We start from the raw sequence: 72,089 nt of genomic DNA, 5'->3' as shown, positions 1-72,089 counted from the left end.
GATACACACTCCCTATGCCGGATTTAGCCTTGAAAAGGAGTCAGTTTGTAAGTGTCAGTAAGTCAGTGAGATGACAAGCTTAATGGTTAAGAAGGGCTCGTAGGCTACGCTTATTCCGCCCATCCCTATTCAATAATATTTTTTATTAAATAATTATGAATTATTAGCCCTTAAAAACAGCCTCGTCCAATAATACAAAGGTCTCCTCTATAACAGTGCCAATATTTATATCAGTTAGGGGCCCCGGGTCTAAAAGTGATATAGATATAAAGCCCGCATTTTAAAGAATTTGACTGGCTAAGTAAACAGGGCCAAACAATAATATAGATTCGCCGCCGGAAATCGGAAACGGCAGCCATTTTATTTTAAAGTCAGTATTAAAACGTTAATTTTGTTTTTTAGATAAATTTAGTGTTTAAACTTTTAATCCTTTAAGTGCATGAAGTTATTCGGCCTTCGGCCTCGCGCCAATACGACTGCCCTCGGACAAATAACAGGGCCAATATCAAATAACTTATTTATTAGAAAATATCTTCATGCCATCTAACTATTACTTAATTGTGCATTATTATTTGGATCAAGATAATGAAATATGTCATTCAGTACTTACCACGAAAACCGCACGATTTTGTAAACTTAGTTCTGACTGACCTAAACATCAAGGCAAGATAATGAAACGAAAAGTCTGAAATTGGCGATTAGTACTTTCACAATATGCGACTACTTACTGATCTTACAATGTCATTATTGCTTATAAGGGAATATGCTGTACTTAATCCGCACACTTTTTAATCGCGGGGCTGACTTTCGCCTACTTGGTCCTACAGTCGTCCTGATATGGCAGTTAATGTATAAACACACACAAAAAAATCTCCGATCTAGAACAATGTTACTACAAAAACAAGCTCAGAAGCCAAAAGTTTAAACATAAACCAACTTTAATCGCACAGGGTAAACGCCACAGACATAGAACAAAAAACAACAAAATAAATCACAAACAATAAATATGGAACAACAGCACAAAACTCCACAAACAACACAGTGCATATATTCAGAATCTACATAAAAATAGGTGTGTTTATCAAGGATTGTTAGGTACCGCCCTGGAACGGTAATTAAAATGTAAACTTACTGGGGTTTTAAACAGTCTGCCTCTATTTGGAAGGTTGGAGCCGCAAATACCATTCAGCATATTTGGCGCAGGAGTGAGACAATACAAATTTTGTAATGAGGACAGGCATAACGTTGCTTCTATTATCACTAGGGCATATATATGTGTTCGGCATAAGTCATGCACAAGATAATTATCTGCTATATTCGTTCGTAAAATTAATTAGATTGTCATTTCTATCGCAACCTCTATGATGGAAAGTCTTGTCGTGTTTTTGTCTATTGCAGGATTGGCGCTTGGGTAAATAAAACAATAAGTTTGATCATTTTGATTGTTCCTCATACTATTAACATATACAACGGCAGTTAAATCTCAAATTATATATGATATATGTTAGGGTTAGGGCTAGGGCTAGGGCATGACATGTATTTTGCTTAAAGTCGATTTGTTTGGTAGAAATGAGTTATTATTAACATATTAATTTAAAGACTGAAACGAAATCGAGGCTGCGACATATACTGTTATACTCGTACAATTGAAATTTCGTTGCAATGTGATGCTTTTACGTATAGTTCCCCATACGACGGAACTCTTTTAATTATTTAATCAAAAAAGTAAAACATTTTAAATTGAGTATTGTTTTTTGAAATAGACGTGGTTAACATGCATTTTCCAATGTATTATTAAACATACGTGGTATATTATTTGAATATAAGGGGCTTGAAGTGGGGTTTATACATCAGTATTTAAGTATAAAGGGCTTGAAGCAGGGTTTATACATCAGTTTTCAAATATAAGGGGCTTGAAGTGGGGTTTATACATCAGTTTTCAAATATAAGGGGCTTGAAGTGGGGTTTATACATCAGTTTTCAAATATAAGGGGCTTGAAGTGGGGTTTATACATCAGTTTTCAAATATAAGGGGCTTGAAGTGGGGTTTATACATCAGTTTTCAAATATAAGGGGCTTAAATTGGGGTTTATACATCAGTTTTCAAATATAAGGGGCTTGAAGTGGGGTTTATACATCAGTTTTCAAATATAAGGGGCTTGAAGTGGGGTTTACACATCAGTATTCAAATATGAGGGGCTTGAAGTAGAGTTTATACATGCGTTTTGTATGGTCATTTAGTGCCAACACAGCGTGCCTGACTGTCGATCAGATAGTAGATATGGTATTTTTGGAGGCGGATACCGACATGGATAATAACCTTAGTATGCAAGAGTTCTCTGCGACGCTGGAGAACAATTGGGGCATCACTCGTGAGTATAAAACTTATAACATTAAAAAAAAACATTATTCGCATGTATCAATTTTAAGCTAATATTATTTTAAAGAAGGTCAGTTATATCATACATTATTAATCAACTATTACGTATTTGACGCGTTTATGTTTAAGATTTGGCAACTGAGCTTGTTTCTGTAGTATTTCACATATTAAGTATTTATATTTCTTTATTATAAGTATGTCTGCCGTTTTTATACAGCGGGTGGGGCAGGTCTCAGCATCAGCGAGTTCACGAACCAGTGGGTTATCCACTACCATGATTCGCACCCGACGGCCCACGATTTTGCTGTAAACCTTGACATTAACAACGACAAGCGCATCACCGACGTCGATATGAATATGTACGCCGGCATCTATGACGCGAACCCCAGTATGTTATATTTCTTAACGTGTGTATGACAATGCATATAGCTGAGTTTTCTATGTTTTGTTGTCGTTGTTAGCGAATATAACATGAGTTAACATGCATGTATGTTGATATTTGGTTTAAACAATATTTACGTTATTAGCGCATAGGCAAAATTATATATAAAGTTGAGATCAGACCAAATGATTAACTGTGATAATTATAGTGGAAAATGTTGTTACCTGCATAATTGCGGCAAGCTTTTAGGCTAATACTATGTTACTATGCTTGTGCGATTAGTTAAATATCGATATCTATGACAACAATGTATTGTTCATGTTTCGTTGTAAAATATTTGTACTTTAAAGGCCTAGTTTAAGGAATGTTGGGCATGATAATCCCCTGCTGGGCATCTCCTGCTAATTGTACTGGTGTCACAGTAGGGGCCAATTTCCTATGTATAGTTTTATTGGCTCAGGGCTATTTAGTGTCCATTTCCATAATAAAACATTCAAAACTGCGCAGCAGGATTCTCAGATCAGAGATCTGATGAGACATTTTGGCAATTAGATTAAGATCAATTAACAGAGGTTATGTTCAAATACACGTTTTTTTGTTTGTTTTTTTGGGGTTTTTTTGTTGGTTTTTTTGGAAGGGGGGGGGGGGGCACTTAAAGAAAGCTTAGACTAGACCTTTAATATCTCAAATATTACCATGGTTCTTCGGACAAATTCGACAGTGTTTTCATTGCAGTGGACGGACAGTTTAGTAAGGAGGAGTTCCTAACCTTCATGCACGCCGTACGTATTTGATAAACCTTTTTGAGGTAGTAACCATCTGCTGGTATTTTGAAACAGGTAAAACGTATGTGTGCGCAGGAGAAAATAATGCTTAATTAAAGAATTTTCAGTGCCTACGCATATGGTATCGGAATTGTGTGTTTCTATTATTATTGCAGACAATATACTATATAAGGCCCCTACTCTGTGAATACACGAATTGAAATGATGAAAAATTGCGTGGTTTCGACATGAAAAAATACACTGTTGGATGGTTATCAAACAAAAATGAGATATTAGTGTTGTCTGTGGTAGATAATTCTAAGCTCGGACAGTCTGTTTAAAGTGCACAGTATAATATAGGAAATATGTATCCGTATTTCAGATAATGCTCGGCCCGCGTATGCATATGAAAAACGAAAACCGAACGTTAACGGCAAGATAATTTACTGAATACCACACATTTACACCGCTCAAATTGAGCTCGTTAACACACCTCTATAAGAGACCGAAAACGTACTTGTTGTTCTTGCATAGCTGACGTGTGTTTCCGGTCGTGTGACTAGTGCTGGAATATAAGTATCCATCATGTGTTTCCGGTACGGATAGAAAAATCCGACCCGAGTGCATAATTTAGATATGCAAACCTCGTTACCGGCTTACGCGTGTGCCTCCGGATTTTTCTATCCGTACCGGAAACACATGATAGATACTTATATCATATTATCAAGGAATTCGAAACATTTTCATTAGATGAATAGTTCCGTCACTTTAGCGTAAACGCTTGTGTGTTAGTTTGCAGACGCAAGTGAACACTAGTACTACCCAACTGATAATTGAAACAGTTTGTTAAAAACTACATTAATGTGTGTACTTTATATTCCGACACTTAATTAGAAAGATGAATCATACGAAAGACGGCGGCTTTAGTAGTCCACCGATGGCTGAATTAAGTAGTCCACCGATGTCCACCGATGGCTGAATTAAGTAGTCCATAGTTCGTTGAATAACTAACTAACTGCCCTGCGGGGTCACTTCAGCTGCTCGGGCTCGATTCCCGGCCTGTGCCCCATGTGACTTGTGAGTTTCCTCGGGCGTCGTTTACACTCATCAAAAGTGTTTAATATATGGTTTGAATACCTTGTTTCCCATTCTTTGTACGATATATTTGTTTATTTTTTTATGAATCATTGCATAAATATATATTATTGACGACGAGTACATTTCACTTTCAGGTCCACCCAGACCCACACAATGCAGGGGGACATGGTTGTCACTGAGGCCTGCGTTACAAAATGTAATTCCTTGCATTTGAAAGGAGGAGCTAATAAAAGTCTTATAAAGGGAATGGCTTCCTTATTTTCACACATGTAATTTGGCGTAAACATATTATTTCATTAGTTTGAGAACTAGTTTCAGTCTTTCTCCAGATGTAGACACTTATTTGTAAAATTTGTTATGTATAATTTAATATTTCTTTTTTTGCTATAACGTTTATCCCATTAAGGCTCTATATGTTTAACTGACATGCATTTTACCGAGTGTTTTCTTTCGTGTGGACAAAAATTGCTATAGGAACGTTATAACTAATTGCTAAATAAAGAATGTGGTCCAGAATATCCTCCCTATATCTAAAATTGAGAATGCTACTTCACATTGATATTTTGTTGACGGCTGAGTTATGCACATTATCTATAAATGCTATAATTTAAAATTAGTCCAATACCTCCACTGAGAGAGAAAAATCCCATAAATATCTCATAGTTAAATATCTTTTCCGAACAAGAACTTGGCTGTCCTTCGGCCTGATGCAACATTGATTCATTGGAAAATTAATGGCGCTAAACTTTAAAGTGGGTGAATTCGGCTTCCGAGAGACGCGACATGTACATTTTATTGATTAAATCAATTAGGTTTTAACTGAATTTTAAGAAATGTGATATACGTAAAACGCTGAAAATGAATGTGTGGCCTATATGCATAAAAATATATGGCAAAATTAATTAGTAATGTATAGCCTTAAGGGGACAAACTGCTTTTAAGAAACTTAAGAATAATTCTTTCTTGTTTCTACAGATACACTGCCGATACTTTGAAACACATCGATATACGTGAAACAGACATGATGAAAATCACCATAAAAGCACCCTGTCATACACTCCCCTGTAAAGGTCACAAAAAGCGCGCCCCGTCATACATTCCCCTATTATGGTCACCGTTAATGCATCCTGCCACACAATCCCAATCTCAGTCAAAACGCCTTGTCATACAATCCCATGTGAAGGTCACCATAATAGCGGCCTGTCAACAATTTCCCGTGAAGGTCACCATAAAAGCGCACTGTCATACAATAACATGTGAAGGTCACCATAAAAGCGGTCTGTCATACAATCCTCTGTGATGGTTACCTAAAAAGGGCCCTGTCATTTAATCTCCTGAGATGGTCACCACAAAATGAGCCCTGTCATAAAATCCATGGGAAGGTCTTCATCAAAGCGAAATATCATACAATCCCCTGTGAGGGTATCAAATAAAGTGCTCTGTCATACCTGGTAAAGGACACCAAGACGCACCCTGTCATACAGTACCTTGTAAAGCTCACTTTAAACGCACCTTATCATACAGCCGTCTGTGAAGGTCACCAAAAAGTGCATTGTCATTGAGTTTGACACACAGATAAATATTCACTCAACGAGATACAGAACAAAAACATATATGTTTGACACACGGATCATTATCCACTCGACGAGCCACAGAACAGAGTCCTGTGCGTATGGCTCACGAGACAATATCCACTCGACGACACAGAACTGAACTCTGTGCGTATGGCTCACGGATCAATATCCACTCGACGAGTGACAGAACAGAACTCTAAAAGTATGGCACATAGATCAATGTCCACTTAACGAGACTCAGAACAGAACTCAATAAGTATGGCACACGGATCAATAACCACATTACGAGACTCGGATCAGAACTCTATAAGTATCGCACATGGATAAATATTCACTCGACGAGCCACAAACAGAACTCTTAAAGTATGGCACATGGATCAATATCCACTAAACGAGACTCAGAACAGAACCCTATAAGTATCACACATGGATTAATATCCACTCGACGAGACTGAGAACAAAACTATATACGTTTGGCACATGGCACATGGATCAATATCAACTCGACGAGACACAGAACAGAACTCTATACGTATGGCACATGGATCAATATCCACTCAACGAGACACAGAACAGAACTCTTTATGTATGGCACATGGATCAATGTCCACTCGACGAGACACAGAACATAACTCTATACGTATGGCACATTGATCAATGTCCACTCGACGAGACACAGAACAGAACTCTATACGTATGGCACATTGATCAATGTCCACTCGACGAGACACAGAACATAACTCTATACGTATGGCACATGGATCAATGTCCACTCGACGAGACACAGAACAGAACTCTATACGTATGGCACATGGATCAATGTCCACTCGACGAGACACAGAACATAACTCTATACGTATGGCACATTGATCAATGTCCACTCGACGAGACACAGAACATAACTCTATACGTATGGCACATTGATCAATGTCCACTCGACGAGACACAGAACATAACTCTATACGTATGGCACATTGATTAATGTCCACTCGACGAGACACAGAACATAACTCTATACGTATGGCACATTGATCAATGTCCACTCGACGAGACACAGAACAGAATTCTATACGTATGGCACATGGATCAATGTCCACTCGACGAGACACAGAACATAACTCTATAACTCTATAAGTATGGCACACGGATCAATGTCCACTCGACGAGACATAGAACAGAACTCTATATGTATGGCACATTGATCAATATCCACTCGACGAGACACAGAACACAACTCTATAAGTTAGGCACATGGATCAATATCCACTCAACGAGACTGAGAACAAAACTCTATACGTATGGCACATGGATCAATATCTACTCAACGCGAAACAGAACAGAACTCTATACGTATGGCACATGGATCAATATCTACTCAACGCGAAACAGAACAGAACTCTATACGTAAGGCACATGGATCAATATCCACTCAACGAGACTGAGAACAAAACTCTATACGTATGGCACATGGATCAATATCCACTCAACGAGACTGAGAACAAAACTCTATACGTATGGCACATGGATCAATATCTACTCAACGCGAAACAGAACAGAACTCTATACGTATGGCACATGGATCAATATCCACTCAACGAGACTGAGAACAAAACTCTATACGTATGGCACATGGATCAATATCTACTCAACGCGAAACAGAACAGAACTCTATACGTATGGCACATGGATCAATATCTACTCAACGCGAAACAGAACAGAACTCTATACGTATGGCACATGGATCAATGTCCACTCGACGAGACACAGAACATAACTCTATACGTATGGCACATTGATCAATGTCCACTCAACGAGACACAGAACAGAACTCTATACGTAAGGCACATGGATCAATATCTACTCAACGAGACACAGAACAGAACTCTATACGTATGGCACATGGATCAATATCTACTCAACGCGAAACAGAACAGAACTCTATACGTAAGGCACATGGATCAATATCTTCTCAACGAGACACAGAACATAATTCTATACGTATGGCACATGGATCAATATCTACTCAACGAGAAACAGAACAGAACTCTATACGTATGGCACATGGATCAATATCTACTCAACGCGAAACAGAACAGAACTCTATACGTAAGGCACATGGATCAATATCCACTCAACGAGACTGAGAACAAAACTCTATACGTATGGCACATGGATCAATATCTACTCAACGAGACACAGAACAGAACTCTATACGTAAGGCACATGGATCAATATCTACTCAACGCGAAACAGAACAGAACTCTATACGTATGGCACATGGATCAATATCCATTCAACGAGACACAGAACAGAACTCTATACGTAAGGCACATGGATCAATATCTACTCAACGCGAAACAGAACAGAACTCTATACGTATGGCACATGGATCAATATCTAATCAACGCGAAACAGAACAGAACTCTACGTAAGGCACATGGATCAATATCTACTCAACGAGACACAGAACAGAACTCTATACGTATGGCACATGGATCAATATCTACTCAACGCGAAACAGAACAGAACTCTACGTAAGGCACATGGATCAATATTTTCTCAACGAGACACAGAACAGAACTCAATACGTATGGCACATGGATCAAGATCTACTCAACGCGACTGAGAACAGAACTCTATACGTAAGGCACATGGATCAATATCTACTCAACGCGAAACAGAACAGAACTCTATACGTATGGTACATGGATCAATATCTACTCAACGCGACTGAGAACAGAACTCTATACGTATGGCACATGGATCAATATTTACTCAACGCGAAACAGAACAGAACTATATACGTAAGGCACATGGATCAATATATACTCAACGCGAAACAGAACAGAACTCTATACGTAAGGCACATGGATCAATATCCATTCAACGAGACTGAGAACAGAACTCTATACGTAAGGCATATGGATCAATATTTACTCAACGCGAAACAGAACAGAACTGTATACGTATGGCACATGGATCAATATCTACTCAACGCGAAACAGAACAGAACTCTATACGTAAGGCACATGGATCAATATCTACTCAACGCGAAACAGAACAGAACTCTATACGTAAGGCACATGGTTCAATATCCACTCAACGAGACACAGAACAGAACTCTATACGTATGGCACATGGATCAATATCTACTCAACGCGAAACAGAACAGAACTCTATACGTATGGCACATGGATCAATATCTACTCAACGCGAAACAGAACAGAACTCTATACGTATGGCACATGGATCAATATCTACTCAACGCGAAACAGAACAAAACTCTATACGTATGGCACATGGATCAATATCTTCTCAACGAGACTGAGAACAGAACTCTATACGTATGGCACATGGATCAATATCTACTCAACGCGAAACAGAACAGAACTATATACCTAAGGCACATGGATCAATATCTACTCAACGCGAAACAGAACAGAACTCTATACGTATGGCACATGGATCAATATCCATTCAACGAGACAAAGAACAGAACACTATAAGTTTTGCAAATGGATCAATATCCACTCAACGAGCCACACAACAGAACTCTATAAGTATGGCACATGGATCAATATTTACTCAACGAGACACACAACAGAACTCTATACGTATGGCACATGGATCAATATCCATTCAAAGAGACTCAGAACAAAACACTAAATAAGTATGGCACATGGATCGATGTCCACTCGACATACATAACCGAACCCTTATGGTTTGGCACACGGATCTATATCCACTTGACGAGACACTAAAGTGAACAGACAAGCATCAAAGAACTGTATAATGGAACAAATTAGTCAAACAGAACGGAACACATTAGACAGTTTATGAAGACTTTTTTTGCAATAGACCATCCCCTAATTAATTATCTTGTTTCGCGTCTGAACATTTAATATAGTAAATAGAGTTAATTTAGTTTGAGACTCAAGCTCAAAGAACCGAATTATTTAATGCAACAAAACTAAAATGCTGGTTTTTTAAGTCAGCGTTTCAACCTCAGACTGAGGTGCTTATATAGGCCCAGAAGCCTGGTCCATTCAAGGCACTTGAAACCCAGTTTCACTTATCAGTCAATTTATATATGGTTCGCTGATCTTTCCAAGCCTGTAACAAGTAGTTTTTTAATACATGATTTATCGATATTATTTAAGAAAAATAACCCACCACGGAGGGTAATGTGACATGATAAAGACAGGCCAAGATAGCCCCCGAAGGTGTACTTGGAACGAGGCGTAAGTGGATCACCGTTTACCTTCAAGGGCTAACTGGCCTGTCCTTATATTGCAACATAGCCCCAAGTGGTGTGGTATATTTCTTCTATTATACCGAACAATTTATGTTTGTTTTATATTTCTAAAAAGCTTTTGATGTGTTTTATTGAACATAGCAAATAATGTTTACTTGCATTTTTTCTCCGTTGTGAAAATCGCAAGTCGCACTCGATAGTTTCATGACGTCAGTGGTCCATATATATATATATGTCATAAAACTGGATTTCTATTTGAATACAGAGATAAATTGTCCGATCGACTTTACATATACAATGAAGGGACACATTTATGTAAAAAATTGTAAAATATGTGTTGACCCCCTGTTGGTATGTCTGCTTGAGTTTCCATTGTTGATGTGCGTGCACTTTAGTTCGGAACTAGGTGAACGTCTAATTTTCATTTAGATCTCCAAAAAAAATGAAAACGTAAATAATGGTTGAACGTCTTATTGCTTACTGACGCGGCTCGCAAAATGAAAAAATATGCCTACACCGACAGTAGCTTTTAGTAGTCCAGTGTGTGTATACCACGTGATAAATAACGTCATAAATGCTACGTCGGAAGGCAACATTTTCCTTCGAATGAATACTTAATACAAAGATAACTTCACTATGTCTTCACCATTTTAAATGAAACCTAGTGCAGTCTATGCCGCTTACAGAGCCCCGCCTTCGGTCCTTTTCTAGAGTTTGATTGAGATTTTTCACAAAAACGGCCGTCTGATGGAGCACTGTCAAAACAATATTTTGGAAACAGGTTTGTCGAAATGTTTGATGAATCTAATCATCCAATCAAAGTCTGTTCATGAAAAAAAGACGTAGTAATTTAATTTAGCAGTTAAACTTTATGACTTAACTCATGGGAATCTTAAAACTGGCCGAGGAGTCCCGAATGGTTAGTGAATATGGGCCCCGTAGCCTGTATTTGAATTACAGCTTATTGTGCGTACATATTTCAATGTTAGTGGAGAAAACAGGTTTGTTTGAGAGAGGCTATCAATATGAAATTTAGATGTTGAATACATGTGTATTTTTTTGAAAAACTACAGTGATCCTATTGTTAAAGCAAATACTTCAAGTATTGAACAAGTTAATTTTGTCTGCATGCCCGTATATCAAGTGTAACAAGGTCTTCCGTTTATCTAGATCATTTTAGTGTCTTCACGGTGAACATATGGCCAGGACAATAATTGACTTAAATTCAAGATAGCAATCAAGAGCTCTGTTTGTTGTTGAAAAGCTTTCTCATACACGATTTTTGGGAGGAGTTAAAACGATAAAAGAGTTAAGACAATGCAGGCCGAAAATAAACATAGTTTATTCTTGCATTATTAATTTGCAACAAGATAATATAACAAGTCTTCAAGTGCTTACCACGAAAACCGCTCGATTATTTTCACTTAGTTCCAATTGACATTAAGGGCCGGCAACAACGCAAACGTCGTTCGAAGGATCAAAATTTAAAATGTTTCAAAAATCAATATATATTTAGTTTTGAGGTTCAATATTTAGCCAGCATAATTCATATATCCTTTGCAACATGTGAAGCTGTAATTAAGAGTTGAATCTTTTTTACAAAAGAAGATTTTATCACTATTTCAATCAAAAAGCATTTACGTTTTCCCGGAAATGTCTTAATGTAAAATGAATATGTTTATAAGTCTAATTTATCAGAACTACACAATCAGCAATTTCTTGCGGCTTCGTGGTGATTGCAGCTATTTTAAAAAGATATTTGCATTTTTGTAATGAAGAAATGAAATTCATCCATTGTTTTTCACAAGTTATTTTAAAAATGCACTCTTACTCCCAAATAAAATTTACCAAAATTAATAATATTGTTTTAATATTCCAAAAAGGATGAATAAATATCAAAAACAATGGTTCTTATGAAGGATACCGAGTTTAATTTGAAAGAAATTAGCATAAAACACGCTATCTCTACCTTATGAGACTATAATAGACTATAATAGACTACAGTAACTCTTTTAGCATTCACCAATCATTTAATATTTTTTGCGCTTTCTGCCATTAAATTCACGTCTACAATCTTGTTATCAGTAGTTAATATTTTCCATAAATGTATTATTTAGTAAGTAGTTAAAAGTTTATCAGTCAAAATTTCTGTTTGTAATTTATGTACATGTATTGATTTTGAATAAGAGTGTCACTTTAATACATTTCTTATTTGAAAATATATCATCAAGCACTCTAAAGACATTGTTGATTTAGTGGTCTGGAACAATTTGATACGAAAACATAGTAAAAATATCGACAGACTTTTCCGAAAGAATGTGAATGCTTTTTGATCCAAAATTTAATCAACTCCTTACTACCCCAAAACATATCACCAAGAATGTTTGTTTCACTCTCAAAAACGAACGTTCCTTAAAACTAAATAAATCATCAACTTTTCAAACGTTTATTTTTTTACCTTCGCCACCCACTTTTGCAGTGCGGTCGGCCTCTCAAGCTGTACTCTCACATAATTAACGTTTTCTAAGCTTTATTTTTTTTTCGTGGAATGATCAAATTTTTGCGTAAATATCTGTAAACCTGTGATAAAAGACTGTTGACAAAAGATCAGATCTCAGGTTTTCATATTTCCGTTGGAAAAGTAATATTTTATGGCTAAACGTGTTACTAACGGTTTAAGAAAAATGCATAAAACATCAATTTTTGAACTTAAATATAAAAATATGCGATCTATTTTTGTCAGCAGTCTTATATGACTGGTTAGATGCATTTTACGCATAAATTGGCTCATTCCAAGACAAATCATAAAAAAGTTGTCAAAACGTCCAATTAGTGAGAGTTCAGCTTTAAAGTCAGGACAAAACAATGAAAACAAATGTCTGAAAGTAGCGAAGATTTCTTTGACGATATGCGATTACTGACTGAAGGATGTTAGTGTTAAAAGTGATTATCAGCGTGGTTTGAATCAAGTAGTTTTTCAAACGTACTGTTTTATTTTGTTCTAACTGATTTTAAACGATTCCTAAACTCATGCGTCAAACGTACAAAACGCAGTCGTAAAAAACAATGTATCTCTGTACGATATCAAGGTATTCATGGCATCATTATTGCGAACTGATAAATCCAAGAAATATTTTTTTATTTGTTAACAAATTGTTTTCTTGGTCAGAGCTATGGTATAGCTAGTTTTTTTCATACAAAACTCCCAATTTTAAAAGCACCTTTAAGGTTGTCCATCTTTCATTTATACCAAAAATTGCTAATGGTAAAGTTTATTTTTTATTTTGAAAATGTTAAAGTTATATATATTTAAAAGTCTTCACCGATAGTTAATCAAATAAACATAACGTTATGTAAGAATCAAATTAATAAGTCTGCAATATAATCATACTGATTTTTTTTTTACCTTCATTTTATATATCATATCAAATAGTAGAGTCATCCTGTACAAATTGAAAACATTTTTTTGGCATTTTTAAAAGGTAATAGACGGGATCGCTAAAACCCTACAAAATTTCCGTACCATGCACAAGCAACGTGGAAAACAACAAAGATCTAAATTTTTAGTACATTTATTCAATTTTTAGTATTGCCACGTGTACATAGACCAGTACAGGTGATATCTTGCGTTCATTGAAACACTATTTTAAACGCTTATCAAGCGTTTGAAGTCCGCCTTCATTTTGTTCAAAACACAACACGTTTATTAACAACATATCATTGCGCTGAAGCAAAAGAAACTCTAGTTTATAGAAATATAGTTTCTGTACTTTTAATTTGTAACATTTGTTCGATAATATTACAATAAATTATCACTTAGAAAAAAGGGAAGGATGGTCGAATAATAAGAATATAGAGTTTTTTAACGTTTAAGATTATTCGAGTAAACTAATGAACATAATATCAGTTTCTTTTGCGTCGAGGCAATTAAAAAAATACGATATTGTTTAAATTATAAAAGCTGGCATTAATAACAGAAATTGTATCTTGTATAACAAAATTAAGATGCCTTCTCTCCGACCGGAAGTAAAATATGCGCGCGCAACTATCATTGGTCAACATAAATGACTCGTGTGACCTGAAACAATAAACAACACGTGAAAGAAAAGTGCAAAAGTGAATTGAAAAAAAACAAAATGCATTTGTGTTTAAGTGTTTTTAGCTTTCTCTACTCACTTTGTGTTATAACAGCGCTAAATGTATTCCTACAAACTAAGTGCAATATACAGTAAAACTATGTCCTATTAGTAAGCGTTCTCAAATAAAATAAGTGATGTGAAATAGATATTAAGTATGTCCTCATATACATGTTATTTCTAATTAAATACAACTATAATACGCAAATGCATACATAAATAAAAATCATTTTTTGTAATAAAAAAGAGAACATAACATAAACAAAATGATGTCATTTGAAACTATTACAAACTCAGATTTATCATCTAAACAAAACCCAAACGCTAACATTGGCAATTTAATAACGATTAACTCCATGGCAGTACCAACTATAAGGGTGATAACTAAACAATACTGTTTGCGATGTCTGATGTCTTTTTATGTATTTTAAGGTTGATTACAATTTGTAAGGTCATTGCTGTTGTAACCATGTCCCAATTACAAGTACTTTTTGTTTTACTAATCTTCACATTTAATGGCAGCTCACACATATATAACCTGCACTCTTTGTGACAGCTCACACATATGTAACCTTCACCTTTGTAACAGCTCACACATATGTAACCTTCACCTTTGTAACAGCTCACATATATGTAACCTTTACCTTTGTGACAGCTTACACATATGTAACCATCACTCTTTGTGAAAGCCACACATATGTCACCTTCACTCTTTGTGAAAGCCACTCATATGTTACTTTCACTCTTTGTGAAAGCCACACATAGGTAACCTTCACTCTTTGTGACAGATCACACATATGTAATCTTCACATTTAATGGCAGCTCACACATATGTGACCTTCACTCTTTGTGACAGCTCACATATATGTAACCTTCACTCTCTGTGACAGCTCACATATATGTTACCTTCACCCTTTGTGATAGCTTACACATATGTAACTTTCACCCTTTGTGACAGATTACACATATGTATCTTTTACTCTTTGTGACAGCTCACGCATATGTAATCTTCATACTTAATGGCAGCTCACACATATGCATCCTTCACTCTTTGTGACAGCTCACACATATGTAACCTTCACTTTTTGTGAAAGCTCACACATATGTAACCTTCACCCTTTGTGATAGCTTACACATATGTAACCTTCACCCTTTGTGACAGCTCACACATATGTAACCTTCAATCTTTGTGACAGCTCACACGTGTGCCACCTTCACCCTTTGTAATAGCTTACACATATGTGACCTTCACCCTTTGTGACAGCTCATACATATGTAACCTTCACCTTTTGTGATAGCTTACACATATGTAACCTTCACCCTTTGTGACAGCTCACACATATGTAACCTTCACCCTTTGTGATAGCTTACACATATGTAACCTTCACCTTTTGTGACAGCTCACACATATGCAACCTTCACTCTTTGTGACAGCTCACACGTGTGTCAACTTCACCCTTTGTGATAGTTTACACCTATGTTACCTTCACCCTTTGTTGACATCTCATACATATGTAACCTTCACTATTTGTGATAGATTACACATATGTAACCTTCACACTTTGTGACAGCTCACAGATATGTAACATTCACCCTTTGTGACAGCTCACATATATGTAACATTCACCCTTTGTGACAGCTCACACATGTGTGGAATACTGTCTTTCCCATTTCATATCTGACAGAACTATTTCGATTGGTTCATAGAAGTTGTCGCTTCCTACAACAGATTCAGGAGCATAGGAATCGTTCGTATCGCCACAACCAAAACTTCCTACATTAATTATCGTGCTTTTAGGCTGTATGTTCGTTCCGTCGGGCTTATCAGCGGTTGCATGACGTTCCGCCTTACTAAGAGTCCCGCCAAACGCATACGATTCATTCGCGCAACATTTTTCCGATGAAATGTGTTTCCTGTCAAGATCATTACTTATATTTGTTTGTAACATGGTGTTTGTGTCCTCATTCGCGGTCAGATTAGCATCATTCACATTTGTTGTGACGGTTTCGGGCGCTATTGCGTTACCAAAAGGAACAGAGCTAGCGTATGTCGGCAAAAACGTTGGTTGTTCAACGAATGGTCCCAACGACTTTGTACTGCAGATACTGGTCTCACTTCCTCTCTTATCTTCGTTATCACTGGACGGAGTGCATTCGGCAGGAACAGATTCACTGTTCGTTACAATATTTCTATCTTGTTCAACATCGGCGACCGAATCTATTGTAGCGTATTGGTGATCTGTTTTGTCAGTCACGACAGTTTGCTTAACCTTAGTGACGATTGCATCTTGGTAACGGGGTGTACGAGTCGTATTTTTGCGATTTATAACTACGCTTTCATCATCGCTGCAGTTGTTGAAACTTTTATTTATTTCAATTGGGTCATTTTCTATCTGAAGGGAATGTTTACCATTTTCGGCACATTCAATATTTTTGAAAGATCGTTCGAAGTCCGTATTAAGATTTGATGGAAATCGACTGTCTATGTTTTGAGCAGACATACTTCTGTTACGCGGAATGTCGTTTTCGTCATATGCAACAGTAGTTTGATTCAGAACTGCGTCATTATTCCCTAAAGTGTGTGTACTACCGGAATAATCTAATGTTTTATTTTGGAAGAACTGCTGCGCAAAAGCGTTTCTCTTTTCTGGTGCTTTTTGAGATTTAATACCTGATTTTATAGAAATAGAAGTAATAAGAGAAAATGGATTATTTTTCGGACCGACCGATCGTTTCGTTGTCAAGAAAGATGACTCAGTTTGAGTACTTCTATCAACCAATTGCCTACGAATATTGTTTTCATTTCGAAACACATCATTAGCGTCATGCATGACGTCTTGAGAATCTTCCAACGAGCTTACAGTGACGGAATCACGGCGTTTCGTCGGCGGCGTATCATCGACAGCTTCTGGAATGTTGTCCATCATGTTAGGCTCTTTCATGTCATAGCCGACCGGAATGTTGAGCATGGTGGACAGACGTCGTCCCATCGATCGCGCAATGTTCATGCCGGTTTCCGACATCTTCCGCATTCCGCCTGATTTTGGATTCTTTCCGTATGACGTCATCTTGGTAACACGACGCAGCTGAAAATATGAATTCTTTAGCTAAGAGCAGCTATTTTAGGAAACGGTGACTGCCTTTGTTGAGTTACACTTTGTTAGATGTAGAAATACAAATATACAGACATTTCCATTGTAAAAGAATTTGAATACATATCGTCATAAATGAACCAATGATAAGAGTATGACAAACGTTCCTACAATACCTATAAAATTCTGGTACTCTTTTAAGTTAAATACAAGAACAGCCATGTAAACGCGCATTGATATTGATATAAGTTTTTCCATGCAATGTTTTTACCTTAGCGGTGACGCATCCGCACACCAGCCAGGAGAAAATAAGAGAGACAACAGCCACCCCCAGCACCGCGCTGACCAGAAGTTTGGACCCGCAAAGGTACTCTTGTTCCCCACGGAAACCGTGGGCTGGAAAATATAAGATAGACGCATGTGATTACTTTACGACATACAGCACCGCGCTGGTCACTATGGAAACCGTTGGCCGGGAAATTGGTGTTGGACGTATGTAATTACTTTACGACATAGTTGACAAGAACATTGGACCAGTAAAGGTTCTCGTGATTTCCACGGACACCTGGCTGGAAAATACATTGTAGTTATACAGGATAATATATTATTTATTTATTTCCGCGCCGATTGACGTGTCGCGTGTTCACATTTTCTTATAAACAGGTTTGATGACAATACCTTTGTAGCCCACTGATTACTCTTGTAATTTTATTTGAGTTATATTTGCAGAAAACATACATAGATAGATAAAAACAGGGACAGTTTTAATTAGAATTCATGTTGTTGTTCTTTAATTTCACCGTCATAAACCTTAAAAAACATACCTTGCATATCCGGATCACGTGCTTTGACTCTAATTTTAGCAGCGACCGTGACCTTCTCGTATTCGTTATCAGTCTCATCGTTCTGGCGACGCTTTCGTCCCCATCCGACAATTTCACCGCACACTTTCTGCAAGTAAATACAATATTTATAACATAACTGTAAAACTATTTCAAAAATATTAAAACAACAGATCAATATTGAACACCTACTGTATCTTGAAAAACTATTGATTTCTTCTTTCGAACACGAAAATATGTCCGAAGAACAGTTCATAAAATATATAGGTAGTGACCACAACGACATACATCCTGTTGCATGATACCGTTGCGTCATTTTAACGGTACCTGGATACACTCGCCCTTGCACACAGTGACGTTACATGTGAAGGCGACATCCACTTCCGCCGCGCCGAGCAGGTTCGTGGGCGTGAATGCGTGGAAGGCGGAGGTCAGGCTGCCACGCTGCCCTTTAGAGAAGTTAGGGAACAGATCCTGGTCTGAGGAACACCTGTGTCAGGATAAGGGATGTTTATTATTGGTTGATAGTATTATCGTTTTCCTTATTTAAATAATGTCTTAGTTAGATGACATGAAGTCAATTCTTAATGACTAAGAATGGTCGGAGTGAGCGTAGAAACGAGCCCTTATTTATCATTAAAATATTACTACAGGTAATATATCTGGCTTTTAATACAACCTTATAGGGTGATACATTGTCAACGCAAACTCTGACGCAGGGTTTGTGTATCGGATTAGTGGCAGTAGGCGGACCGCGAAAATTGAAATTCTTAATGTTTAGTACTTAATGGCTGCCTACCTGCAATTTCATTGGCTTAAAATGTAGAATTTTAATTATATTCATTTATTATTATATTTTAACTTGATATGCGTTTCGAGGATTAAAGTGGAAAGGGTCCTCGTTAAGTGTTTCTCAATTATAAATATCTCTTATTTTGAAGTGGATTTTGTTATCGTCAATTGTGTACCAAGGTATATCATACATTTTCATTATGCATCCATGAACATCGTATAACGCTAAAACAACGAGCATCTTATTAAATAGATATGATTATTATATTAGTAAAAGAAAGTAACATAAATCGATTATTTAGTTGACACTAAGCATTGTTGATCTATACACTCACTCATTTTTAACTAGCGGAAGCTTTGATGCGATGCAGTCTTTGGCCTTTATGTCGAAATCATCTGAAGTGACAATACAGTTTTACCGCCACTCAATACTTCTGATATTTTAATCAGGTACCTTTTACATGAAAAAGAATTATGGCATACACGATTATTAATAATTATTTAATGGTATTTAAATACGTATGTCTACCAATAATGTATCTTTAAATCCGCCCTGATTACTTTTACCCTCTAGGCAAAGTCATAAGAGTAGTAATTGTTTGGTGTTGTAGTTGTTGTAATGGTTGTTGTAGTAGTTGTTGTTGTTAGTGTTGTTGTTGTTGTTGTCCTTGTTGTTGTTACCAGCAAGTATTTTGATATACAGTTTCATCAATATGAAACTTTCAATGCGTCTTGCATCTTTTAACCTCTTGTCATGTTTGGTTAAATCTTTTGAAAAAAAGCAACAACAATACGACGATAACGAAATTCGAATGAAACCTACGTAAATATGGCTCATCCAGTGACAGTAAGAGCTTGAGTTCATCGTCTATGGAAACCTCGCTGATTGGTTCGCCGGAAATGACATCATCAGAAGCAACGATGCGCATGCTCACCGTCGGTCTGACCGTTTTGTTCATGGATTTGTCATTCGATTCACTAAAAGAAAAAAAAAACACGTTAACATGCGCTGTGAAGCCATATCAGGGGCGTAGCTAGCCCTCTATTCATGTGGATTCATAATTGTGCTGTGAGGGATCGGGGGTATGCACCCTCGGGAAAATTTGAAAACAATGGTGCGATCTGGTGCATTCTAGTCGTTCTGAGCTGCTTAATTTAGAACTGGAAAATGGACAGTTCATGTTGTCAAGTTCGCAAACTGCAACTTTGGCATTTTTATAAATATATATTTTTATTTTCAGAATTATGTGGATTCAGCCGCGTACTCGCGAAGAGGCAGCTACGCGCCTGCAGATGTATAGATACTGGGAAAATTAAGTATGTAATCGTCGAGCTTGAGGTTCGTTGTATATCATGGATCAAATGACTTTTAAATCAACCCAAATGTTTGTTTATGTCTTCCATTTTCTGTATCTTGTCCAATCAATATTTATGAATTAAACGTCCGAATCAATTAATGGTAGTTTCCTCGGACATGCCACTACTTCCGCTATATACGTACGCAGGATAGATGATGTTGCTCACGTGGAGGTCGCTGGTGTCAACAAGGCACATGATAGGAATCACTTTGTCATTTCCGGTCTGGTACCGCGGGTTCTGTTGTACCACTACGCGGAACTTCATGTCCTGTTGACATGGAAACGAAGGTTGAGGTCAAATGTATAACTTATCAGCGAACTGTTGTTTATATATTTTGACCCATCCAAAAATTCTAACACCATACGCGGCAGTATAAGTCAGCTACTGTAAAACACATCGAAGCAAATTGATGCGAAGCGGTCGCATATACATATATTTTGTGTATATACATACTAACAATCTTTAAAATTTTAGTGGTCTATATAATATTGTGTAAACAACCCTTTAACTTGGCCAGCCATTGTATATATTTACTGCGTCCACGAATTAAAAATAAAAACGGACGACTGACTGCTGATAAACTGAAATGAATGTATTAAAACATTGAGAAACACTGCTTTCTTATTGGATAAAATATATAATGTTGACCACTAAATGTTTTGGGAGTATACGGTGTATACTTTATACTATGCTCTATATCATAATCATTTTCACAAACAGCCTTATAAAACCTGTCAATGACTTACATATTCTATGTTGCACTGCTCAAACATGAAAGTGTGCTCTGTCAACTGCAACTCAGTAGTGCGTAAACAGTCTGACCCTCCGCCCTGGATAAAAAGTAGTCCGCCTGGCGCGGCATCCTCGACGTGTATTACAGCGCGCCGGTTTTTACAACTGGATATTGTTACTGGAAACAACAACAGCAACAAGATTTATGAATAACCTTTATGAGATGTAATAACAATATTAGTATTCCGACATTTTGTTTCGACTAATAATAATATGCATCTTTTTGTATTCTTGAGTAAAATATGGTATTACGGGTAGTTACAAAGAGTTTAAAACATATGCTAATATCAAACTATCTATAAATCTAATGGATATTTTTTCCATCACAATATCAATTTATTTGTTAGCTCCATTTAGACATAATTTATGACGCATTTTGAGGCATTTATGAAGCATTCATCTTTATATAAAGACAACGAAATAAAATGTATTTGATTGCTTTCTACAGAAGAAGGTGATCGTTATAAGCTTTAAGCTCCGCATCAGATTTTATATTTTATATGAAATTAATTTTGTCATTTGTATATTTTCATGCAATAAATAGTTTTTAACCAAGTTAAAGGACACTTACGGTTAGGGGAGAACTCTCCATGTGTAAGTGTTGCCATGACTGCAATTAGGGCTGCATGCAAGAAAAATGTACTGTCCATGCTCGCCCTGAAACTGTCGCAAACTAGAATTGTACCACAAACACGAAAGGTACAGCCAGCCACCTACTTTAAAACCAGCTGCATATATACAATTTCACAGATTTTAGTGATTTAACATTGATAAGCGAGTTTTATAAGCCCATGCCTTCATAAAAAGAGAAATACATACTAACATGTACACAAATTTCAAATGTTTGAAATATTTTTAAACGTACCTGTTTTACATGTTATCCTATACGTCCATCAACTTCTGTGCCGAAAATAATCTGTCGGAAACTTCGGAAATAGAGCGCATTCTTTTACCAAGACGCCCAATAATTCGTCATTAACTATTGCACATCGTCATATAGGTAATTGAATTGTGATGTGATTTCGTTACCAATGTAACTAGCAATAATAAACACGCAAAATGGTGAAACCCAATGATAAATAATAGATGAATTGTCGTGGACTTTGTCGTCACCTGCTACTGTTAGTGTGTCATTACCGACAATAATAATTATTGACCGTATTGTTTGTTTTATACAATAATGCTAAGGTATACAATAGTTTGTAACATTATCTACAATTTGCGTGTCGTTATGTTTTTGTGCTCATCATGCTTACAAGAAAGGGTGTGCGGAAAGACCCATTGATGCGTGTATAGTCTGTCTGTGTTCTGCACGTGTTGAGTCGCTCGTGCAGGCGCTCTTCGGCGCTCCCCTTGTGCCTTCAACACACGGATTTGTCTTTTACGTGCGATTAGTGGACTTGTTAATGTATAATTTAAAGCCTTCATTCGAAGCAAAATACTGCCTTTTGACGTAGCATTTATGACGCAATTTATCACGTGGTATACACACACTGAATAAGCTCCTGTGTTTACTGGACGCTTGGAATTGTTGTGTAAATAATGGTTCCACAATGCGCTGTATCTGACTAACTTCAGCAGGTTGGCAACCATATAACGTAATGTCTGTTCAGTTGTAAAACTACAAGCCTTAACAATTAGGTTGAAACTCCTTGGACGCTGAGCGGTATATCATGATCGAATTAAGATTATGGACGTGTTTTGTTGTTATAGAGTCGCTATACACCTTTGATTTCGCTTTTACAAGAACTATATATTGATTCTATTGTTCAACAGGTAACGCTCTCCTAAGTTTCATCACAACAATTAGTTGTTTTAATGCTTTCAGTGAGAAACCATTTCGTGTGCGATACTTGGTCCCTTAAATCTTGTAAGATGAGACAGATTTGAAAGCATGTTATAAAGTATGTGACATTGGAAATAATAAAAGTTAGTTTTAACCTATAAATTGATATAGTTTCCGTTTGATACAAACTATGATCGGCGAATAAATATGTATGCAATATTTTATGGGTTCTGATTTTTGCTATTCTTTTGGGCGTAAACTGCGTTTCCATTGAAATAGCGCAAGGACATTTATTGCATACATTCGGCCTGTAACTTTACCCAAGCACTCTTAAGCAGCGTAAGGTTTAAGTAATCTTATTTTAAAGCTGCACTCTCACAGATTTGACAACTTTTTTTGTCTTGAAATGAGCCTTTTTTTGAAAATCCATGGAAAACATTTATACAATACTGCTGACAAGAAATTAGATCGTAGATTTTAATATAAAAGTTCAAACATTGATGTTTTAAGACATAAAACATTAATTTTTGAACGGAAATATGAAAATCTGCGATCTGATTTTTTTCAGCAACCTTTTATCATTGGTTTGCAGATATTTACGCATAAATTTGCTCTTTCCAAGACAAAAAAAGTTGCAAAAATGTTATATCTGTAAGAGTGCAGTTTTAACAATGTCCTGTATTATTAACTCAAATTATTTTTAAATTATTTCCAACCAGTGATTATGACAAACAGTATTCTATTTTATTCAATTTTCCAGTTTTACATTCACGTATAGCTAACATAATAACTTTCATTTGCATGTTCACAGCATTCAATGAACATTTCAAAAACATTTTGTTTTGACTTTGTTATAGGGTCAGAGTTCCAACCATGTCCACTTGGTTATTATGATGACTGCATGATCACACTATGATTTCCTGATGTATGAAACTTCGTATAAGTATTGATTAACAGCATTCATAAGAGTGATTTCATATTTAAAGGGACAAGACACCAGATGTTATCAAAATCGGCAAATACAGTATTTTTTCAATACAAGCCTAGAATCGTCAATACGAACTAGTATGAGGCCGATAATACATGACTTCGCATGATTAAAAGAATATTTTGTCGCTGTTTAAGCTGAGTTTATCTGTTTAAAAAAAGAACAAAATGGTTTTCCAGCTTATAGTATGTATATTTAACACGTGAAAGTAACGTGATTAGTACCGATACATATACCGACGCTGTATTTAAAATTACTGGCATGTACGTGGGGTAACAGACCAAGTAAATTCCAGTTGGAGATATACGCAAAAACTGCGAAATATAATTGTGTCGTAAGCGATGTGAAACATCATTAAGTAAGATTCAATGCGTTTTACACATCGATATCAGTTTTAAATAAGTTTTTTAACAATTTTCATTTTTTCTTGCACATGTATAATCTGGTATCTAGTCCCTTTAACATGTATTCAAAATGCTAAAATGACCAATATTTGTTCTTGTGTAAGTGACAATTAGTGTTAAGTCAATAACAAAGCAATTGTAAAATATAATACAGGTGTTAAATAGTGTCCAATATGTAGGTTTCGCCACTAGAAGACGTATATAGTTATATTATGAAGCTAATGTTCGGTCTAACCTCAAAGACAACGGTCAATCTAAGCATTTGTCGGTCAAATGGTCAAGCGGTTCACTTTACCCTGGGGTCTGGTACGCTCTCGTAACGTCAATGTCACGTAGAGGTTTTGTCCATCATGGTGTCATGCTGTTCTAATAGTTTGTTAGATATTTCTTATATGCACACCATATTGCAGATTTGAATGGAAATCAATGCGTTTCGGTCAACCTGACTTTCTACCGGGGAACATCTGCAGAAGCCAATTGTGTATCCGGGTATACGATATATATATAGCGGCATTTATAATGTCTCGCTACAGAGCTTTTACAGCGGCGCGGTATCCATTTGAAGTGTACGCATGCAGAGCGAGAAGTCGTGGGTTAGAACCCCGACATGTCAACATAGCAATGTGTGCAGTCTGTTAAATTTGTATCTTACCGTTTTATTCCCTGGTTTGGTTAAAGCTACACTCTCACAGATGGTTTTGACAACTTTTTTATTTTTTGTCTTGGAACGAGTCATTTTTTTGCGAAAATGCATGAAAACCAGTTATATAAGACTGCTGACAAAAATTAGATCGCAGATTTATATATTTAAGTCCAAAAATTGATGTTTTATGCATTTTTTCTTAAACCGTTAGCCATAAAATTTTAATTTTCGAACGGAAATATGAAAATCTGCGATCTGATCTTTTGTCAGCAGTCTAATCTCACTGATTTGCAGATAATTACGCAAAAATTTGCTCTTTCCAAGACAAAAAATAAAAAAGCTTAGTGTAAAGTGATTTTAGTTTTAATGTATCTTTTAGCTTTTATATTCCAAGGATGTTTTTTTTTTTATTCTCTTAACAATCATTATTTTAAATAAAGCAACGATATAGGAATCAATATTTTAGAGGAAAATAGACGCTGGAAAAGCCATTTGCATAAAAAGCCATAAGCATAAAAAGCCATTAGCCATGCAACTGATTGTACATTATTATCAACTGTTTTAACGACATTTCTGTCATTGTATGCGTATATTACCATTTCCCCATATCTGATAGTGAACATACGAAACTACTAGACATTCTTAATGACTTTAAAGTTTTAGTCGTATTCTCACAGTATTTGTTTTAAAGATAATTGAGAAACTTCAAGTAAAGTATTCTAAATGCAATGCGACGTTCTGGTATTTTATGCGAGCTTTAAAAATGTTAAACAGGCCTGGCATTGTTCGGTTCATCAACATTAACACATTGTACAACACTTCCAAACGTTTTGACTTATAATACATAAACATTTCGGGCAATACCGGTGGTGGTTGCCTGAAGAAATGATATCAACACTGACAATAGCCGGCACTTCGGGCAGCCACAACCGGAAACTGCAACTCCCATCACGTTGAGCAGCATAGAGATTACCTCTTGCAATGATAAAGTCAGTTGTATGTTGTTGCTTTTGTTTTTGTCTGGCCATCAGTGTGCTTCAAATCATTTGGACAGTTTCCATATTTGTCTCAACTCAAATGCAAACGCAAAAGAAAAAAAAAAACTTTTCTAATTTCTCTAGTATGTTATACAGTAACTGTAGTTTTCCCGTTTGATAGATATCTAGCACAGCACTGTGTATTGTAAGTTCATTTAATTTCGCTAAAGAAAATTTACAACCAATAATAATTAGCGGTGTAAATAAAGATTATTTAATTAAACTGAATTTCACTGTTATTGATATCATTGTCAAAATTTAACATCTTTCAGACTGTTATTTTATTTAAACCGCAAAATTGTTTATATTGTCAAATACATCTTTAACACGTCGAACTTAAGATAAGTGTCCACTCAAGTTTGAATAAACCATGAATATCGTGTGTACAATTTACTCCATGAGTAAATTGATAACTTTGTTGAACATTTTGCCCATATGATTATGATGCAAGAGGCATCCGTCAAAAGTTTGAATCGACCTAAACATCCCCTTCTTCCTGTCACCGAATCAAATGCCCTATATACATAATTTTAACTCAATACACATGTCATAAATTACACAAGAGCACAATGTCTAACCCCACTTTAGTTGTTCTGTAACTCTTCTTGCGTGTCCACTATGTTCTTGTCAATATACACATAATACACGACCAAAAACGCCGCAACAACCAATGAAATCGCCGAACCAACGATACTCATCCACTTTGAGATGTTCCCCCATCTTTTAGCGTCATTTATGGCGTTATGTTTATGGCACTGCCGTGACCACAGAGAGCACAGAACGGCGACACTCCCGAACGCAGGATTGATCAGGATTGTAACCTGAAATATATACATACATACATAATTGGTTTTGTTAATATATGTGCACATTCTAGAGATTTGTTAACATTAAGGTGACTTATAGGCGCGATGAGCCGGGTGTTATCATCATTGATATTTGAATTGTGAATATCATTTGTGTTATGCACATGTCACTATAATTAACAACTTACTTACTTACTTACTTACTTTAACACGTATATAACGGAATATGTTTATGTAAACCATGAATAGTGTATATAATGTAATCCTGAAATGTGGAATGTCAAACTTTTACTTTGTTTACTATGTAAACCTAAATTTTGGAATGAATGTCTGTCAAAACCTGACATAGTTTACTGAGTAAACCTAAATTATGGAATGACATGTATGTCAAAACCTCACATAGTTTACTGTGTAAACCTAAATTATGGAATGAATGTATGTCAAAACCTGACATAGTTTACTGAGTAAACCTAAATTATGGAATAACATGTATGTCAAAAACTCACACAGTATACTGTGTAAACCTAAATTATGGAATGACATGTATGTCAAAAACTCACACAGTATACTGTGTAAACCTAAATTATGGAACGACATGTATGTCAAAAACTCACAAGATTATAATTGAATACTGTTATCTCAATTTAAACAATTTAATGTTTGACTATATGTAGCTGAAACAAAGAATAAAGTTATGTTTAACATTCGTATTTTTGTTATATAAATGGAAATTATGGAATGACATTTATGTCAACATTCGTTTTGTTCCCTATATGTCAATAACATATTAGATAGCATTTACGAAAAAATAATCATTCAGTTTACGAGTTAATTTATTTTCTAAACAGTAAGGTGAAATTTGAGGTTTGTAACTTACCAAAAAACAATATGGTTTTTCGTAACATAGTTGCTAAAATACTTACAAGTATTGCAAGGATGAGGTAATGTGGCGGACGTGACGGACGGCAGTGCTGAATCGCGTTTGCAGTTCCAGTGGCAGTGTGACGTAAGAGGCGCTCATGGCCAGTATCGGCGTCAGCAGACTTCAAAAAGGGCGGCTCGCCTGAAGTTGAGAAAGTGAACGGCAGTTAATGGTATAGCGTTTTGATAGATTGTCTTGCTAGTTTGAGACCTAACTCTACGTGATTCGCTTGGACATATGAAGTTGTTATTAGATTAAATTAAAAAAGCTTTGATCAAACCCAAAATTTAACCAATGTTATACAATTGGCTGCTTAAGTGTAATGCACCAGTCAATTGTAACCACGCCCCCAAGGTCCGAGGAATAGTCGGGACTATGACTTTCGGTCCAGCCAAGCCCGGGTAAAATCCCCGCCCTGCGGGGACTAACTGCTGGTAAAATCCCCGACAAATTCCCCCGCACCCCAAAGACCCTAGGTAAGGCCCATTCCCCGCTGTTTGTGGCGCGAAGACAAACCCAACGCATTCACCCGGCCCTGCGGGGCCACCTGGAAAGTAAGAACAAGGCCCATTTCCCCGGCTATCCCCGGTATATTCCCAGACCTGGAGTGGGGGGGGGGGAGGGGCATTGTTACAATTGACTGGTACATAAGCAGATCCTATATACGACATGTTTGATTAGTCAGTCTATGTTTGTCAGAAACAAATCGTTTCAAAAAAGACTATCAACAGTTGGTAACTAATGTACTGTAAGATTTTTTCGAAAAAGAAACTTGTAAGTTCTTTGTCTGTTTTTCTGTTTGTTTTTCGATAGAATTAGGCTATTTATATTTTATTAAACATATTGTGAGGAAGGTTAAACTAGGATTAAATCTTCCATGGCCGAGTGTGTAAAAAAGATTCATCCCGACCCGAGCGTAGGGTGTTTTGAGGAAACGAGGTTAAACGCGTTTCCGCAAAATACCATGCGCGAGGGTTGGGATTCAAAGTTTCTTCCATGGCCGAGAGTGTAAGATAGGTTCATTCCGACCCGAGCGTAGGGATTTTGGCGAAAACGAGGTTTACCGAGTTTCCGCAAAACACCCTGCGCGAGGGTCGGGATGAACCTATCTTGCACGAGCGGCTATGGTAGATGCTTTTTCTCCCTAAAACAAAATTAAGTAAAAATGCATTTTTTTGCTGGAACTCTTTTGTCCTTAGTGAAAATAATTGCGTATGGATATGGGATAATTCCAAGGTGGGAGAAAAACCTATCTTACATGAGAGTTATTGAACATGTTTTGTTTTTTCTCCCACCTCAGTAAACTAAAAAAACGTATTGTTTCGCTGGAACTCTCTGAACGTTGTGAAAACAATGTACTTATCGATATGTGATAATTTGTGTTTGTCATGGATATGCGCGTAGTGATTCTGATTATGTAAATAGTAAAATCGTTCTTTAAATAGTGCTGAGGGGAGGGCAGAATTATTTCTGGAAAGGAGCGTGAAAACTACTTTATTGCGCCATTTGAAGCGAGAAATATTTTTTTGGATTTTAAATATTGTCACAAGACAAATTTTCCATGATGCTGCAGACGACGGTCTTCAACAAGGGAGTTAATTTTGTTATGAAAATAAAAAAGGAGTTCTATACGAGTAAAAATTTCCAGAACGGCCATTTTTTATTCACTCGTCTGAGATGGGAGAAAAGTTACTCTCATTGGCATGATGTTGGACAAAAGTGTTGTGTTGTATGGGAGAGGAGGACAAGAGAGCCGGAAGTAGACCAACTTGTCACTCTCCTTGATACTAAGTGTTGTGTAGTGTTGTTAGGGGAGCCGGCAAGCCGGAAGAAGACCCACTTCCGACAGAAAACCCACTTGTCACTCTTCTTGACACAATGTTGGGCGTGAGTGTTGTGTGTGTGTGGGGGGGGGGGGGGAGAGCGTAGAGCCCAGACAAAACACTTATCGAAGTCGGGGACCATTTTGTATTTAAATTGAGATATGTTTTTACAAAGTTCATGCTTTGTCTTATGTACTAACACGATGCTAGCTAGTGAAGAAGCGGTTTTATTTATCAACATAGTTTATCATTACAACGAAAGTCATATGAAAATTGTAAACATTGTTTGCGAAAACGAGTGTATATAAGAATTTCACTGTTTTAACACTTCGAGTTGGTACCTGTTGAAGTAGAGCTCGTGCCGTCATCTGTGATAACCACGTGACACGAGGGACCCGCAGGTATTGAGTGCGAGCGCATACTCCTTCCAGTCATGTTCTTGGGGGAAAACCTGTAGGACGACAAATTAGATAGTATGTAATGTAAACATGCAAAACATTTAAACGTGATACTCTTCAACGAATCGATAAACCTTTGCCCCCGAGTATTCTGACACGAGACACGAGTGACCAAAAGCGAAAGCGTGCGAACTAGTGTGAGTGCCAACTGCTTCCCGACAGTTAGTAGGCAACCAGTAGCAGGACAAATTTGAAAGCATGTAATGTAAACATGCACAGCATTATCATTTGAATCTCTTCAACGAATTGACAATCCCGTGTCGTTTGACAACGTGACATGAAGGACCAGCAGCGATCGAATGCGAGAACCAACTGCTTCCCGACAAGGTCGGAGGCAACCTGTAGTGCGACAAATTTGATCGCATATAATGTAAACAACATTACAATTTGCTACTACTGTTCAACGAATCGACAATCCTTCTCTCGAGTATTTTGACAACGTGACTCCAGGGACCAACGCGATCGTGTGAAACACAGGTTCGGTGGCAACCTGTAGCGCGAAAAAAATTAAATAGCATTGCAGGTTACCAGGAGCAATATTGACATTTATTAATATTCCACGAAATGACAAATTATTTCACAAGTTTTTTGACCATCCCTTTTTCCCGAGTATTTTTCTTGAAAGGAAAACAGCTAAGAAATCGGAGTTATTTGTCCAGTTGATAATAATATTCTTTCTCAAGTCTTTTGACAATCCCAGATTTCTAGGAAATCTAAGGAATCGACAATTCCTCTTTTACAGAATCTTTTCTTGTAAGAAAAACACATGGAACTCCTTAAACGATCAAAACCAAAAAAGGCATATGATTTGTGTCCAGTTAAAAATACAAACCTTTACAAATGGGGTTATCAATAACTAGCGACGTGGAAAAACATTCCCCTGATGAAAAAACGCCAAAATACCGCTTATATATTTTATTAGAACACAAATTATATGCTTTTTGTTTTGATCATTTAATCTAAATAAGTTAACCATATTAATGCATTAACAAACATTAAAAACATATGCATATTTCAAATATAGCCCCTCGTGTGTCTCTTTTATCCACCAGCCTCACCCAACCCCAGCCACACACACCAAAACATTCTTTATTTCAACTCACTCATCTCCAAAAGTAATATGGTAGGTAGGAAGGCATAACTTTAATTTGTGTTTTTTTGGGAACCGGAATTCTGTACCAAACTCACCTTTATCAGGGTATGTCACTATTGTGGAAATACTTAAAGACCTAGTTTATTTTTTCTATAAGTGACCCCCTCCCCAAAACCTTGTATTGTACACAACCTCTGTGTATTGATCTTAATCTAAGTGCCTAATTGTCTTATCAGATCTCCGATCTGAGTATCCTGCTGAGCAGTTTTGGAGGTTTTATTATAAATATGGACTCTGAGTGGCCCTGAGCCAATAAACAAATAAACAGGAAATTGGCCCCTGCTGTGACATCAGTGCAATTTGCAGGAGATGCACAGCAGGGGATTGACATGCCAAACATTCCTTAAACTAGGCCTTTAAACATACATTGTTCTCAAATACCACATTTTTTGGAAATTACAAAACGCACACACAAAAACAAAGAGCGTAAGGTCGGGAGGAATAAATAGGGTCGGTCTAGTGGAAATAATCATAAACAGATTACGCCTTTTTCTGAAGAACCAGAAATGAAGTGTGTTCATAATGCTTGTTTGAAAACTCAATTAAATAAATTAATTCATGAAATTTAAGAAATCTGTTAAAACAGTCTAATGGTTTCTGTTTGTTTTTTAATCAACTTTTTTTTAAAATCCCCCATTGTGAACACGTTCCCAACTACGTGAGACAGTAAAGTTAAAATTTTACTTTATAAAATCAATATAAAGCGTGCTATTTCACATATTCCATTTAGCCAATTTAAGAATTAATTTTACAAAAGAACGTTAACAATATTTAAAGGGACTGTACACCAGATTGGCACAAAAAAAAAGTTTTTTTTCTGTAACGAAGCTCAGGATAATTATTTAATAAAATGTTTTACTCTTTGATATCATAATTGTAAAAATAAATACCAAAATGTAAAAAAAATCGAGTCGGAGACCGGGTTCGAACCGGTGTCGCCAAAATTGCAGTTCAGTGTTGTAACCACTGTGCTTCGAAGGCTTACCCTAAACGGTTGGAATATTTAAGCTATAAACCTAACTTGGTAATATCACGTGATAACATCGACAAGCTAATCACGCATAAGGAATGAATTCTACTAGGTAGACATACATAGAAATCTTTTTAATGGAAAAGTACGACAAAACTGTAAACCAAATTAATTGTAAACTATGTGGTACTTCAGCTAGTAAGTTTCAATGCATTGTAATCAATACAAAGTTTATGTCAGTTTTCGACAATTTTCTTCTTTTTTTTTCGCTATTTCTTCATACGGAGTACAGCCCCTTTAAGAACACTATCAAGTACCTTTCTATTGCTTTCCAGTGATTAATAAAGATTGATCAGTTAAATGAAAATGATATTTCACTGTTTGACATATGAACTAGAAAATTGATATTTGTCACTGTTCATACGTGCTTTAATATTGTATCGATTCCAACCCCGCACTATCTTACAATGTTTAAAGATGCACTTTTACTACCAAATAAAACGTACCACAATTATTACAATTGTTTTAATTTACCGGACAGGTGGATACATATAAAAAACAATGGTTCAGATGAAAGCTACTCTGTTTGATTTGAAAGAAATGTGCAGGAAACACAGTATTTCTACCTAATGAGATGATAGCAGATCGTAGTAAATGTTTCTGCACTCACCAATCATTAATATATTTTTGCGTTTTCAGCTATCAAAATTCATTTTTACAATCTTGTTATCGGTAATTAATAATTTCCATAAATGCTATATTTAGGAAGTAGTTTAAGGTTTATCACTCAAAATGTATGTTTGTTATACATATATATGTATTGATTTTGAATAAAAGTGTCACTTTAAAGATACACAGACCAACCTAACGACTACCATACACTTAACAAGCGTTAACACAATGTCATTAAGTTACAGAAACATGCTCCTTCAATATTCAAATATCGTTGCTACCAAATAGAACATTTTAACAATAACAACAAAATTCATACCTTCAGTTTTATGAGCCTTCACCAAGATACAATTGAACGTGTAGTTTCTGCTCCATTATGTCATTTTCATGTTACATATATAAGCGGTCGTATGTTTGTATGTTAATGTGTTTGCCATACAGATATTGACGTAGTGGAAAGCCAGAGATATCACAGAATAACAACCTTTCCCTGGAAATCTCGTCTGCTGAATTCTCTAGCATGGTTTATTGAAAAAATGATACGGTTTCATCGACTCTGTGTGACAATGCGGTCGATACAACCAGTTCAATTCAGGAGGAAGACACCGACATTAATTTTAATTGTATCTGTTTATGGAACACGAGCGATACTTAGACCCGAGTGATTTTATGATGATGATGATGATGATGATGATGATGATGATGATGATGATGATGATGATGATTGATGATGATGATGATGATGATGATTATGTCGATGATGACGATTCCAGCCACGCAACGTCTTACAACTGGCTAGTTTAAAGATGCTCACTTGCTACCAAATATGAGGTACCACACTTATCCTAACGAGGATGAGGATGATGATGACGACTTCACGTGGCTAATCAACCATTCACGCCACAGCGCTAGTACCGGCATTAAAATTGTCTTCAAATACGATATTTGAGCAAATATCAACATTTGCTGAAGGGTTTCAGCTGTCAGTATCTTTATTTTAACAATAACATGATTTGCCGCACTTTATTTAGTGATACAATTAAATATCCGTAAAAAGTGCATTTAACATACCATGAGCGAGTCCCTTAAAATCTTGTTTAGAGAGGGGCTAACTGTAATGATACCATGAGCGAGTCCCTTAAAATCTTGTTTAGAGAGGGGCTAACTGTAATGATACCATGAGCGAGTCCCTTAAAATCTTGTTAAGAGAGGGGCTAACTGTAAAGATACCATGAGCGGGTCCCTTAAAATCTTGTTTAGAGAGGGGCTAACTGTAATGATACCATGAGCGAGTCCCTTAAAATCTTGCTTAGAGAGGGGCTAACTGTAATGATACCATGAGCGAGTCACTTAAAATCTTGCTTAGAGAGGGGCTAACTGTAATGATACCATGAGCGAGTCCCTTTAAATCTTGTTTAGAGAGGGGCTAACTGTAATGACACCATGAGCGATTCCCTTAAAATCTTGTTTAGAGAGGGGCTAACTGTAATGATACCATGAGCGAGTCCCTTAAAATCTTGCTTAGAGAGGGGCTAACTGTAATGATACCATGAGCGAGTCCCTTAAAATCTTGCTTAGAGAGGGGCTAACTGTAATGATACCATGAGCGAGTCCCTTAAAATCTTGTTTAGAGAGGGGCTAACTGTAATGATACCATGAGCGAGTCCCTTAAAATCTTGTTTAGAGAGGGGCTAACTGTAATGATACCATGAGCGAGTCCCTTAAAATCTTGTTAAGAGAGGGGCTAACTGTAATGATACCATGAGCGAGTCCCTTAAAATCTTGTTTAGAGAGGGGCTAACTGTAATGATACCATGAGCGAGTCCCTTAAAATCTTGTTTAGAGAGGGGCTAACTGTAATGATACCATGAGCGAGTCCCTTAAAATCTTGTGTAGAGAGGGGCTAACTGTAATGATACCATGAGCGAGTGTAATGATACCATGAGCGAGTCCCTTAAAATCTTGTTAAGAGAGGGGCTAACTGTAATGATTTGGATTGCATATGGTTAATTGGCTTCTATAAGTGATTGTTGAAACAAGTGAGCGGCTTATTGCTCACGAATAAGTTGAACCTCCCATGGCGGTGACCCCATCATTAATGATACTCAATCGACCACCGGGTATCTGTTTAACGGCACACACTCAATTCAGACCCATGTAATTGTTTTTATTTAATACCATCATAAATCCAAACGAAAAAAACGGTAGTCTGTATTCCACTCCAGTGCAACACTCAGCTGACGTCATAAAAATATCATTGCGCGTATTTAAAATGACGTCATGGAACAAAATAATGCGTCATTAAATGAACATTGATATCGAAAACATGTGTCTATTATATTAAGTGATTTAACCAGTATCAGTGTATATCATAAAAGGGTAATTAGTACTGCGTTTTGATCCAGAAAGTCGTATTCGACTCTCGCGGATTTTTGCAGATTTTGACACAAGCGCGTCGTGAAATCCAAATCCTCAAATATTCACCAGAGTCGAATACATCCTCGCGGATCAAAAATGCAGTGCTCATAACTGTATTATATTTACGAATTTAGATCTGTATAAAGAAAGTAATTTCTGGCTGAATTAGACTTCTTAAACACTCTGTTTTGACGATATGACTTATAGAGATACATGTCAAAATAATTGAGATATTTGGTCAGTTAGGTTCAAGTAACAAACAGAGCATAAACATTGTCACAGTCGCTCCCTGTTGGCTCGAACTCGCTTGACTCGAATTTCCCATGGCTCGAGGTAAGTTCGCCGGTCACTTGGAGCTGAAATGTAAACAACTTTCGCTCCGATTTCTTCAAATTAGTCTTAGATTAGTGATTATGTTAAATACATTTCATTAACCGTTTATAGACATCTATCAACCAATAGACCCCAGAGCAATCACTTCTGGCAGCGCAACTTCTGTTTTTAACTTTTACATAATAATTTACTTTTCTGTGAGTTTTCTTAGATTAAAAATTTCATGTCACAGCATCACATTGTTTTTTGAAAAGTCAGTTATATTTTATATTTGATTTAAATCAAATGTGCCTTAAAATGTGTCTTAATCGATTAAACCTTAAGGTTGAAGCAAGCACGTACAAGCGATTATGAGCAGTAGGAAAACGGACAACCTGCAGTCTCCCTCCTTTCCGCCGAGATAAAATCGCCCCAAAAGTAAAATTCCATACTCTGCATTGGTTCACCAAACACTCAATAGGCTTCTTTTTGTTTTGCCTTTTTCGCAGGATATTAAAGAGATATGTCTTATAACATTCATAATACACCATTTTATCACATTCTACAACGTGAGGCAGGGGTAATTGTGTCCGTCTTTGCAAAATAAGTTGCAGGAGGGAGGAACTCCTGTCCGGGGGAGGGGATATATCCTATACCCATTGCTATCAATTGGTCAAACTGCATGTAAGCAAACTTTTAAATGATAATGCACTAGTCAATTGTAACCACGCCCCCCCCCCCCCAGGTCAGTGGAATTACGGGGACTTTCGGTCCAGCCAAGCATGGGTAAAATCCCCGCCCTGCGGGGACGAACTGCTGGTAAAATCCCCGCCATATGCCCCCGCCCCCCAAGGACCCTAGATAAGGACCATTCCCCGCTCATTTTGGCGAGGCACTGCGGGGCCACCAAAAAGGTAAAAACACGGCCCAATTCCACCGCTGTCCCCGGTATACCCCTGTACCGGGGGGGGGGGGCGTGGTTACAATTGATTGGTGCATAATACTGATACTGGTTGAAAGTACATAATGGACCAAGAGGGACATTACATACACCAAGTACACTGAAACTGTACACCAGTCTGCATTAGATATGCTACCTCGTTGAACAGCTTAGTATATTGTTAATAGCAATTTTACATTAACTAGTAACAGTAATCGTAATATAAATGCAAAGTTCATAAATTTACTAATATTTCGTACAGTTTTTCTTCAATCTGATGACTTCAAAGTTTTAAACTTTTGTTATGTTAATTTAAACAATTTTAGATTAATCGAGAAATTTGGACCAGATATGGGCAGTTAATGACATCAAGTTATTCACTTATCATAATACAAATTACAAATGGTGTTTCAGTAACAAACGATGCCTATTTCTCACTTGCCACAGCGTTAAGGACAACCAGCGGTCAAACATGTGATAGAGTTCACACCTGCTCATCAGACTAACGGCCATCTTTCCAAAATTAATACTGTAGCAATAAAAACGTTATTGTCGTCTGGCAATGTACGGTCAAAGCTATAAGGTATGAAAATCTGTGAACATCTTTTAAACTGGGCCATGTAATTTTGTTAAGCGTCCACATATTGCTAGGCTTTGACCTCCGTGAGATATATTTTTTTTTTGTAAGCTAAAGTAAATATCTTCCATTTCCTATACCTCTTGTAAGACGACCACGATCCGGGGTTGATCCGATAACGATAGGTTTATTTGCATATGTTTAATCAATACCACAATCAAACGGACGCTTGATACCAAGAGAGAACAAATAATCGTCAAGTGCCTCTGAGTAGCCATTATGTCATTTTGCCACACTGTGAAATAAGATCTTTGTAATAAAAGATGGATACTTCCCTTTGTAAAAAAATGTGAAAAGTGGAATACAGATTCCATGATATAATCAATATTATAAAAACAGCATCTTACACTCTTGTTCGACTATGATAAAACCAAAAATTCTATCTCTCTCTCTCTCTCTCTCTCTCTCTCTCTCTCTCTCTCTCTCTCTATATATATATATATATATATATATATATATATATATATATATATATATATATATTGTCATGTATTGATTTTACTCTACATGTATACACTAGTTATTGGTTTTGTATTCTATGCGATGTCATATATGTTCTGTATATTATAAATATTGCATTGATCACTTGACAACTTGTATATATTATGTTCTCAAACGTATACACATGGACAGTATGTCTACATGTATTTCTAAATAAACTATGTAAACTATATATATAATATATATATATATATATATATATATATATATATATATATATATATATATATATATATATATATATATATATATATATATATATATATTATATATATATATATATATATATATATATATATATATATATATATATATATATATATATATATATATATATATGTGTGTGTGTGTGTGTGTTGTTTTCTCGTTAAAATGTCAATTATAAAACATATTTATGCGGTTCAAGAAAATGAATTAAACCGTGCTTTAAATGTGGAAGTATTGTCGTGTAATACGTAGGACACGAACATTTTTTTCTACCTTTAATCGAAAAGGTATAGTAAGGAAAACAACAACATGTGAAAGTATGAAATGAGTTTAATTGATTACCACAATATCAATAATTTCAACCTTTTCAATAACAGTCAGTAATCACAATCAAAATGTTAACAAAAACGACAACAACAACAACAACGAATATTTGATAAATACATTAGTTCGGCTGGCATTCCTAATCTCCAAAACGTTGTTTAACAATTTTAACATTTTTTTTTTTCAAAATATAAATGCAAGTCATTCATGTTTTCCTTTCGACCAAAGTGTTTTGTTTTATCCGATAAAATATCCAAAATAAGTTTAACATTGTTTTATCTGCGTTCGTGAAGTGATCGGCAGCATCAAAGATGACACATAATTAAGTCCAATGTCTTGAGCATTTACATAAGATTGAGTCAAACAACGCTCAGTTCATCTGAGCATTTCCACCCATGTTATCCCCACCCCATCCACCACCCATATTGTCACCGCCCATTCGACCACCCATATTGTCACCGCCCATTCGACCACCCATGTCACCGCCCCAGCCACCGCCCATATTATCCCCACCGAATCTGTTACCCATGTTGTCGTTGTAGCCCATATCGCCGCCCCAACCGCCGCCCCATCCGCCGCCCCATCCGCCGCCCCATCCGCCCATCGGTCCGCCGAACATCCCGCCGCCCCCGAACGGCATCCCGAAACCACCCATCATCCCCATCATTGCATAATCGCCGAAATCTCCACCTAGCGGGAACCCGTCTGAAAATAGATATTTTTAATGTACGAGTCAAAATGCAGCTATTATAAATGATCCTGCAACAAAGAATTTTAACGTAAGTAATCATGAGCCAACTGTTTAATTCGGAGTAATTGTACACAGGTGATCTGTATTCCAGTACCAAATTTACATGATATTATTGGTTAGAATTTTTCAATTAATAGCTACGTAGCCACAAATTGACCAGTTAAAAAAGCGCAAAAATATCGCTTATATTTTTTGTATTCGTACTCAAATCATATGCTTGTTATTGTCAAATGAGTTTAACATATTAATGCAATAACAAAACAAATTGCATCTGTCAAGTTTAACAGACATGCGCCTCTTTAAAATTTAACTTATTCAGTCCAAAAACATAATTGCTTGCCGATATATCTCTCTTCGACAAACTAAATGATTTTGATTCATATACTGTGTATAGGCGTGAGATGGAGATTTCCTTCTTAATGCTGGACCATCACAGATTTACCGTTTTGACTTCTTTCTTTTATTTTTGTATTGGACTTTCATATTTCCGTTCGAAAATTATTGTTTATTGTTAAAAGCGTTACTAACGATTTAAGAAAATGCATAAAAAACATTTTTTAAACTTAAATATGAAAATCTGCGATCCGATGTTTTGTCAGCAGTCTTACATCACTGTTTTTTTTGCACTTTCGCATAAATTGGCTCGTTGGAAGACAAAAAAACAGTTGTCGAAACGTTTAATCTGTGAGAGTGCAGCTTTAATGTAAAATATTACAACGATTCATATGAGGACATATTAGTGATACAATCACTTTTATAATTCGTTAATCACATTTGACAAACTATTTTTCGTTAAAAAGATTTAAGTAATAACAACAAATATTTGACTGTTACACATTCAATGACGTATACAATTGTTTAATTAAAACTTAAAAGAAACATACATACAACAATTCTACACCTGCATGCCATAAGGCCAAACATTATGTAATTCTTTAAGGCCTACTACGCTCGCCGAGGTACACCTTATGTCACGAGACAAATGCTATATACATTTTTAAAGCTGCACTCTCACAGATTGAACGTCTTGACAACTTGTTTTATTTTTTTGTCTTGGAACGAGCCAATTTTTGCGAAAATCCATGGAAACTAGTCTAAGACGGCTGACAAAAAATTAGATCGCAGGTTTATATATTTAAGTTCATATTTTAATGTTTTATGCATTTTTCTTAAACCGTTAGTAACTGTTTTAGCCATATAACATTAAATTTTAAACGGAAATATGCAAATCCGATCTGATCTTTTGTCAGCAATCTTTTATCATTGGTTTGCAGATATTTACGCAAAAATTTGCTCTTTCCAAGACAAAAACTAACAAAGTCGTAAACGTGGTATATCTGTGAGAGTGCAGCTTTAAATTCTAGAGGTTGTTACGCTTCATTCTCAACTTTTAATTTTATGTCAACTTACATGTAGTTCCGATGACTGCCACTAACACACAAAACGCTAATACAGTATTTGCCATGCTGTCCACAATACTGTTAAAGGTATATATTTTGGTTTCAAACTTTTCCATTTAAATACTAAGCCCGGTTTGTACTAATACGTCATAGGAGCATTGAACGTTAACATCATCAACTCACGACATTCTTGTTAGACTATTAATCTAAGTTATAAACACTTTTGCCACGACCGCCGACAAGGGAATAAAGTTTACTGGACGCATTATTAATGTGAAATATCTTAGTTTTGAGGAATCATTATGATTCCAAAGTGGGTTAAAGGGACCGACACAAACACACTTCTTTCTGCTTTGTGTCTTTTATACATTTATACATAAATACAAAGAGTATTATATACCTTATAACATGTTAAGGTGTTTTTGAAGAACATATATTTTAAAAGAGTTTCTAAGACACATATGAATAGTTTCTTCTGCTAAGTTGGTTGACAATTTTTAATCGCCAATGTATTGTGGACAAACCCAAATTGCCTCTAGTGTCTATTAGATAAAACATTGACCTCCACCAATTCTAAACAGTTTTACTGCTTCCTTAATTCAAAATGCACCTTGATTTTAAAACCAAACAATGTTAAATGCATATTCGTTTTTAACTCGTTTGACTTGAGAGATCAAAACAAAAACATGCATATGATTTAGGTAAAGAAAACAAAATATTCTTTTACTGGAAAATGTGTGGCCACGTAGCTACTTATTAAAAAAAACTATTATTTTTATCTGTACCTAAATTAATTTGTTTGTTTTTATCCTTTAAGTAAAATGGGTTTAACATGATAATGCGTTACAATTAAATAAAATATTTTTTGCCGTCAATTTTTATTGTGCCCATTTCATAAACTTCTCCATATTGCAGACAAACAAGCTACTAGTATATTAAATGTAATGGCAATGAACATGTATTGACTATATACTTTTAAGGTATTTTATCATAAAGATCTGATGCGGCTGAAATGTCGTCCCTTCACTCAGATTTGCCTTATATAGGTTGATGAGCCATTACAGATTTTCACCAAATACTGCACTTAATTATCTTACTGATCACCAACCAGTCTGTACCTTAACATGAACACTTTCTACAGAACATTCTGAAAGTAGACGCTTGACACACACATTATACAATTTTAAATGCATTTTAGCTTTTTTAAGTAATGTTTCTTAACATAGCGAAATATACATATTACCAAACTGTTGTATACCCCCATATTGCATATTTCTTGTATAAATGATTTACACAACTGATGCTTAATATATTACATATTATTAATATTATTAGAGACCTGCTAAAGCCAATGTTAAGGTTTAAGTCAAGAGTTGCCTCCCTTAACGGGCTCGGTATCCCCTGTGTTAAGAAGATCATTTTTACAAATGAAAGATTTGGGCTCAGTGTACCTGTACTAACTTCAGTATGGACACATTTTCACAAACAGTCATAGCTGAAGAGTTACTTAAACCACAGGTAATCTTTATACAAGGTGAGCATTATACAAGTTTGCACATTATTATGTTTAAGTTGGTTAATTTTCGGATAAATATTGACCAATCGATACATATGTTTAGCCAACTAAAGACTTATCCAATTTTATTCAATTGGCTGTAATGACATGTGCCTAAGAGATTACTTCCAAAACTTTGATTATCAGGTAATGAGTGGATTTTAAATTGTATACGTTAGGTAGTTGAACATTTCAATTAGGTCAAATTTTGAGTTTAAACTAAGATGCAACTGCAATCAAGCTTTCAATTAATTTTATTTGATTTAATATTCCAAGAAACACTGTAGCTAAGTTACGTTATGATAGGAAGAAAAATGGTAAATTATTAGAACGCAACAGCTTTTTTGCCAACCCTTGGTAAGAACTCAGAGGTTAAACGTGAACAAAACCACGTTTAAGTGGATTTTAAGATGTACATGCCAATGTCACACAAACATAACCACACGATTGTCCAATCATTCATCAATTATTCGAAGGAAAAAACAACCCTCACCATGCCAACATATTTCAGTATAATATATTCATTGTCAATCAGAATACCCCATCGGCAAATATAAATATTTTGATTCTTTGATTTTTTATCGGCATGAACAAGCAAAAAGAACAGCATGCTATAGATTAATAAAAAATCGATCATCTAATAAAATATATATCGTCGGATTCGTGTTAACCGTTCAATCAGTCAGACAAGAGGTTAATTGTTGGAGTCCTAGGGCGATATTCATAAAACTTCTGAAGTCATTTCCTTACATTTGTCTTTTTTCTTCAGTTTCTCACTTGTCATATTCTTGACTAACCTAAACATATCTGAACTACTTTTATTGATTCTATTTATAAAAAAAGTTTTTACATCAAAAACACACATATATTTTTTAATATGGCTTCAAAAATTTTAGAATATCGACTTAAAGATGCACTCTTACTCCCAGGGAAGATTTACCACAATTAATAATATTGTTTTAATATTCCAAAAAAAGATGAATAAATGTCGAAAACAATGGTTCTTATGAAGGAGTTTTACCGAGTTGAATTTGAAAGAAATGAGCATTAAACTCAGTATTTCTACCTAATGATATTATATTAGACCACAGTAAATCTTTTAGCATTCACCAATCATTTAATATTTTTGCGCTTTCTGCTATTAAATACACGGTTATAATCTTGTTATCAGTAATTAATATGTTCAATAAATGCATTATTTAGTAAATAGTTTAAGGTTTATCAGTCAAAATTGATGTTTGTGATACATGTGTATATGCATTGACTTTGAATAAGAGTGTCACTTTAAGTTTCGACATGACTAACGCAATGTAAAGAATACGAAGAATACAATCCAAAGGCCATTTGTCGTTTTAATTCTTATCTTTAGAAATACCACAGCGCACCATTCAGCAAATTTGCCTATGCAGTTTCAGTCATATAAGAAAAAAAGATGCTCTAAGCTTCATGGCGTCAGACTGCCATGAATTGTTTTCATGTAAAAAACAATATTATGTATTGAATCATTATTGACCCTTTCATAATTAACAAGCCAAGGACATGGTTTATATGTTGGCGTGTACTTTTAGAAATGTTAACTAAGTTGTTTATGTCGTAATTACACGAACACTCATGCAAAACAAACTGAAGGTGAGGAGATGATGATGCCTGACGATAATGTTGCGCAATAAATCTGAAAAAAATAATTGTTTTAGGTGTGAACATTTAATCATTGAAATATGTGGCGATATACAAAAGACTGATTTTTAAAACGTAAAAGTAAACAGTGTATTCTTAAAGGTTGCTAGCACGTTTGTGTGATGAATTCATACATTAAGAAAGCAATCTTGGAAACAAACATGAGGGCGTTATGGCCAGGGGTGGTATTCAATATGTAACTTAAGTCAATCTTATGGTCATACATGATTGACTTCACTCACTCTAATGGTCAGCTATAAATAACAAGTAATCTGATTAGCTACATCGTTCTTATATCCAGTTAAGACTAATATAGAATACCAGCCCAGGTAGACAAGAAATTAAAGATTGTCAGTGGGATTGATCAGGGTCTGACAATGACAGGTGCTGCAAAACATTAAAGCGATGATAGTTTTGAAGACCTAAGCTCACCTAGTTTAAAATAAATCACACCTGCTATCTGTTTTCACTGTATGTTGGGATGCGCGACATGTAGTAGTGGTGCATAAAGAAATCTTTTAAAATTGTGAATATCAGTTGAAGATATGAAAATGATACCTATGTTGAAATAATCCTAATTTTTTTTATCCCATATTTACTTTGTTCGTAACAACCGTTTGTCGACAGTGTTTAGGTACAACCCTCGCATAATGCTATTTTATGCATACCACATCGTACAATTGACGGCAATTTTAAAATTACTTTAATTATTTAAGCTTTGTCTTGTGTGTTTTAGGGATGATGATACTATCTCAGAAAATAAAAAAAACAAATGTAGAAAAGGATACTGGTAGAATGCATAATAATGATATTATCTCATATTTTCTTTAGTGGTCAAAATTATTTTTTGTCAAATGAGAAAGATTTCCAATGCAGTTATTTCAGTAAACCAGCAGTCAACATGTATTATTAAGCCGGTGTAGCGGTAGATATAAACAGTAGCTTGCAATGTTAATGGGTAGTTTACACAATATATTGTAGACCACTAAAATTTAAAAAAGTTAGTTTGTTCTTCTTTAAAGTATATGGTTATAAGACTACAGTCGAAACCCGTTAGCTCGAACTCGCTTGGCTCGAATTTCTCATTGGCTCGAACTAGATGTGAAGGACCGATTTCTTTATACTGAAGGTAAAGATTTCCGCTTGGCTCGAGTTTTCCGAGGCTCGAAGTATTTTCGCCGATCCCTGGGAGTTCGAGCCAATGTGGTTCGACTGAATGTCGCATCAAACTATAACTTATGTAACTACGTACTTGCAGTCTTTAACCATTACTTAAAGTAAAGATAGTTTAAGGAAAGACACATAGAAGTATGAACTAAGTTTTATTGACTTTCATAAACATTAACAATATCATACAGTAAATCAAAATCATATCATAAACAGAACATGAGTACAGCAATCAAATGTTTTATAACAATATCAGAGCTGCTTGAAACATTAATAAACTTAAAACGAGTCATCCATCCTTCAGTTTGTTTTTCGGCCACATTTGTATGCTTTGATCTCTTCAATTTGCAGTCAATACTCTACAGTACAGCTCAATTTCCGTACGTTCTGATCGGCAACATTCAATGCAACACATACTGAAGTCTCATGTACTGAACAATTATCATTGGTCTATAACAGGCAATACTCAGTTCATCCGCATATTTCCAAACATATTATCTCCACGCCATCCTCCACCCATATTGTCACCGCCCCATCCACCACCCATGTCACCGCCCCAGCCACCGCCCATGTTGTCGTTGAAGCCCATATCCCCGCCCCATCCGCCACCTCCACCCCATCCGCCCATCGGACCACCGTACATTCCGCCTCCACCGAACGCCATACCGAGACCACCCATTGCTCCCATACCCGCAAAATCGCTGGTGCCTCCGTCTGTAAACGGAAAGTGCATTTAAATTATCATTCGGAACTCCTCGGTCATTTCTATCGAAACAACCTCGGATGTATTTGAACAGTTTACATACTCAAAAAGTGGTATGTTTAAGTCCGCTGCAAGTAGATCGCCAAGTATAGGCAATTATAAATGGTGCCCAAATCATAAAATAAAACTTAAATAACCAGTCGTTTAAGCAATTGCCTTGGCGCACAATATTCGCCTTAGCGATGGGACGGACGTATATGAACACAACAGAGCCTTTGACAAATTGAAATAATTTGATGTATAGAATGATTATCTGCATGAAGTATTCTGCATGAAGTGGAACCTTCATATTAAATTTGTATATACATGATGACGCCGACAACAAGGCTGCCTGAGAAGTTAATTTAATTCGTAAAGAACAGTTGATAAAAGTATGTGAAAAAGATTCTAGTAATAATAAAAAAAATATATTCAAATTTGACCCATTCAATGAAGTAAATGTCTTTCAAAAGTTCCGTTTTATGATATGGAATAACGACAGAATAAACAGTAATACAATGAAGATTTTAGGGGCAAGCTTAGTAGACAAATAGAAAATAACTTTTATGCCAAGAAGCCCAAACTGAATTAACTACCATGCCGATTAGTTAAACATACACCTGGCTTGCCCAACAGCCAAACATAAATCTGGCATGCCCAACAGCCAAACATAAATCTGGCATGCCCAACAGCCAAACATAAATCTGGCATGCCCAACAGCCAAAGATAAATCTGGCATGCCCAACAGCCAAAGATAAATCTGGCATGCCCAACAGCCAAACATAAATCTGGCATGCCCAACAGCCAAACATAAATCTGGCATGCCCAACAGCCAAACATAAATCTGGCATGCCCAACAGCCAAACATAAATCTGGCATGCCCAACAGCCAAAGATAAATCTGGCATGCCCAACAGCCAAAGATAAATCTGGCATGCCCAACAGCCAAAGATAAATCTGGCATGCCCAACAGCCAAAGATAAATCTGGCATGCCCAACAGCCAAAGATAAATCTGGCATGCCCAACAGCCAAACATAAATCTGGCATGCCCAACAGCCAAAGATAAATCTGGCATGCCCAGAAGGCAGGAAAACAACAAACAAAAAATGGCATGCCATAAAGCCAACTAAAATAACTATGAACTTGTTTATTGGAATGACCGTTAATGTCAACCACGCCCACCGAGGTACAGACACAGTCAGAAGACAATGCCCCCAAAACTATTCATTTTCTTTTAGGCCAACAACCCGTATCGAGGTGCAGCCACGCTCACATCGCAAACACATATCAGTTCTAAAATGCTATAGTTGATTGTGTTTCATTTTTCATCTTTTATTTTTAAATATTTGAATTGAATAATTAAATAATTGTCAACTTACATGAAGTTCCGATGACTGCCACTAACACACACAAAGTTACCACGAAGTATGCCATATTGCCAACTATGTTGCTGAAGGGATTTCTTGTGCCAATGCGCATCAGTTTTCCGTTTAAATACTGGGCCCGTGGTACTTAACGTCACAGGGGCGGTGAACCCTAGACATTAATTCACGAAATTCGTGTTATACTATCAATCTCAGCAATTACTTTTGAAAGGCCTGCCTGCTTTTGAACTAAAAACATTACTGGTCAAAGCAAATTATTAATTTTGTCCTATTTACAATAAGTCTTAGTCATAAGAAGCAAAAACTATATCTAAATTTAGGTCATTTAAACACGTCCACGACATTAAAAACCATATATGGAGCACAATAATAAAATCAGCTTCACATTGTTCAGAACTGGTTATTTCTTTGGTTTGATCAAAATAAGTTTTAATTGGGATTATTATAAGTCAAATACTGAACCGAACTTAACAAATCAAAACATAAAAACAGAACAGAATTTTCAAAAGGCATTTCTTGCAACGATAAACATGGTTACATTCACGACTGTACTAAACAAACAGACATACATATATGGACAGAGGTAAACAGAGTTTATACTGACCTGAATAATGGACAGCAGAAACAAAACATTTCTTTACAATACAGGCTTGTTTTTCCTCCATTAACAGCTGTTGATTTGCAAGGTAAATGTCCCTATGTGTGACGTCAGTGATACAATATAATCTTTAACGTTCGTGCTTGCAACATTGGAATCCAATGTGGATCTCAACATAGTAATTAACATCATAGCATTCGTGACAACGTTGTTGACTTCCGCACGCCACTCAAATCATTACTGAATAATTGGTGCTGTCTAAGTAACATCCTACTTTCAGATAAATTGAGCTTATTCAATTTAGATATTAACGAATGCTATAAACTGACTGATGATCAATCCGATTGGAGTCATTTATCGCCGACAATTTCAAAGCTGAAACCCTTACCTTTATTGATAAAGTTATTTTGGTACATGTTTGGTCTGACTGCGTTTTGTGGCTCTCGTTCGACATATGCTCGGTCCTAGCCTTGTGCGTGGAACCGGGATTGTTTGCTTAAATGTTATATATTGAATAACGGATTACAAGAAAGTAATGAAAACGTATACTTGCTTACTCTCGTTGACACGATGTTGTGCGATCGAGTGTGGTCTTGTGTAAGTAGGGGAAACCGAAATACCCGGAGTAAACCTATTTGTCTTGGTTGTGCGCAAACCACAACCTTATCCGGACAACCCAGTATGACTTGTTGAGAAGCGAGTGCGCTAACCACGGCGCTGACCGGACGAGTTGCATTGGCGAGAAGCGAGCGTGCTAACCACAACATTAACCGAACAGCCATAGGTTGCATTGCAGTATTAAAAAATCTACTCAATAACTGATCAAACAACTGCAACTGCCATCCTCATAAACAGAACAACTACACCATTGTTAAACTTAACTCTTACAGATTGATAGCTTTGGCAATTTTTAAAGCATAAAACATAGAATCAGCTTATTTTATCATCGATATCTTCAATTCAGTCATGTTAGGTAAAATCTGCTGAACAAATATTTTTCTTATAGCGTTAGTCACGCATTTAGTAATAAAACATCAATTTTCGAATGTATATATGAAAACTTGTGATCTGATCTTCTGTAGTAGTAGTCTAATATCATTGGTTAACACACTGGCTCATTTCAAAACAAAACATAAGTTTTCAAAACGGCCAATCTATGAGAGTGCAGCTTGTTATCGTATTCAAGGTATCCGATTCAAATTCTTTGAAATTTGGATACTTGGTGACTCGATATTACTTGGTTATCATTTTATTGGTATTTGTGTTTTTGCGTAACGTATCGTTAGGACACGTGTCGTTTATATTATTTCCGTAACTTTACGGTTGTACCTTAGCACTCTTAAGCAGCGTAAGTCTTACGACCATGATATCTTTGTGAAACTTGGACCTGAAAAGCACGATAATAATAATATTACATTATAAAGCACATTACCAACCCTTTTTTCAAACAACAACTCAACTAACTTCTCACTTGCACCTAGTGTCAATTATTGGAATCTATACACTACAAGCACACGATCAACCGAGTTGCTTTCATTGAATGCAACAATATATGTAAATTATGTAAGTAGTTCAATGAAAACTACAGGATCAATCTACGAAATAAACTTTTCTACAAAGACCCTATTTAAACACACAATGTCACGACCTAACAGATACCAAACGAGAGGAAACACACACCGTACAAACAACACACACCACACAAGCGCCAACGTACCCTCAAGTGTTCATGTCTAACCTGAGCTAAAGCTTTTTTGCAATGCTATCTGAAAGTACATAGAAGAAAGAACAAGTTTCCTCAAGTTAATGCATACTTTGATAAGATTTACCTTTTGCGTTTTTTCTTTATTTAGGAATGTTGGGATAAGAGTGAGGTTTGTGCACTTATACCGTTTTAACCCCCCAGTAAATTTACATTTTACTGACCGTTCCAAAGCGGTACCTAACAACCCTTGATTAACATGCCTAGTTTTTTATATATAGTATGTATGCAATGTGCTGTTTGTGGAGTTTTGTGCTGTTCTTCCATGTTTCTTGTTTGTGATTTATTGTTTTTATGTTCTATGTCTTTGGCGTTTACCAAGTGCCATTAGACCGGGTTTCTGCTTAAACTCTTTGCTACTGAGATTGTTTCTGTAGTTGTTCGCATAAATATAATGATATACATAAACCACTTATTGTAAAAAGTAAACTAAATATTGTTCTAACCTACAATCAAGAGTCAGTCATTAAAAATTGAAATGTATCATGTTGTGAACACCTAGATTAGCAATATACAACAAAACTATATGCCCCATATCAACAGCTGTAGTCTCACACTGATTGACAGCAGTACCAAAAAAATCAAGAATTACAAATCTGAATCACTGCTGCATTTTCAAGATATGTTTCGTCACATATAACGCGTCCATAAGGTAAGTACATGTACATGAACTCATTCGCCAAAATGCCGTTCGAATACCAGTCACAATGAGCATTGACTTTGACCAATTAAAGAAGAAATCAATAAATCGATGGAAAATTAAATAAATCGTTCAAATGCGGTAATTCAATCATTTATCGGTACAGCTAGTTTGATGTGTGTGTAATATGTTTGTGGTGTGTGTATTTGTGTTGTTTATACTTTTGTGACTCTAGTTCATTGACGTTTTGACCGCTGCTATATGTCTCTAAACATGGAAAGATTGACTACGGGGACTATCGGTGTAGCTTTCAATTTATTATATAAAATGCGAAGACAAATTGACTTTTTTTCAACAAGATCTTAATGTAAAATCTCGTTCTGCCTTTCCAATAATTTCTTATTTTATACAACAGGAAAGTCATTTTACCGCAGTTAATTTGGTTCTTCCCATAATCAAGCTCAAAAATGTTGAAAATACTTTCACATTTAACTCATATCCATACGCCACATGTGCGTTACCGCCGTACATGTCAACAAGTTTATCCACAGGTCATGGGTTGATAGCAGTTTAAATTGCTGCCATTAATCAATGGAGGGATTTATATCATAAATGACGTAGCCATCATGGTATGAAGTCATTGATATATATGTTTGAGACATAACTACTTTTATTACTCTTGAAATAATATCATTATTAAGCTACGTAAATAGCGGCGTATAATGTACTTAACGCAATAAATCATCAGATAAGTTTTTATATGATATAAGTACGGTAGCATATGAGTGCTTACTAAATTTGAAATTTATTTTAACTCCTTTACTTAAATAAAAAAAAATCTCAACGACTTGGTGATATCAATTTATGAAAGCTCGTTTAATAATTATATGCTGTATTGTTTCAAAGTTAATTGTACACTCTGCATGTATTTTAATACATGTGATACGAGATACTGAATGACCACTAAAATAATACTCTTTAATTAAAGCCAATTTAACTGATTTTTTAGTTGAATGTCAGTGTGTGAGCAACACTCATTTAATCCTTATTGATGATTTAGAGAGATTTATCAGTGAAAATAATATTATATTTCAACATTTCCAACAGTACGGTTTGCATGTTGATAAATGCTGCCAATTTTCTTTACAAATCGTGTCTCTTTATAGTTTAGATTTTAGTTCAGTTATTTATAATAATAAGATTTTATTGGCATATCGGCAATTTTGCCTTGGACTTTTTACAAATACATGAAAAAACAGCATGATCAAGACGTATGTGACACACACACACACAAGCACCGTTTCTGCGAGTACGTGTTGACCACTTTTTGTGCACTACGTCATCCATGAATGTGTACATTTACATGTTGACATTTTCTCTTTGTGCAATACGTCATCCATGAATGTGTATATTTTGCAAGTTTAGAACTACATGTAATATGACACGAGTAATGTGATTTATGCGATAACTGCTTGGTCTGCAAATTAACGTTCAAATAGAGAATTAGCAAAGTACTTTTAATTAAACTGAATTCCCGCAAAAATGTGATGTTTAGCAACCTCTTTAAAGAAGATATTATTAAAGACAAGTATGGTATCTGTCAATAAAGAAAAGTTATAATTGTTGACTATAGTGTCAACACCATTATATTGTGTTTTTTAAGATTGCTATTATTACGAACACGAAGCAACTAGTTATGTTCCATATATGACGTCAAAGAAGCATGCTGTAGTTTGTTAATGTCACATTTTTGTATTTATCTCTCAAGGTAACTCAGTGGATACTTAAGTGAGTGTCACGATCAAGGGATTCGGCTGACCATGACTCTCTCAGCATGGGAGAGTACATCTAATGACCGGCATACTTCAGTGAAACATCCAGTTTTCATCTTTTAAACACAGTACCTCTAGGCTGATATTCAACCTAAGATATTCAATCCCTCTTTAAGCAATACATGATTTTTCACAAAATATAATTCAAGTTAGGTGAAATAATGTGCCTTGTCGTTACCTGTAACCAATGCTATGAATAACTGTAAGATCAGTATGTCATAGTAAATGTTTAATGTTGGTCTTCTTAATGATGAAGATTGTAGACCGGGCACCGACTTATCGTTTAAAATACCAAAATAAATGCTAATTGACTAAGTGGTCAGTGCGAAACCTTTATTTCGCAATACGCATATGTGAGTTTCTTAGTATCCTATTTAATAAAAACAATGAATGAATACATTTTCGGTTGTTTTCGTTACGCAATGGATAATTGCCGATTGTGTGACCTTCTTTTGTAATTTATAGTTGCCAGAGGTTTTCTAAATGATTCAATGTGAAGACGTGATAAGTTGGTTTGATACATTTTACATTTTTTCATGTGAAGTCCTTTTTATGGTCATAGGGAATAAATGGTTTCCATCTCTGCGATTGCTGGTCACTGTTCTAATGAAATTATTATTATGTCTTATAATCCTTATTGTTTTTCAAGTTTGCACGAATTCAACCTTACTGATAATCAAAATTGGTACACAACTGCAGAAACAAAGGTGAATCACACATCGCTGTTTGTGTAATGTGTAAGGTCAGACTTTGGCATCCTACTTTATGAACGGAACTATGGATTATGCGTCTGTATTACAAAGTTTGTAAGTGTTTGTATTCGCTTGGCTCGAACTATCTAAAGGACTAATTTCTTTATGTGATGTCGAAGGTAAACAATCCCGCTTGGCACGGCCTTTCTAAGGCTGAAAGTATTTTCAGCGGTCCCTAGGGGTTCGAGCCAACAGGGTTCGACTGTAGTTGTAATTAAAGACGAAAAAGTTTAGTTTTATATTCATTGAGGTCAAACATTAAAGATATCCTTTTTCTGTTAGAACTATATTTTCCAATGAAACTAAACCTTTATTCCTTTTTTATCAAAGTTTTCTTTTGGTGTGCAAGTAACATATTAAGAGGTAGAGGTTTTTCATGTGGTCAGATCTAGAACATGATTATGGCCGTGATAAGGACACTTCTTTGGTAGGCATTTATCATCATTGCTAATAATTCGTGTCCACTAAATATATCACGTATATTTCATATCGCGCTATATTTTATAAATCACATTATTCACAGGATTATTCGGGCAGAATATTCCACCGTGCCGGGCACATAAATCACACACTTTCTTTAGGCACGAACTTTACCACACGTTGTGCGTCCGACCTGCACGTGTTTAGATCAAGGCTGCCTTGGCTGTTCTTAATGATGCGCCGTTAATTAGTACACGCCTTTATAAGGTCATAGTTGGTCAGTTGGTTATCAGAGAGAGTGAGAGACAGCGTCATACCTGGACATCTTAACGTTACACACGTTGTCTGAATTTCAAAGTTTAAGATAGTAAACATGATGAGAACTATTCTTTGCCTTTTTGTGGTCGGTTTTGCAGTTGTGGGTAAGATTGATTTTTAATGTTTTCAGATTGAGTATTAGTTTTATAATAAAGAACTATTTAAGCAAAAGCTTGTATAAAAGGCATAGGATATATGTTAAGTTTTAATTCTTAAAATCAATATTAATATCGTATCCTAGTATCTCTTTTCATTTTTATTATATTTCTTTTCTTATTGTTACTATGGAAACACACAGTTTTCCAATTATTCATTCGTTATTGTGATTGGCTAAACATATTCGTAAAAAAAATTACCGACGGTAGTAGGAATGCAATAAACAATTTTTTTTCAAATCCCTTTTATTAGACTTTACTCATAACGTTGAACCATTGATACATACAGAATATAAAACGACCTGATTTTTAATACGGGTTTTAGAATATTGACGCGCGTTCATCAATTGTAGTAGACGAATATTATATTTTCGGATATATGTCAAATATACTTAATTGATCATTACCAACGTTAAATACATAACAGGTCGCTACGTAGGGAACACATATGCGTTGATATTTGTTTATGACGTCGTTAAAGTAGTGACATAAGTAATATATCAAAAATATAAAAGGACCCAATTTCTTTCTTTTTTCATTTATGATATAAATAAAAATTATGTGAGTTTTCTAAGCTTGCTTATATAAATACTGAAGAATCTTTAGTTTCACAAGTGTTTAATTTGTGTTATCAATCGCCAATAGGACGGGTTGCGAAAATTTAAAGCAAGCGCAATATAAACTAACGGGCGTTTAGCGATCAGTAAATAAACACATCTCGCGAATCAGCCATTATGAAACATATGATTAAAAACAAGTTTAATTTGTTTCAGCTGCTTTTCCATGGGGATTAGATATGGAAAATCCCTTCATGGCGACCACTTTGATGAACCGAGGATTTGGGTAGGTTTTTTTTTTATATTTTTCACTGCATTGAAAAAACAATTTACACCGGTCTTATAAACACTGTTTCCCGCGTTGAATTCTAAACGTAAAGTATCTATACGGTATTAAATTGTAAAATTAACGTCAATCTGATGACGTCACAATTTTATTTTTCTCACACAACTCTCACTCCAAATAGAACAATATATTGACGTCTGTTTGATTTCTTAACTAATAACAGAAAAAAAGGCATATTGATGAATTTCGGTGTAAGATCGAAATTTATGATAGTGAGTGAACACAGAAAGAAATAGTTTAACCAGTAGCGCATCATTTAAAGATGCACTCTTACTTTCAAATAAGATGTACCACAATTGAAACAGTTGTTTTAATTTACAGAAAAGAATGAATAAATATCGAAAACAATTGTGCTTATGAAGGATGCCGTGTTGAACTTGAAAAAGGGTGTAGAAAACATGGTATTTCTATCTTATGAGATGATAGTTGATCACTGTAAATATTTTAGAACCCACACGCCATTTTATATATGTGCGTTTTCATCTATAAAATATACGGTTACAATCTTGTTATCAGCTATTAATATTTTCCATAAATGCATAAGTAGTTATTGATGTATCACTCAAAATAGTATGTTTGTTATAAATGTGTATGTATTGATGTTAAATACGAGTGTAAGCTTCACTCTCATAGATTAACAATTTTGCAATTTTTTGTCTCATTATCAGCTGATTTTGGCATCAACGCAGTCACACAAAATACCTCACAATAGAATCGAATTCAATTGTTCGAAAAAGGCCTAAAAATTCATTTTTCTTTGTGATGTGTATGCTTATTTGTACTCCCACTCGCGCCAATAAAACATGAATTATCGACCATACATATGAAAAACTGCGATCTTAGTTTTAGTCAAGTAATATTAAAATTTGCAATGTGATATTTTGTCAACAGTCGTATATCACTCGTTTTCATGCATTCACGCACAAATTGCCTGATTCTAAGACCAAAAAATGAGACAAAAATGTTAATCTGTGAGTGTGCAGCTTTAATCGTTGTTTATATATTTTCAGGATGCGGGGTATGGGAATGCTAGGAGGCGGTATGTATAACCCGATGTTCGGCGGTGGGATGTACAATCCGTACGGGTCGGGCATGGGAATGTTCGGGAACCCCCTTATGACAGCCGCCATGCTCAGCAAGTAGACATCCCTCCCCATGCGTCAACGCCAAATAAGCCACACCACTACTTTTTCTGGAGTCGCGGACTGAAGGAAAGTCCTTCTTGAAAAATTGAGGGAATAGCGGATTTGGTTAATTATCAACTTTTGAAGTGTGAACCTTTCCAAAGCCGTCTCTATGTATAACAATATATGTAGATGACATTTTCATATTTTTACATGTTATATGTGTGATTCAATTTGCTTCATTTCTTCATAAATAAGAACATTAATACTATGCCTTTTATGTTGTTAACGAATGTGATAACATTTAACATTGTTGTTGATAGTGTGTCTTTATATGCTCATTTTTCATTTTCCATGTTCGTATGTGTATAATAAAACTTGATACCTTATGAAAGTGTTATTCTCTTTAATGATTCAAACTGCCGCTTAAAGCGACTCATTTAAGGAATGAATTGTGTGGTTGGTGTCATTATCGTGGTACGAACGCAATAAGGCTGGTCAAAGTGTGTGGAGTCCGGAGGATCAGCCACTTGAACTCTCTTTTAAACGTAGAATTGAAATACTTATGGCAACAATATATTTAAAATACAATGAATTCATACTTTCTAAAATGTTGATTTATATTTTACGGGACCTGCTGACACAATACAGACAAAAACAATGTCAATAGTTTCCATGTATATTGTTATGCGATAATCTGCGATCCGAACATATCCGAAGGTATTGCGTTCATCGATTGATAAACGTAATTGCCGAAAGGCAGTTGATTTAAGGAATGGAAGTTGAGGTGTAAATATTGACGTTTTATAGGAGTAATCATGTCGTGCTAAACGTGCACACCATCGTAACAAGTTCATGTAATAGTTCAACTGATATGCACCAGTCAATTACCCCTCCCTCCCCCAGGTCCGGCGGTATACCGGGGAAATGGGCCATGTTTTTACCTTTCAGGTGACCAAGCAGTGCCGGGTGAATGCGGTGGTTTTGTCTTCGCGCAAAATATAGCGGGGGGTTGCCTTACCTAGGCTACCTGGGGTGCGGGGGCATTTGGCGGGGATTTGACCATCAGTTCGTTCCCGAAAGGCGGAAATTTTACCAGGGTTGGCTGGACCGAAGGTCAAAGTCCCCGCTATTCCCCGGACCTGGGGGACCGTGGTTCCAATTGTCTGGTGCATTAACAGATATAGATAAATGCGACATAAATTGATCTGAATTAGCTAGAGAATTTTGTTGGAAACACCACCCTGCTCGCAGCGCCAATGTTGTCAAAATCACCTACCAATTCCGTGTAAGGCTTTACAGAGATAAATATTCTTGTATCTGAGTCCAGCAGACGGATGAGTTGTTCTATCCGGAACGAAACTCTTGAGTATGTCTGGGTTATCTGAGTCCAGCAGACGGATGAGTTGTTCTATCCGGAACGAAACTCTTGAGTATGTCTGGGTTATCTGAGCGCTTATATTCTTGTATCTGAGTCCAGCAGACGGATGAGTTGTTCTATCCGGAACGAAACTCTTGAGTATGTCTGGGTTATCTGAGTCCAGCAGACGGATGAGTTGTTCTATCCGGGACGAAACTCTTGAGTATGTCTGGGTTATCTGAGTCCAGCAGACGGATGAGTTGTTCTATCCGGAACGAAACTCTTGAGTATGTCTGGGTTATCTGAGCGCTTATATTCTTGTATCTGAGTCCAGCAGACGGATGAGTTGTTCTATCCGGAGCGAAACTCTTGAGTATGTCTGGGTTATCTGAGTCCAGCAGACGGATGAGTTGTTCTATCCGGAACGAAACTCTTGAGTATGTCTGGGTTATCTGAGCGCTTATCAGCGATGTTTTTTTAAACCAAAAGCGCCTATTATCATAGAATATGCAATAGACACATTTGTCCTTGCAAAACGGCATTTATGCCTCAATTTGTTATGTTAATGAATATCTAAAAAATAGAATTAAAGTTACGAAATTTTGTTTAAATTAACAACTGCCTGTAGGTTAAATAAATACGTTTGAGCAAAAAATTGATTTTTCGTCTCCAATGTATAATCTGTGAACGAGTTCCTTTAATTAACAGTGTTCTTTAAACTCTGTTTCAATAAATAATATAAGTAGTATTTTATTCCCAAAACGTTGTTTTCATTGTTCATTGTTGCTACTCGTTAAAGTTCATTGGCAAAATATTGAAACGGTGACACTAAGATAATAAGATAATTTCAATTTAAGACTTAAATGTATATTTCAGTCCCCCCCCCACCCGGAGTATCATAAAACACGTCGCGACCACCCCTGATAATAACACTAAGCTTAAATTTGTCAACCTGCAGCATGCTAATTTTCACACAGAGTTACTTGCCTACAGTAGAGTAATCCCTACCAACTTGCAGATCACGTGACCATGGATAATACCCATGAAACATAGATAAAATATTGAAAAATGTTAAGATTTTTTTACATGTTTCAATATATTTTAGTATTTTACATCCATCAACTGTGATTTAGGGAAACGTTTTAAAATATTTCCCTCTATCAGAGAAAATAAAACATGTTTTATTTTTTTTAGCTGACATCCAGTTTTACACGCTCATGATGGCTGTGGTTCTTCTGCTTGTCAGGGGAGATCACTGCGTAGGAGATTGGCAGCATACATGTTACACGTTATCTATCTTTGTAAAGGGGAGCAACCGCCCTTATTTTGAAAACTAGTGAAATGTGTCAATTATCGGAAGATTACCTGGTGGTAATTATTATTTGAAACATTCAACCTGTAGAAAAATCACATATAAAATGCATTTGTATTAATATTATTCGCTACCTGGTGTTAAATTGGTAAGAATTCACTTTATGCAATGTTTCACTATAGCCGTGCGCCATATAGAAATGATGGGTGATCTTAAAAATAGTTTTAGTTAAGGTTATCACTAAATTGTCACATTTAAGCACGAAGACCCCCTCGTTGCATCCATATAATTAGTGAACATTCCGACTAGTGTGTCTGAGCTCTGCTACTGACTGCATATCAAGTGCAATCACTAAATGACCAAACTAATTACAAACGAAGTCTGTTGGCTTTGAAAAGGCCAAATCAATAATAGGCAGTGACGTCTGACTGCTGATTCACTGAAATGTTTCAGTTTTGAAAAAATACAGCCTTCCCATTGGACAAAATATTATGTTAGGTAATATAAATATAAGGAAATTCAAAATAAATGTTCATTTATATTAAATGTATCGTATTAATAGTAATTTTATAAGTGCCAGTCTGATCACAGCGCAAATTCAATTGAGAGCAAGACGGTGTTAAACAGGGAAAACAAGTTTAATTTGTGCAACATGACAGCAGCACTATTTAGTACATAGATACAGCAAGTTCTTTTTTAAATTGTTTATTTTGGGTTCAAGTTAACAACCAAGTTAAGTATTACAATGTAAAAGATGTAAAAATTGTCAACAGCCACGAAATAAATTACATGTGATTTTTTCTGTTTCATTTCGGCTTTGACCCTGTCTTTTCCAATCAGCCTACACTGCTGTGCTACTGGGCTTTGACCCTGTCTTTTCCAATCAGCCTACACTGCTGTGCTACTGGGCTTTGACCCTGTCTTTTCCAATCAGCCTACACTGCTGTGCTACTGGGCTTTGACCCTGTCTTTTCCAATCAGCCTACACTGCTGTGCTACTGGGCTTTGACCCTGTCTTTTCCAATCAGCCTACACTGCTGTGCTACTGGGCTTTGACCCTGTCTTTTCCAATCAGCCTACACTGCTGTGCTACTGGGCTTTGACCCTGTCTTTTCCAATCAGCCTACACTGCTGTGCTACTGGGCTTTGACCCTTTCTTTTCCAATCAGCCTACACTGCTGTGCTACTGGGCTTTGACCCTTTCTTTTCCAATCAGCCTACACTGCTGTGCTACTGGGCTTTGACCCTGTCTTTTCCAATCAGCCTACACTGCTGTGCTACTGGGCTTTGACCCTTTCTTTTCCAATCAGCCTACACTGCTGTGCTACTGGGCTTTGACCCTGTCTTTTCCAATCAGCCTACACTGCTGTGCTACTGGGCTTTGACCCTGTCTTTTCCAATCAGCCTACACTGCTGTGCTACTGGGCTTTGACCCTGTCTTTTCCAATCAGCCTACACTGCTGTGCTACTGGGCTTTGACCCTGTCTTTTCCAATCAGCCTACACTGCTGTGCTACTGGGCTTTTCGCTTTAGTTCTCATTGTAATATTACTTGAAAACAAAGTTTAAGTTTTGAAACTTATACTTTAGTACTATGAAAAGAAGTTCAAAAGTTCATATAAATGAATGGTTGATGAAACTATCTATGTTTTAATATACATATGCATTGATATATTTTCGGAATTTTCACCAAATGTGCATTATCTTGAGTACACCCCTCATATTGCACAGTGTCATATTCATGAACTATTTGATGGATGATAACTAACAAACATAAAATTGAGACTAAAGGTTGGTTAGCGGTATGCATGAGACCTATAATAACAGTGTAGTGATTTAATTAAAATGGTTACTGATCATTACACTGCAGCATAACGACAAATATATCCCTGATGTTCAAAAAGATTACGACATTCTAAGGAATAAGCTGTATGTCTCTCATTATTGATACACATGTTTAAAACCGTCATTATTGAATAAATATGTTTTAAACATCAATGTTCAGAGGTTATTGCGAATATGTTTCATACAAACTTATTTGATCAGGGCGTCACGAAGTGTCCTGCAAGTATTTATATTGGCTCTTATGTTAAAACTGTTTTCGTGGGTCGTGGGTTCGATCCCAGGCCGCGTCATACCGAAAGACGTTAAAAGCTGGTACAAGTAGCTCCCTTGCCTGGCGTTTGGCATTTAAAGGGTAGTGCTTGGGAAAGTGGTGTACTCAGTACTGGTTCAACCCAGGAAAGTTATATCCCGTGTATCGGTGCTTTACACCGAGCACGTTAAAGAACCAAGAGGTCTCTTCGCAAAGAGCTAGGGTATCGCACCCGGATTTCTTGTATCTCACTCTGTTTCTTCAAGTCTTCCAATGCCTGGATTTGACTGCGAATTGCCGTCACTTCTATCTCATGTCACTTATGGCATTTAAACACAATTTAAGTCGTGATGGCGTCACGGCGGGGTCAAGCCATAATGCAGCCAATGGGCTCGGGCAGACCTTGATAAACTCAAAATAAACAAAATAAACAAAAAAAACTGTTTTCAGTAGATAGTAATGCAATGTAAGCACATGACATGAATTAAAACCTGAATGATAAGGAATGAGTGGAGTGAGCAAAGAGAGGTAGTGTATCTGACTTAGAACACAACCTCATTGGCTGACACATTGTCAACACAAAATCCGACGCAGGGAATGTGTATCGGATGAGTGGCAGTGGATGGACTTTTAAACACCAGCGGAAGTTGAAATTCTTAAGATTGAGCCTATCATATAATGCTTGCCTATCTGCAACTCCATTTGCTGTTAATGTATTTTGTATTCAAAATGCAATTTCATTGACTGGCTGTAAATTAAGGTTGTATTCGAAAGATAGAAAAAACAATCGCATTGATGGTTGCGTTTCACCCAGAGGTAGGGGTGTTGACAGTGTTTATCTTTGACGTTATTGGCAGTTTTAAATCGAACCGAAGGCTATGCTTGTGCTTTCGAACACGAAAAAGAATTACATTATTCAACCTAATATTTAGACTTATTTTGGTCCTTCCTTTTTAACGAAATAACATTCCCAGACTCTAGGAAAACTATAATAGTCTTTCAACTAATTTAAACACACATTACACAAAATAGTATTCGAAATAAAGGTTAATATACAACTGACAGAAGAAGCTGTGAATTCTTGTGTTTTTTTTATACACATCGCATAATTTGTTATTGTAAACAACAGAAAACAAAAATAAAATTGCTGTCCATTCGTATGATTTAATGATTTTCATAGTCTTTTATCACATTATAAAAGTACAATTGGTTTTTAAAACATATATATGTTACACACGTAGATATAAATACTGTATATAAATAATATGCTTGTTGTGTTTAACATGGCATCGGACTAGAGCGTCATTTTGTACGATTTCCATTTAATTCCTTTTTATTCCTTATTCATAATTAAACTATTACTGTGGAAAATATGTCACGAGATCATTGCAGCATTGTCAATTTCATCAAACAGGGGTGCGTTTCAGAGACGATCGTTAAGGCGATCGTTAGGTGATTTTGGTAGTACGACCAAAATCACCGATCGGCACCGTTTCAGAGACACAACGTGCACCTGCTTTATCGTTAATTTTGCTCGTAAACCTACGACCGGTAAGAGGCACTCGTTAACTTAACGATCAAGATGGCGGATGAAGATTTTCTCCATATCAAAGTATACTTTTACTTTTTATCAACATTTGAGAGTTTAATATTGCGTGTAGCATGTTCGCTGGTGTGGAATTTTCAAACTATGTCTAAAAATAGCTGAAAACAGTATGAAAATGTTCTATTTCCGCCGTTCTGTCAAAAAAGGATTTTAACTGTAGAAGATGTAAGCTTTCTGTCATATCTGTGTAGTATGATGATATTGTGTACATCTAAAACATGGAATATGATGAAGAATTTGATTTGGTTTCATTGCTGTTAAATATGTCATGTAAAACATTTTCTTAAAATTTTTCTATTTCGGATGGTTTTTAATTCGGATAAATAAATGCCTGTACATATTTTGTTGTAATATTACCGGCCTTTGTGGCATGTAGTCAGTGAATTATTGAACAGTGTTACCATTTTATCATGTCATGATATAACATAATTATTTTTTCTTATTTTTACACATCTTAAACTGATACTAAATATGTAAATATACTGTACAGTACTGTAAATGGTACCATTTGATGCCAAGTGTACAATAAAAACTGAAATGAAAATTGCCAACAGTGTCATGGTCTTGGTGGAAATGCTGTGTTCTTCATTGACATCTGTTTAATAATGGTATGGAAAAGGGAATTAAATTTTAATGTTGGTTTTATGAATAATAATGGAGGTATACATATTCAACATTTGAACACATTGTCATAAGGACTTATGTAGAAACTAAACTGCAAAACCATATTATGTATCTGCAGTTAATGCACAGGCTATGTACAGATGCTTATTGATATTCTATGTTTTCATTTTTTAGTGTTTTTACTTGTTAAATATTTGTTTTAGTTAATTATTTCAGGCTGGTGATAGAAAACTATCAGGAATGCTTCAAGCTGGCAATGGAGGGAAATGTAAAAGTAGGTAGGAAATGATAAAATGCAAAAGGATATTAACCAATGTTATGAATAATACAATAAGATGAATTTTATATTGATACAATGTTGGGCATCTTACTTTGAGCAGTTAACTGGTTCAACATACTTGTTATTTAACTTATATGAACATTAAACAAGAAATAAAATGTGACCAGAATGGTGTTTTTCATGTTTTCTTAAAAACCCTACTTATTTTTTTTTTTTAAAAAGACAATAATTTTCATAAAATATGCAAACTATTTCAGTTGAAATATGGGAATGTAAATTATGTGTTACTTGTAGTTTAACCATTAAAAGGAGTTTTCAAAAATGTATTATAATTATTGTGCTGTATTAAACAATATTTTGTAACTTTTTGCCTTTTCAGGACACTGAGATATCACAAGGTTTCAAAGATCTAGAATATGCTCACAGTCAGTCTTCCAGATACTCACCTTAAAGGTTCCAGTGTGTTTTAGGAGACTTTGTCAGAACAGTACTTTATACCTACATACACTGGAGATACCAGACCAAGCAGATAATTACAGATATATTGACACGGAATCTGAAATTAATTGCATATCCCAACACAACATAAGACTTTAAACTGTTAAATAGGCGATGAGGCATTTGTGTGACCTTCATTATTTGAAATGAAATTTCTTATAGTATTTATTTTAAGTTTGACTTTGCATTTAAAAGCCATTAGCATTAGATTTTTCAAAAATATATATATATATATATTTATATAAATTCAACTGTGATGTATATCCAGTTGTACATGTTTGTGAATTATATAGGATTATCTTAATGATACATTTATTCAAACTTATGAACATATAGAAAACACACTACCATGGCTGATCATGTAAACATTCATACTATCTTTTTATAGAAATTAAGTGAATCTTTCGATATTTCTGAATACATTTATTTTTTGCTTTGACTGGCTCATTTATAAACACAGAATGCTACATAAAGTGTATACTCCAGTGTATATCATAACATGATTGAAATAGATAATAGATAATATTTGCATGAACCTCTGAACACTTAACCACTATGGCAATCGGCACCAGTTATGATACTTTTTGTTGAATAATGTGTTTTGATGAGACCAGCTTGTAAAATAGCTGTATTTCTTTTAGTAATTTTGTGTATTTGAAGCATGTCTGCAAATGTAGATTTTATCATGTATTTTGAATGGATCTGAAATACTGTTTATTTAACTGTTATTACAACGATTGACACAATAAAGATGGATTTATGAATTGTCTTCATACAAAAAACCCAACCAGTCAATGTATTTTCGAACTGTTTCCCAATACAATAACTCTAAGTCACAGTTTTGGTGTGTATGAACTTTACGCGTTATCTGAACTAAGGCCGGTTGTTGATGATTGGATTCATCATCATCATCATCATCATCATCCACCGCACCAACCACAACCACCTTCACCACCAACTTCACACCTGCATCATCATCCACATCATCAATCATCAGCAACATCTACGCATCATCATCTCGTCATGAGCATTGTCGTCATCGTCACATCATAATTAGTATCATTGCCGTCGTCGCATCATCATTATTATTATCATCATCTAAGTCGTCGTCGTCGCATTATCACTATCGTTGTCATCGCATCATCATTATAGTGTCGTTGTCGCATTATTATTATTAAATCATCATTGCCGTTGTCATTGCATCATCGTGACTATCATCATCAGCACCATGCTGCAAGTTTGCATTTACTTTACACAACGCATACTATAATATTTCACTTATCAAAGACGAATTTAAAGTAAAATCACCAGCCTGAAAAAAAAACAACGTACTTTGTTGTTGTCCAATTTTCATAATAATTACACAAATATTAAAATGAGCGTCGGAACCGCCACTGCCTCCATCACCAAAAATCCCGGATGACGATGTACTTAAGATACAATTGTAACATAAATAGCACATGGTTAATCAGAATAGAGACCACGAGTTTGTATCATTTGTGTTAATCATTATAAAAAGGAGAGTTTCATTAATTGATTCCATTCAAGAGATTATCAGTATTATTATTATTATTATTATTATTATTATTATTATTATTATTATTATTATTATTATTAAAAAAGACAGGTGCGCTCATCAGGTCAAAGTGACGTAACGTCATTTAACTTCAGACTGGGTCACTCGCTTTAACGCTGTGCTTTATCGTTATTTTTTACGTACGACCGGAGAGTTTACGAGACGTTTCTGAAACGCCTTTATGATTATCGTTAAGTTGGTCGTTATTACGATCGTAAATTTACGATAATGGCAGATCGTAAAATCTATCTGAAACGCACCCCTGAACTATAATAACATGACATTCAAATCATGAAAACATAAATTTAGTAAAACAGTGTTTATTTCATGACTGACTACACTATCTACGCATATGAAATTTATTATTATTATTATTATTATTATTATTATTATTATTATTATTATTATTATATTATTATTATTATTATTATTATTATTGCCTCGTTGGAACAATAACATAATCAAAAAGAGACATTTTGACGAAACATCTTGCACGAGGCAGTAACTCCGTTCAGGGCAGACAAAGAGTAAAATGATCATTATCTCCCTTGCATGGAAGAAGGCCTTTTTGCATCCGAATAGTGCATAAGAAATATTACAATGATTGTGGGCGAATTGATGTAGTTATAGAAGAAGAAGTAATTTATTAATCGACGAAATTAACTTAGGATAACCATTGTTTACAACCTTATTGACCAGTTTGTACCTCTCAGTTGTATAATTATATCGTTTGCGAATAGATCCGAGCGCAACTTTCTAATAGCGCAGTGGTCAGAGCCATTGGCACCAGTTAAGACCCCCCCCGCCCCCCCGCCCCCCCCCCTCAAAAAAATAATAAAAAAAAAAATTCGAGATAAGATGTATTGTTTAGAAAATGGATACCAATAGATACTGGTGTGCATCAGTTCATGATATTCATTGTTTGAATAAATATTTTTCAATACCTTTTCACATTTTTGGCATCGTAATTTTAAGTTTGGAATTATATGATTTTTTATTATATTTTTAATCAGTTTGAGAATCCGTTGCCAGTGGTGATAACGCCAGTGGATTGCTTTGCAGACTCGTGGTGTTTTTCTTCGTAAATAATCACATTTCATTAAACAGGTCATTAGTTACATATGACTGAAACATATACATTTTTATAAACACAGCAGGGACAATACTTTTCAAGAATGGTAATCATGCAAATACGTAATACATTTGGATCCATTTGAATATAAAGGATAATTAGATTAGAATATTTTTAAAAATTAGGTAATTTTAAAGTGTTATGAATTAATTGTATACATGACACAGTATTTGAAGTATTCATGAATTTATATTCAATTCTACATGAACAATAGTACTATACATAAACTTAAAATGTATATATTCAATTTCAAAATTTTCTTCAATAAAAGGTTACCTAAATTACAAAACAAATCTTGGTCAGTAGTGATAAGTCATTTTCTTCATTTCCTTTTAAAACAATCATTTCCTAGCATGTTTTTTTTTCCAACCTGAAGTCATATCCTAAGTTCAGTCATAGAAGTCGTTTTTCCGTATAGATGATACTGTCACGTGACGTTTATTTTGCAAGTGTCAGTGAAAGGTACTCGAGGTACTCTATTTCAGACCTGCACCAAAATACATTCTTGTTTACTTCAAAACATGTTTTATTGCATAATTACTCATTCAATTAATGATCCTTTCGTGTATGAGACGATGAAAATGACTTTCAGTATGAACAAAACACATTTATTGTTAAAAAAGGATTAAATGTCCAAAACTCGAGCCACAGTGTTTATACCGGAAGCCGCCATATTGGTTGAATTTATTGAAACCAATGCTAAACCGATCGGTATTCAGTATTAAAAAACACGCATCGGTTACCTCCCTTTATAAAAACACTTAAAAAAGCGTAGAAAAGTAATAATTGATTATTTTTTCAGCCTTTTAAAAATTATGACGACAAAACATCTGGTTGGCGATAAAGTATAGGAGCGGGCGCACCTAAACAAATATTTTAATTTCACATTTGCAATAAAATAGGAGCGCAACGAAACATCAATTTGAATTTGGTGTGGCCTAAGTGTACATTATTATTAACAAGAAGCAGTATATCGTGTGTTTTTTTCTAAAAAAATAACTTGCATTTAGAAGTCTCAAAACTCTTAAAAATGAGGAAAATACACACATTATCAAAACTTAAAATCGTGAGGTAAGCTTGGTCATGTTAAAAGGTTGTTCGAGAAATCTGGGCTAATCTTATCAGACAACCAATAAACTACGTGCTGATAGTTTTGGACCTAACATCGTCGTCAATGAAAAGTTTAATGAAACAGAGACTGCTGCTATGGATCTCGTTTCAGAATGTGATTATATTAATACGTTATACGATAAAGTAGATCCCACGTTGCCAATCTTAGAACAATATCACTGCTCACAAAAGACGCAATAAATGTTCCTTATATGACACTTTTTATCATTCCCGTCAACTTTAATGACTTTTTGTCTTGATATAACATTAATGTGAGAGCTATCTATATATATATTTCATTACCAAAGGCCATAAAGTGTGCAGATTCATGTACCATTATATTATTTTAATTTCTTAGAAACAATCCGTGCTCCAGGTGAATGGACGCCTCAGAAACTAGTTGGGAGAGGTTAGTCTAATAAAATTTGAATTAGATGAAAACGAACTATACAATGTATTGCTCGGGTAAGATATTTGTTATGTTAGAACAAACATTTCACATACTTAACGACAAACTTCATATTGGTGACAAATTAAAAAAAAAAATGTTGAAGGATACTTTAATAAATATCAACATAGTCAATTTTTCACCACACAGCCATTCAATTTCACCAAGTGTTGCGTCGATTTAGAAGGAGGTTAAGTCCTTTTTGTCCTGGAACTGTTATACTCAATGTGTTAACGTTCATTTATAAATGGATATGTTTAAAATACTTTAAAAGAAAAAGACGCTGAAACTGTCCGCAATAAAATAGACACATAGGGGCCCGTGATTAAAATATCTTGGGCCTTGATTAAATGGATTGCTCTAGGTCTCTAGGTATCTCCTAGCTATAATGTGGAATGTAATCAACTACTATGCAACGAGGCGTAACACGGGAACCTTGTAGTTCCCCGTCGAGAGAATATATATGAATTGATGAGACCACAATGATACTAAATATTCGTTAAAGTAAAATCAATGGAGATATTCCATTTTCATGTGATAACTTTCGATAAACAAATGCATCGGCACTTGAAATCAGTATCTCCGTTTAAGCCGTTATTCATGAAGATGTTTTCACAGACAGACAGACAGACATGCCTCAAGACGGTAGGCAATCACGGTCAAATACCGGCGTTGCCTGTATCGACATACGTAGGCGATGCCGTCAGTGGCAGGCGCTGCCTGTACCGATTCATAAATTTATCGATAGATTAAATCATCGTTTTTATTGAAAAAAATTAAATGTCTGTTGTTAATTAAGACTATATTCATTAGAACAAAAAATATTAATTTGAAAGAAATAATATTTAAAGATAAAAATATATAATTGCATGAACAGCTACTACCACGTCTGCGTGTCTTCAATTTGTCTATGAAATTTTACTGCGGACAATTTCGAGGGAATAATTGTTGTATTTAATATATTTAAAATGTGCGATAATGATCATGTTGTTTTGAAATTACTAACAAAAGCTGATAATAACAGTATACAACTTGCTATGATTAAAAAGACCCGTCAAATAATGTATCTGCAATTTACGCTTTCAACTTCTATTTAACACTTTGTCATACCGCATGTACCGATTGCTTAGTGTTGCAATCTTTCTAAGCATTTTGACATTAAATCAACATCATTGAAATTAAATTAACAAGGTACTTTTCAATTCAATTTACCTTATTTCAACATATAAAAGTACAAAAACTGCTACTATTCCACTCCTATTGACTATCCTATTTATATACAAGAACATTGCAAATTTGCGGGCTCGTGTACATCTCCACAAAGAACGCTGGGTGCATAAAAAATGAGATCTATGTATATTTAGATTGTTTTCCATGTTTCACGCGTATGCGCCATGGTGTTTTATTGCACCCAACTGTTCATAGACCGGAAAGGCGGTAAAGATCATAAAGCACCGCTTACAGATAGTGATCTTAAATTCTTTAAAGGGTCATATAAAAATTGGTTGACGGGAAATATGTCAGCTTAAGGCTGTATTGTGTTTGGTACTGAAATGACATGCTGCATGTTAGGAATGTTTTTAATAACCCCATTGAAAATATGTGCATGCAGTTATAATTGGTTGTAATTTAAAACAAAATATTGTTGTTGGTGTTTGAAACATTCTGTCACATAAGTTTTCCCAATTTTAAGGCTATCTTTTTATTTCAGTTTAAGATAAAAAAAATAGTTTCACCCACTGATCACCATAATTAATAATTCTCACGAGTAAGAATGTAAGTTATCATGTTCGCGAGTGAAATATATTTTGAATATTTCTTATGTATTTCAAATGTTTTTTAAGAAATTGAATCCATTTACCAGTGCTGTGTGACATGATTTTCATCACGTCATGATAATTATGGTGTTTAACTGTGAAATGCATGACAGTTCAAGACTTCTTTTATATCTAATAACGACTTAACAGTTATCTATTATGTAAATATTGATAAAGTTACGTATCTTTACCTCAAGTATTTTTGCGATGAATGTTTTATTGTTCATATCTCATATATTTTCACATTAAAGTGTAGCTCCGTAACAGTGAAGGATATAAATGAGTGAGTAAGTGATACGAACAGAACGAAAGAACGAACGAACGAACGAACGAACGAACGAACGAACGAACGAACGAACGAAAGAACGAACGAACGAACGAAGATGGATGGATGACAGACGGATGAAACCAACGAACGATCGAACGAAAGAGTTAATTAATATACTAATTAATGAATAACATTGTACATTGTATCCTAGCAAAAGTGCAACTGAAACCTTCAGTATTTTATTTTTGTAAATTAACGCCATTTCAAACATTACAAACCTCCATGTTTTTATTTAGACGCGATAATGATGCACAAGATTCACAAGATTTCATTTGATTCATGTCTGCCAATCGGACTGAAAAAACAGTACTTGTCATTTCAGCTAAAAAGGACGTGTTTGGTATCAAAATTCTTTAAATGTGCTCAAGCTCTATATTATAATTGATGTTGTTGTTGTTGAGTTTATAAAGGTCTGCCCGCGCCCTATAATGGCTGCATTATGGCTTGACCCCGTCACATCCCCAAGTGTGACTTAAACAGAATTTTGAAGCCAAAAGGGGAGTTTTACCCCCATCGGTTGATGGGATATTCGTCAAAGGAGTAATTTTTTACCCAAAATGCCGCGAAACCTGCGATGAATGACATCTAGGGAGGTCCCACAGCTCTGAATATTGGATATGGTTTCATTTCTCCAGTCTTGTATCTTAAAAAACATTTACGTGTAAGAATGGTATTTTTTTTGAAGGATGGGCAAGACTCACGGTCAGTTCATTGACAAGAAAGTGTTGTGAGAACAGGACTTTTTGCCCACTATATGTATTAATATTTCTAATATATATATGAACTGACCACTTTGTTGTCGATGCCCGTCTATTGCCTCACTATTTACTTATTGGAAATTCTTCAAGACCAGAGAGTGCGTTGACATTACTTTGCCTACATGTTTTTTAAATGTACATGTACATATATAGAGAGGGTTATTATGGTTGTTTTTTAAAAATAATAATGATTAATAATATAGGTTTTTTTTTTTTTGCCTGCGCCCGATTTTTTCCATTTTAATATGTATGTGCGGGATAAAAAAAAAATACATAGTATACTTTCTATATACAGGTATGTAGCCCCTGGTCCAGTGCCTTCTCTTTTTTATCAATAGGTCGTAACCATGTATATTTTCAAAATTTCAATATCTTTAAGTGAATGAATGAATTAGGGCTAGGATCAAAAACTGTTTTTCCTAACAATAAACCTGGACCAGAAGCGTTATATTACAACACCATCACCATAGCATGTAAAATCATCATGGACTTCTAATAGCACTATGGATGTAACGGTTTAAATCGGTAGAATTGTTAACTCCAAATGTCTTTATACAGTTTATACCGATATTGGTTTTCTTTCTTGACAACTTCGCCCGAAAAATAATTTGGTTTCGTTTTAAGTTATGGTGACTTGCATTTAATAATTTATGGTTAAATCGATGTATATCATCATACTCCTTAATACCTCATCCTTTCATGTGAAAACATATTATAATTGAATAAAACATGAAATCCGAAATGTGTCGGAAACTAAAGAGATTGGTAAGCCCCTCCCCCAATCGAACCGGCAGACCTTTCTTTTTTGAATCTTCTCTCTGATTGGCTGAGGGCAATATTCTGGCAAATTGCGATTTAATTAGGTAGTCACGCCCATAAAGTTATACGTTCGCGGCATATCCTGTCCCCTTTTATGGCCCTTGTGACACCATATGCACAATCAACTAGTGTATATTTTAGCTGACTACCTTAATATATAAATAAGAGTTAAATTTCATATCTTTAATTGTAAAAGAAATATCAAGGAATTTATCAATATCTTTTCGCAAACAATACAAATTGAATGTTTAGCAGTAAAATAAACATATTCAATTTTAGCATTAAAAAGGAAACCAAAATTTATGATTTTCCGTTTGAACGTAAGATGGCAATGCAGTATACACCAGAGCCCCGAAATTAAACTTTGTTGAATCCGGTTAAATCAAAATACTTCTACATGTTATTTCCAATTTAGTTCAACTAAAAACAAAAGGTTAATGAAAATAAAGACTCCAAAAAAAAATATTACTAATTCTTAAGTGAATGATTTTCTATTTCATAATATGTTTTTGCAAGCAGTTGAAAAATCGACGTATACAGAATTCATGTTTTACGATCATTTTATTTCTTTATATTAAGCCGATATAAGAAAATTAATATACTCTGTATAAAATTATATTTTCTATGCCAATAATATATGTAATCGCATGGATTGTTTACAATTTGAGGGTGCTAACTA

General features: G+C 35.4%; 3 protein-coding genes and 2 long non-coding RNA genes across 5 annotated transcripts; 2 read left to right on the top strand and 3 right to left on the bottom strand.

Moving 5' to 3' along the window:
• The first annotated feature begins 2,643 nt into the window (after positions 1-2,643).
• LOC128239948 (uncharacterized) lies at positions 2,644-4,871 on the top strand. Its single transcript, XR_008261970.1, has 3 exons — positions 2,644-2,768; positions 3,498-3,544; positions 4,759-4,871. It is a non-coding gene; the product is annotated as an uncharacterized LOC128239948 (long non-coding RNA).
• Positions 4,872-14,501: 9,630 nt separating this feature from the next.
• On the bottom strand, positions 14,502-22,116 carry LOC128241281 (uncharacterized). The gene is made up of 10 exons (XM_052958223.1): positions 22,038-22,116; positions 21,421-21,584; positions 20,817-20,941; positions 20,139-20,293; positions 19,651-19,711; positions 18,851-19,013; positions 18,506-18,632; positions 17,953-18,077; positions 17,451-17,675; positions 14,502-14,531 (listed from the first exon to the last, which is right to left on the bottom strand). Exons 1-10 carry the CDS (start codon positions 22,114-22,116, stop codon positions 14,502-14,504), a joined length of 1,254 nt encoding a protein of 417 aa, XP_052814183.1.
• Positions 22,117-26,608: 4,492 nt separating this feature from the next.
• On the bottom strand, positions 26,609-33,584 carry LOC128240124 (uncharacterized). The gene is made up of 4 exons (XM_052956638.1): positions 33,448-33,584; positions 30,217-30,326; positions 28,054-28,193; positions 26,609-27,145 (listed from the first exon to the last, which is right to left on the bottom strand). Exons 2-4 carry the CDS (start codon positions 30,308-30,310, stop codon positions 26,909-26,911), a joined length of 471 nt encoding a protein of 156 aa, XP_052812598.1. The 5' UTR covers positions 30,311-30,326; positions 33,448-33,584; the 3' UTR covers positions 26,609-26,908.
• A 5,253-nt stretch (positions 33,585-38,837) lies between these two features.
• Positions 38,838-45,696, bottom strand: LOC128241280 (TATA-binding protein-associated factor 2N-like). Its single transcript, XM_052958222.1, has 2 exons — positions 45,522-45,696; positions 38,838-39,172 (listed from the first exon to the last, which is right to left on the bottom strand). The coding sequence occupies exons 1-2, from the start codon at positions 45,694-45,696 to the stop codon at positions 38,838-38,840; spliced, it is 510 nt and encodes a 169-aa protein (XP_052814182.1).
• Positions 45,697-62,120: 16,424 nt separating this feature from the next.
• LOC128240190 (uncharacterized) lies at positions 62,121-63,465 on the top strand. The gene is made up of 3 exons (XR_008262083.1): positions 62,121-62,185; positions 62,861-62,918; positions 63,304-63,465. It is a non-coding gene; the product is annotated as an uncharacterized LOC128240190 (long non-coding RNA).
• Positions 63,466-72,089: the final 8,624 nt, after the last annotated feature.

Source organism: Mya arenaria, chromosome 7 (assembly GCF_026914265.1).
Source record: "Mya arenaria isolate MELC-2E11 chromosome 7, ASM2691426v1".
Lineage (NCBI taxonomy): Eukaryota > Metazoa > Mollusca > Bivalvia > Myida > Myidae > Mya > Mya arenaria.
The sequence above is the reverse complement of the archived record's forward strand: the minus strand, read 5'-3'. Positions and strand labels throughout refer to the sequence as shown.

Excerpts from the sequence above, each read along its gene's own strand:
- LOC128241281 (XM_052958223.1), bottom strand. The coding sequence starts at position 22,116 with ATGGACAGTACATTTTTCTTGCATGCAGCCCTAATTGCAGTCATGGCA. Across the intron at positions 19,712-20,138 it reads ACTGGATGAGCCATATTTAC|ATGATTTCGACATAAAGGCC; the intron begins GTAGGTTTCATT and ends TTGTCACTTCAG. Across the intron at positions 19,014-19,650 it reads CTTCCGCTAGTTAAAAATGA|GTGTTCCTCAGACCAGGATC; the intron begins GTGAGTGTATAG and ends ATCCTGACACAG.
- LOC128240124 (XM_052956638.1), bottom strand. The coding sequence starts at position 30,310 with ATGACTGGAAGGAGTATGCGCTCGCACTCAATACCTGCGGGTCCCTCG. Across the intron at positions 28,194-30,216 it reads CACGAGCTCTACTTCAACAG|GCGAGCCGCCCTTTTTGAAG; the intron begins GTACCAACTCGA and ends TCTCAACTTCAG. Across the intron at positions 27,146-28,053 it reads ACCTCATCCTTGCAATACTT|GTTACAATCCTGATCAATCC; the intron begins GTAAGTATTTTA and ends TATATATTTCAG.
- LOC128241280 (XM_052958222.1), bottom strand. The coding sequence starts at position 45,696 with ATGGGTGGTCTCGGTATGGCGTTCGGTGGAGGCGGAATGTACGGTGGT. Across the intron at positions 39,173-45,521 it reads CAATATGGGTGGAGGATGGC|ACGGGTTCCCGCTAGGTGGA; the intron begins GTGGAGATAATA and ends ATCTATTTTCAG.